Source organism: Nerophis ophidion, unplaced genomic scaffold, assembly GCF_033978795.1.
Source record: "Nerophis ophidion isolate RoL-2023_Sa unplaced genomic scaffold, RoL_Noph_v1.0 HiC_scaffold_30, whole genome shotgun sequence".
Classification (NCBI taxonomy): domain Eukaryota; kingdom Metazoa; phylum Chordata; class Actinopteri; order Syngnathiformes; family Syngnathidae; genus Nerophis; species Nerophis ophidion.
Window position 1 is genome coordinate 1,329,349 of NW_026906952.1, and position 64,397 is coordinate 1,393,745.

The 64,397-nt window shown below is 39.4% G+C and overlaps 3 protein-coding genes across 3 annotated transcripts in view; 1 reads left to right on the forward strand and 2 right to left on the reverse strand.

Moving 5' to 3' along the window:
- LOC133546469 (zinc finger protein 37 homolog) overlaps positions 1-5,903 on the reverse strand; it is a 20,350-nt gene extending 14,447 nt beyond the window's left edge. Inside the window, exon 1 of the mRNA XM_061892235.1 lies at positions 5,400-5,903. Coding sequence (XP_061748219.1) covers positions 5,400-5,574 — 175 coding nt within the window. The 5' untranslated portion in view covers positions 5,575-5,903. The remainder of the gene's footprint in view (positions 1-5,399) is intronic.
- Positions 5,904-16,265: 10,362 nt separating this feature from the next.
- On the forward strand, positions 16,266-30,772 carry LOC133546472 (gastrula zinc finger protein XlCGF48.2-like). The gene is made up of 3 exons (XM_061892237.1): positions 16,266-16,684; positions 17,684-17,950; positions 28,246-30,772. Exons 1-3 carry the CDS (start codon positions 16,582-16,584, stop codon positions 29,310-29,312), a joined length of 1,437 nt encoding a protein of 478 aa, XP_061748221.1. The 5' UTR covers positions 16,266-16,581; the 3' UTR covers positions 29,313-30,772.
- A 3,015-nt stretch (positions 30,773-33,787) lies between these two features.
- Positions 33,788-47,455, reverse strand: LOC133546470 (oocyte zinc finger protein XlCOF22-like). The gene is made up of 3 exons (XM_061892236.1): positions 47,323-47,455; positions 44,395-44,617; positions 33,788-35,244 (listed from the first exon to the last, which is right to left on the reverse strand). The coding sequence occupies exons 2-3, from the start codon at positions 44,615-44,617 to the stop codon at positions 33,923-33,925; spliced, it is 1,545 nt and encodes a 514-aa protein (XP_061748220.1). The 5' UTR covers positions 47,323-47,455; the 3' UTR covers positions 33,788-33,922.
- Positions 47,456-64,397: the final 16,942 nt, after the last annotated feature.

The following is a 64,397-nucleotide window of genomic DNA, read 5'->3' on the forward strand; positions in this document are numbered from 1 at the left end:
GCCGAAAACGTATTTCCTTCGCTGAAGCTGCAGTTTTGGCTTGGTCTGTCCACAGCGGATTACTAAGTGTAAGATAAACACTTTATCTTCCTGGTTATTGTGTCGCTACGTGTTTAACATTATTTAAGACTTTATCGTGCCCGGGAAAGGACAGTTTGCCTCTTCTGTGGTATTGATGAGATTTAAAAGAGTGTTGTTAGTCCCATGTTGATGTGATAAAACCTCTTTCTTGTTTGGAAGATACACACAGCTGTAACTGTTATTTCTTCCTGCACATGATAAATATGTACAACAGGTTTGGATGTATTCATTTATGTAAAATTGTCATTAAATGTAATATTGCCTGACAAAAAGTGATTTGACGTAATATTTTGATATTTACACATCGCATATTTACAGAAGCATATTTTACTATAATACCCTTATGACCATTCCATATATCAAAATCAAGTACCTACTGTACTGTTTACTTGTTTAAATTCCCTTTTAGAGCAAATATCTACCCAAATGGACACTTTGTTGTTGACAAAAATGTATTTTAAGTAACATTTTCATATTGACATATCTTCCATCCATCCTTCTTTTTTCTACCGCTTATTCCCTTTCGGGGTCGCGGGGGGCATATCTTATCTCTGCATATTCTACTAGAATACCCTTATGGGCCTTACACATATGTAAATCAAGTACCTACTGTACTGTTGTTTAAATACCCTTTTTAGAGCTAAAAACTACCCAAATTGCCATTTTGCTGCTGCCAAAAATTGATTCCAGATAATATTAACAATAATAACAAAATTGTCAGAATAATTGTACATTAGTTATAACACAACTTTGTGTTCCATTAAGTTCAGGTCCCCTGCTAGAAGACAAAAACTGTATTTCATCTTATCAAACAAAAGGCTTGTAAAACTCCACTGTGTGCGATGGGATGCGACATGGAGGTGTCGGTTTCTTTAATCTATTGACAGCCACAGGAAGACCTTGTCCTGACCCGAGATCCACGAAGCGGAGAGGGAGCAGACCTGACGCAACTCCAGGCACCTTTTCTTTGAACTGTTTATGACTGAGTGCAAAAGCTGTGTACGGCCCCCCTCCCTTTAGAAACAGCTGCAGCTATGTAATCAGAAAAGGCCTTAAATAAGAGAGGACGCGTGGAACTCCCTCGTCAAAGCGTGGTGGGAAACTGTACAAAGTTGCAGCCCAGACGTTTCTCCTCATGAGCTAAATTGAAACCTGTCTCTGTTTGATTTCTTTGCTTCTTGTCTTGTCTAAGATATACCATCGGTGTTTGAACCTGATAAAAATATCAAAGCATTACTCTAAAACACAACATTATACATTCTGAAAATGTAAACGATAGCAAGAATATACCTACATATTTCAGAAAATTTCACTAGCAAACACTTTGTTTTAAAGGTTTTTACTACCTTTTTTTCAGCCCTTTAAGACACCTGTGAGTTAGGGCTATATAAATAAACATTGATTGATACTGTACAAAAATTCTAAATAACTGAAGAAAAATCACTGATAAACACTGGAAAACTGTCACTGAACGTCTTAGTGTGATGTCATTCTGTGACAGACGAATGGAACACAGTTTCCACATGGTGAGGACATTGATGGTCTGACTCACTGTCTTACGGATCACCTCAACTTCTGCCTAGACGTGACCTGCCCTGCCAAGACTGTTCGGTACTACCCTAATAACACACCCTGGGTAACACAGGAGGTTCAAGCTGTGCTCAACAAGAAGAAAGCTGCCTTCAGGAGTGGAGACAGGGAGGCAATGAGAGCAGCACAGCGGGAGAAGAAAGGACATGTGAGGAAGGCTAAGGACAGGTAGCCAGGGACTGCAGATGGAAATTAGCTATATAGCTATAATCTGGAACAGAACATATCTGTCTTTGAGCTTAATGTTTCTGTGCATTGTCCCTTCAAATAAAGACTAAACTAAGCAACAGGAAGAAGGTGGAGCAGAACAACATGAGGGAGGTCTAGTAAGGTGTGAAAACCCTCACAGGCCACAAGACAAAGACCAGAGCAGTAGGGGGGACAATTGAGATGAATAACTTCTTCAACTGGTTCAACCAGCACGTGTCCTCCCCACCCCCCACTCCTCATCGCAGCCACCCCCTCTTCTTCTCCCCCCAGCCATGGTTGTAACCCCTTACTCTTCCACCTCTACCAGACAATAGATGGGTTTCCGCTAGCGGCGATTACCCATAATCCTTCGAGTCAGCCGCCATCTTGTGTGTCAAAACTTTGTTTACTCGTCTGCGGCAGTTTTCTAAATATATTTCCACACTTTTGCAGCAACAATGACGTCCACTTCGGGAAATTTGAAAGAAGTCGTAAAAGTTCCCTACAGACAGACGCTAGATGGGGTTTGCAAAGCCAGGTATTTACAGAAATGGAAGGATATTGGCGATAAAGATCCGTATGAGATGGGAAAGCACGAATTGAAAATGTTATCCGGATATAAGTTACGCCGACATCGTCAACTATTTGGTGAACAATGTTAGTGCCTACACTCTGGATGAGCTCAAGGGCTACAAGTCGCTCGAAGCGTACAATTACTTTGTGTGTGGATGGGTACAGGAAATGAAACTGGCTACAATGGAAGATAAATGTGTGCTCATCGCTGGTGTTCGTCACTCTCAGAGATCAACTGATATGTGCTTGGTGCCGTGGGTCATATCAGAGAAGACGGGTCGTGTTTTATCAGGACACTGTACATATATGGCAGGTATTGGCGAAATATGTTCACATGTTTCTGCATTGTTGTTTGCCATTGAAACGAGCGTCAAGATGCGGGACAACACGACAGTCACACAGGAAAAATCTTACTGGCTACTTCCATCTGCAGTCAAGAAAGTTGAGTACAAGACCATACAGGACATTAACTTCACATCCGCCAAGACAATGAAGAGAAAGCTAGACAAGGCAATCGTATCTGGAGATACACCGGCACCATTAAAACAGAGGAAACTACCGGAGGTACGGAAGGGGACACAAGATGAACTGTCAGACTTGTACAGAGAATTAAAATCCAAACGAAAAATTAAGCCTGTCTTACTTTCTCTGATTCCAGGATATGCTGAAGACTATCGTCCAGAAGCACTTGATAAATAGTACCCAAAAGTATTTTCAGAACTATATGATTCTAACTATGCAACTGCATAGTTTAGGGTTACTTGATTTAATTCATTAAAATTTTAATAAAATCGTCCAAAAATAAGCAGCGATTGCCTATATTATATATAGAAGGTTATATTTGTGCAACAACAACGTCACACGTCGAGCGTTATTAAGTACAAGCACAGGCACAGTAGTTCCTCCTATGTTTTAATATCCATTCTAACCATAACACATTTGATCATCGATACAGAGAGCAACATAATTCAAAGTACCTGTTACAAAATGATCAGAGCAAACTTTATAACGTCGTTTTGCTGGATCAGGGGTAAATCCCACTCGATTGATTCTAGCTAGCCACAGGTTGCTCCTTTCTGTCGACAGTCGCTCGGTTTCCTTTCCCTGTTTTACTATAACCTTAGGGATATCGTAGTACTTTGTTGTTCTTTGTCCTGAATTGGCGCGGTTTACACAGCCCCAAACGACACGTGTGACCCATTCTCACAAAAATAACAACGGAGGCGTCCTTGGTTACGAGTGTTTGTTTTGACGCACAAGATGGCGGACAAGGGAATTGTGGGACGGGTGTGACGTCATCGGAAACCCATGTATAGTCATCTCTGTGGACCAGATCAGAGGTCAACTGAGGAAACTGCATCCTAGAAACTATCTGATGTGCACCAGAATCTATCTGATGTGCACTGCGTATTATTTAAGTACAGTCTTTTATTTTCCTACTTGCAAACACAGTGTTACTGTTCAAACTGTATGTAATGCAACAGTATTTAAAATTATTTAATATACTCTTTAAATAATGTGTCTTCCTTGTTTTTAATGAATAATTAAGGCCTACTATGCTACTGTATTTTAATGCTGTTTATGATGGTGGTACTTGGAAATCCAAGTATTTTCTGAGGTGGTACTTGGTGAAAAGGGTTAGACAACTACTGACGTAGTGACATTGTAAACTACATTGGCAGACACCATTTTGTTATACCCAAACGGCGTCTGCTCATACATCGCGCTTCCAACGAGATCTCCCCTTCGAGTAAAAAGGTTCCACAAATGTTCACGTTATACCATCTCATCTTATTGTCCATCATGTGAATGTTTGAAGTGGAACTAAATGTGATCTCTGAAAGGGGTACACATTATTACCAAAGCAGGGCCCCCATCCACATATACAATACTAGTACATATCTGATGAAAAACAACATTAGTTTTGTTTTTTTAATTATAAGTGTGCCAAACCACCTCTATTTGGACATTATCTAATGCAGGGGTGTCCAAAGTGCGGCCCGGGGGCCATTTGCGGCCCGCAGCTAATCGTTTACCGGCCCGCCACCCATTCTGCAAAGATTGCAAAATTGATAGTATTGCAATTCTTCATTTTTTTTTTCCATTGCTCAAAACAAATGACAAAAAAAATCAATGTTATAATGAATTATTACTTAAAAGTTATCACTTTAAAATGTTTTGTATAGAAAAAAATATCGCATATGTTGTGTGGTTGTCATATAAAAACATCAAAATTTGGAAAAAAGAGCATAAAATAAACAAAATAATAGTTCAAACTTAAAATTGACATATATATCGGAAGTTTATCTTGAAATTTAAGTGTTAAAAGTAAAAAAAAAAATCTAATAAAAATGCATCACTTTATGAGTGGGGAACCTTTCGGATCTCAAATATATTTAGTAGGATTTTATTTAACTTTTCACTGTGATTACTCAAAAATATTAAATAATTAAAATCAATAATGTCCTGCATTATTGATCTTTGAGGGCTTTAATTGCTAAATAAAGAAACTCTCCTGAAGGAATCAATAAAGTCATATCCATCTATCTAAATACTGCATATTTCAGTTTTACTATAAAAAACAAAGTTATGTTTGACGGAAAAGGCATAAAACCTTATTTGTTTTACTTTATATCAACCTCAAGTTGATATAGAGATTTACTGTAAGCCTTAAATAAAATAAATACAATAATAATTTGACCTTTTTTTTAACATTTTAGTGACTGAGACCCTCTATGCTCCCCAGGAGCCCTAAGGATTAAAAAAAAAAAAATCCATATATGTTGTTATGGTTGGAAAATGAAAAATATCAAAATGGCCCCTGCATGCTTACATTTTTCCGTGTTCGGCCCTCTGTGGAAAAAGTTTGGACACCCCTGATCTAATGGAAATGACTGCTGCAAACACGTCATGTTCATGATGAAATATAAAGTTAGTAAAAATGTGAGAGTAAGAAGTAAACAAACCTGTTCTGTGTAACACAACTTGAGGTTTCTTGAAAACAGCCTCCAATAGTTGACGTAGTCTCTCGTTCTCTTCTTTTGTACGAGAAAGTTCCTCTTTGTACTCTGCTATCGTTCTTTCACACATTTTCACACAACAAAGTTCCTCCTCATACTTTGCTATCGTTCTTTCGCACATTTTCACACAATCACAACACTTTACACTCACACTTGATCTTAACTAAGCGATGTGTTGATCAAATCCGCGTCTCTTTGTTAGCGGCTAACATGCTAAGCTAACTAGCATGCTAAGCTAATTGGCGCGCTCAAACAACTATCAAGCTAAGCGGGCCTAATAATCTCCAAATTTTGCTGAGACGAGTGGAGTTTATCCTGACACGGAGGATGAATAAAGTGTAGTTAGTAGCGATGTGAGGAGATGTGCCGAGGCTTAGAAGCGTGTGTGGAGAAAAGGAGGACTTTGCCGCAAAGCGCATGTCTTCCAAGCATGCGTCCGTAGGGGCGGGGCCAAAGAGTCATAGTTGTGATGTTTTGGGCTAGGGAGTATAAGAACTACACTACCCAGCATGCAACAGTAGTGACGAGCATGCGCGGTAGCCCCGTGAAGTGGTGTCGTATGTCGCCATGCAGACAGCTAGAATGTGGTTATGAGCACGCTGTGTGAGTCAACGTTGAACACGCCTCGTCTGCATTTATTACAATTAGACAGACAGCACAATAAGTGCATTAAAAAAACTACTAGTCGATTATTTTCATACATACATGATTTAAAGTAAAATACGGTTTATATATTTGAAATATCATTTTTGATTGATTGATTGATTGATTGATTGATTGATTGATTGATTTATTGATTGATTGTTTGGTTAATTGATTGATTGATACTTTTATTAGTAGATTGCACAGTACAGTACATATTCCGTACAATTGACCACTAAATGGTAACACCCCAATAAGTTTTCAACTTGTTTAAGTCAGGGTCCATGTTAATCAATTCATGTTACAAATATATACTATCAGCATAATACAGTCATCACACAGGTTAATCATCATAGTATATACATTGAATTATTTACATTATTTACAATCCGGGGGTGGGATGAGTAGCTTTGGTTGATATCAGTACTTCAGTCATCAGCAACTGCATCAACAGAGAAATGTGGACATTGAAACAGTGTAGGTCTTACAGTAGGATATGTACATCCAGCAGAGAACATAGTGAGTTCAGATAGCATAAGAACAAGTATGTACATTAGAACAGTGGTCCCCAACCACCGGGCCGCGGAAGAATTTTTTATAAAAAAAAAATAATAATAATAATGTTTTTTTTTTTGTTTTTTTTTTAAATCAACATAAAAACACAATATACACTTACAACTAGTGCACCAACCACAAAAAACTCCCCTTTTCATGACAAAAACGTCCCTTTTTCATGACAAAGAAGAAAAAAAAAAAAAAGAAAAAAAAAAGGTTTGTCCCGGTGGGATTTCTCCATCAGTTGCTTGTCACTCCTGACAACTCTTTCCGCAAGTCCATTCGACTTGGGAAACTCTGGGCTACTGGTGGTGTGGATGAAGTCCCGCTCCTCAGCATATTTCCTGAATTGCTCACACTTGTACTGTCTTACATTGTCAGATAGCAGTGTGTGTGGTGTACCGTGCAATGAAAAATGTCTTTTCATTTTGGAAATTACAACTGTCGCTGTGATGTTTTGTAGAAGGTCAATTTCAAACCATCCAGAATAGGAATCCACTATCACCTGGTAGTGTTGTCCACGTCATTCAAAAATGTTTGTAGCAACTGTGGACCACGGAAGGTCTGGAACTGGATGGAGATGAAGTGGTTCTTTCTGCTGATGTGGTTTTGTGCTGTTGCACACTGTGCAAAAAAGTAGTTCTTTAGTGATGTCTCGTGACATTGATGGCCAAAAGATGATACCTCTTGCTCTGCGTTTGGTCGCTTCAATGCCTGGGTGACCTTTGTGTACAATATTAATGTACTCTTTTTGTAGTGACGTTGGAATGACTGCTTTCTGCCTTTTCATGACAATTCCATCTTCCACAGTGAGTTCGTCTCTGGAGGGGAAGAAAACTTCAATGGCAGGCTGCAGCTGAGTCTTTCTGGCAAGCCATCCACGCTGGATAACTACACTGAGTCTGCATTACTTCAACCTCCTCCATGTGCTTCTTGAGCTCTTCCGGGCGGGCTGTAGAAATGTAGCTCACCGACATGACGTCGAAAGAACTACTATCAGATGGGCTCTCACTGTCTGTTGCATTAGGGGCTCTTGAAAGAGTGTCAGCCAAGTACATGTGCTTTCCTTTTTTGTAGATTAGGCTTATGTCATAGCTTTGCAAGCGTAGCAGCATCCGCTGAAGACGGGCCGGGGCATTGTGAATTGGTTTCTTCAAGATAGTCCCCAACGGTTGGTGGTCAGTTTCTACTGTGGTGGCCTTGCCGTACACATAGTCTCTGAACTTGGTGCATGCAAACACAACAGCTAGTAGCTCCTTCTCAATTTGAGGGTATTGACTTTCTGTTTCTGTAAGGGTGCGGGATGCAAAGGCTACTGGCCTTCCATTTTACATGAGGCAGCTCCTAGTCCAAAGCATGACGCGTCACAGGTCAGCCTGACTGGCTCTTTGACATCTTAGTAGGCCAATACTGGTGGAAAGGAGAGACATGCTTTCAGGCGGTCGGAAGCATCTTGGTGTTGCTGGAACCAGCACCATGCGGTCTCTTTGTGAGTCAGCTTCCTCAGTGGCGTTGGGATGTCACTGAGGTTTGGAATGTGCTTGCCAAGATAGTTAACCATTCCCAGGAAACGGTGAAGTGAAGTGACATCTGTGGGAAATGACATGTCTGTGATAGCAGCAGTTTTGGAGGGGTCAACGTTCACACTTTTACTTGTGAAGATATGACAAACGTAGCATACTTGGTCAAGTCGAAATTTGCATTTCTGCATGTTGAGTTTGAGGTTTATTTCCTTCACACGTTCAAGCACCTTTTTTGGCTTCCGATGATGATGTCATCGACAATGACTGAGCATGGATATCCAGCAAAGAGCTGATCCATTGTGCGCTGGAATACTCCGCTTGCTGAGTTAATGCCGAAAGGCATGCAAAGGAATCAGTAACGTCCAAAAGGAGTACTGAATGTTGTCTTCATTGAGGACTTCTTGTCCAGGCGGATCTGCCAGAATGAATTTTTTGCATCTAGCACTGAAAACATTTGTGCTGCTACCTCCTCCACACTTCTCATGGGGTGGTGGGGCCGTTTTAGTGCTTCATTTAAAGGCCTACTGAAAGCCACTACTACCCACCATGCAGTCTGATAGTTTATATATCAATGATGAAATATTAACATTGCAACACATGCCAATACGGCCTTTTTGGTTTAATAAATTGCAATTTTAAATTTCCCGGGAGTTTCGTCTTCGAAATGTTGTGTAATGATGACGTGTACGCAAGACGTCACAGGTTTTTAGGAAGTATGAGCGCTGCACACACACACAGCTAAAAGTCGTCTACTTTAACAGCATAATTATACAGTTTTTTTGGACATCTGTGTTGCTGAATCTTTTGCAATTTGTTCAATTAATATTGGAGAAGTCACAGTAAAAAGATGGAGTTGGGAAGCTTTAGCCTTTAGCCACACAAACACACGGTGATTCCTTGTTTAAAATTCCTGGAGGTGAAACTTTCCTATGGATCAGAGCGCGGTCAAGAGAACATGGATCCCGACCACACGTCAACCAGCAGGTTTCGGTGAGAAAATTGTGGTTAAAAAGTCAGTTCTTACCGGAGAAAAGCTGAGCTTGTGCCATCCATAAAGCTGCCGTGGACTCCCCTGAGACACTGCGCGTCAAGACAGTCGTGGAGACACACTTCCGACTATCAGGTACTATTTAACTCACTAAAACACTGGCAACACAATAGAAAGATAAGGTATTTCCTAGAATTAGCCTAGTAAATATGTCAAAAAAACTTCGGAATCCGTCCCAATGCAATCACGTTTTTTTTTTAAACTTTTTTTAAACTATTTTTTCTAGTCCGTCGCTATCAATATCCCCAAACACGAATCTTTCATCCTCGCTCAAATTAATGGAAAAATTGTCGTTTTCTCTGTCCGAATAGCACTTTTTGTTGGAGGCTCCCATTAAAAACAATGTGAATATGTGAGGAGCCATCAAACATGTGACGTCATCGTCTGCGACTTCTGACTTTTCTCTTAGCACCGAAAGTTGCGAAATTTATCGTGGATGTTCTCTACTAAATCCTTTCAGCAAATATATGGCAATATCGCGAAATGATCAAGTATGACACATAGAATGGACCTGCTGTCCCCGTTTAAATAAGAAAATCTCATTTCAGTAGGCCTTTAAATCTTTGGGGTTGATGCACAATCTGATTTCTGATTTGACTTTTGTGTGCCCAGCGACCATGGATGACACCCAAGTTGTTGGTTCGGTGACTGAAGTAATAACGTCTATGCTTTCCATGCGTTTAAGTTCAGCTTTCACACAGTCTTGCATCGCTACTGGGATGCGGTGGGCCGGCCTACCAACTGGCGGCACATTGGGGTCCACTGTCATTGTGTAAACAACTGGTAGTTCTCCGAGCTCTTCACTGAAAATATCTTGGTATTGTGTGAGGATCCGTGCACTGAACTCTCCAGTGTTCTCTGTGGTGACATGGTGCACATCGGGACTCAACTCGACTAGCCCCGTACGCAGGCATGCACGGAAGCCCAACAGTGATGTCACATTCTATCCACTGTGAAAAATGGCAGTAAGTGGCGCTGTCTTAATTTTGGCTCCTCCGTAAGCCACCAAATGTGTGCTTCTGTGTTGTTTGGCGAGTTTCACGCCGCTGTTTACTCTATTGAAAGTCTTCAGTGACATTACATTGCATTTAGCACCTGTATCCACTTTCATTTCGGTTGGCATGTCGTTTATGCACACTGTGACAAATCCTTCATCTTGGTCTCTTTGTTGTGGATTTACAGAGTCAATGCAATTTTCTATTTCCAAGCCATCCACGTAGAATGTGTCATTTTCACTTTGGCTGTGTTGATCCACTGTCACATCATGCACAGACTGTCCATAGCACTTGTTTGTGGTAAACTTGGACTGACTCTGTGGCTTTGACTTGCAGCATTTTTTGTACAGATTTTGTTTCTTGCAGCTGTTTTGTTCTTGTAATTCTCGAACACACCACCAGGATGTGCACATCGAGGAGTCAGTTACTACCACCCTCTCATGCAGTGCGTATGTACAATTACTGTCCTGCTGAAGTCTTATTTAGTTTAGTTTAGTTTATTAAGGATCCCCATTAGTCTACACCGCAGTGGAGACTATTCTTCCTGGGGTCCAGGCAAAAAACATCACACAACCACAGAACAAATGATTAAAATGCAGTACAACATGATCCAATGATAAATTGTCATAATACAAAAATAGCAACAACAAAGAACCAAAAAATACAAATAAATGTTGTTACATAATAATTTTCATACCAAAGATAAAAATAGCAATATAAAAATAGATATACTGTATACATTTTTGCAAAAATAAAACAAAGAACCAATGGCCTAAAATATACACATTAGTGTACCAAGGACAAACAATAAGTGATGAAAAAGTATCATCCTTCCATTTTCTGCTGCTTATCCCATAATCAATAAAATACTCAATAGTCAATAAAAACAGTCATGACATTAGATACAATCTAGAATTTTCTCTTTACGCAATACTTCTCCTTTTAGTCTATTCTTAAAGCCCACTATGCTGGTGATTGATAGCAGAAATTGTGGAAGTCTATTCCAGTAAGTGATTGCCCGATACATTACAGTCTTTTTCAAAACATCACTTTTGGGTTTAAGATGGGTGAGAGCACCTCTTTGGGCTAGCCTGGTACCGTAGTTGTGACTGTCACTGGCAAGCAAGAGCTGAGAATACAGGTATGAGGCTTTATGGTATGTATAGATGTTTTTTAAAAATAGACTCAAAGTACAAGCCAGTCTTTCAGCAACTTTCATCCATGACAATTCATGATGCATGAGCTCAATGCCAGTCCTAAATGAGCAATGGAGAGCTAGTCTGGCAGCTCTGTTTTGGGTAAGCTGGATTTGATTTAGATCTTGTTTAGATGCATTAGAGCAGATTGCTGGGCAGTAGTCCATATGTGACAATACAAGGGATTGTATAACCTGCTTCATAGATGTGTTACTTAAAAAATAGGCACTTCTTCTTATGATTGAAATGCTTCTGCTCATTTTTGTTACTATGTTTTTAATGTGAGTGGCCCAAGATAGTCTTTCATCTATTGTAACTCCCAGCAACCTGGCCTCTTTAACTTGTTCAACATGAACTCCGTTCAGAGAAACATTTAATATGCGTTCCTTTCTATGAGCATGTTTTGAGCAAATAACAAGACATTTTGTTTTGGAAATATTAAGTTTCATCTTATTTTCTGTAACCCATTTTGAAATCCGCATGACCTCATCTTGTAGTATAGTGCTCAGGTCGGTGCAATTATCTGCATGTGCATATATTGTTGTGTCATCTGCGTAAATTGCACAGCAACTATTCTTTAAAATACATGACATATCATTTACAAATATTGAGTATAATAAAGGTCCCAGGCAACTTCCCTGTGGAATACCACAATATAATGTTTTAATATTTGAAAGGGTTCCATTGAACATGACACATTGCTGTCTGTTGACTAGGTAGCTTTTCATCCAGTTAATCGCTGAGAGTTTAAAACCATAAGCAGACAGTTTTATAAGTAGTAGTTTGTGGTCAATAATATCAAAAGCTGCACTAAAATCTAGTAGCACTGTGCCAACTAATAATTTACTGTCAATTTGTTTTAGCCAGTCATCTGTTAATTGTGTGAGAGCTGTGCATGTTGAATAGACACTTTTATATGCATGTTGAAAGTCTGAATGAATGTTATTTATAGAGAAATACTTTTGAATTTGCTTAAATATAATTGTTTCCATTAATTTTCCTAATACTGGTAAAATGCTAATGGGCCTACTATTTAATCCAGTGAATGCTTCTTTCCTATTTTTTGGTAGAGGAGTCACTCTTGCGACCTTCCATACTTGAGGATAGATTCCTTCTTTAAAACTTAAGTTAAAAATATAGCATATCGGACTGGCTATTATTCCAGCTGACAACTTTAAAAGTCTACTATCTATATTATCATGACCACAAGGTTTGTCAGATTTCAATTCAGACAATAGATTCTCAATTTCCAATACATTGGTGACTGAGAATTCAAATGTACATTCTTTGTCCTGCATGATATCATTTTTAATAAGTGACTCAGATAGAATACCACTTACAGGCAGCATGCCATTTCTTATAGTATCAACTTTACTTATGAAATAATTGTTGAAGTAATTAGCAATTTCTTTGGGCTTGTTGATAAACCTTTCACCTGATTCTATAAATGCTGGTGTTTTTCCCATTTTATCTCTACCCATGATTTGATTGAGAGTACTCCAAAGTTTTTTGCTATCATGTTTAACTTCTTCAATTCTAGATTGGTAGTACACCCTTTTTTTCTGTTTATTTAATTTGGTCACTTTGTTCCTTAAAGAGCGATATGCTAGCCAGTCCTCTGAGCTACCTGAATCTACAGCAACTCTTTTCCATTTATCTCTATCTTTCATCAAGTGTCTCAGGTCAGAGTCAAGCCAAGGGGCTTTGACAGATCTGACGGTGACTTTCTTGATGGGTGCATGCTTATCACAGACAGAAGAAAATGACTTCATGAATTCATGCAGAGCTGCTTCAGTATGCTTTGACTCAAATACACTGTCCCACTGTATGTTATGTACATCTTCAATAAAGGCATTATCACTGAAATGTTTGTAGAGTCTCTTGTATATAATTGTGGGTCCAACTTTGGGGACTTTCACTTTTCTTGCCATTGCAATCATGTTATGATCACTAAATCCAATTGGCACTGAAACAACCTTTGAGCATTTATCTACTGAATTAGTAAAAAGATGATCAATGCAAGTTGAAGACAATACACCAGAATAGTTCATATTTATTCTGGTTGGTAGATGTATCATTTGAGCTAGGTTACATACAGTGGCAGTGTCATCAAGCTTTCTTTTCATCGGACAGTTTTTTGAGAGCCAGTCAATATTTAAGTCTCCTAAGAGATAAATGTCTCTGTTTGTGTCAGAAACATTCTGAAGCATTGCACATATTTTTTCAAGATGTGCTGCATCAGAGGAAGGTGGTCTATAGCAGCAGCAGATTAGTAATGGCTTTAGATATGGCAAGTGAACCTGGATCCAGATTGCCTCTACATCTGTCAAGTTGAGATCTCCTGTTTGCTTTATTGGAATGTGGTCTTGTACATAAAAGGCTACTCCTCCCCCGTATATGTCTCTATCAAGTCTAATTATATTGTAACCTTGTATAAATATTTCAGTATTGTCAATTGAATCATCCAAATGAGTTTCAGAAATTGCTACTATATGTAGATCATTATCAAACATTATTTTACCTAACTCAATTGCCTTGTTTTTCAGACTACAGATGTTCAAGTGGGCAATTTTGAGTCCTTTTTTGGGAAGTTTGATAGACATTTGAAGTTAGTAAGGATTTGCAGAATAGATGTCAACCCTAAAAACACAAAAAAACATATAGACCAGCAAACCACAGTCTATGCAAATTTTTCCAAATCATTTAAGCTTGTGACCATTAGCAGTTGTGCCTGCTCAGGTGCACCATTTAGCTTTATGTAGACTTTGCAGTTGGACGACCATGTTGCTTGTATTTTTCCCTCTTTGCGTAGGAACCGAGCTCTTTTAGCAATATCAGCATTGTTCTTGGTTAAATGTTCATTGAGATAAACATTTGATCCCTTGAGCATCCTACTTTGTCGCAAAAGGCTGATTTTGAATTTTCTATTTGCAAACCTCATAATGATGGTTGCCGGTTTGCTTTTATCTTTCTGAGGGAAACGGTGACAAGCTTCTATATTCTCCTCATTTAGACTAATTCCCTTTTCTTGGAGGAATTTCACCACTTGCCGCTCCACTGAGTCCAAATCTTGGTCCCTGGGCACTGATCCCTGGACCCCGGACCTCACTGCAAGAGAAAATGACGCAGGTCGCGTTGGCAGACCAGTAACAATGACATCGTTCATTCTAGTATACTGTTCTAAAGTCTTAATTAAAGCCAACTTATTCTTGCAGCTCGGCACAGTTCTTCCTACGGGTAACCACAAACAACAACAAAACAGTCATTTTACCAAATGATCTACACTGTCCATTTTAAATTTTCAAAACAAAGACATACAACTTATTTTCGTAAAAATATTCAAATATTTAACAATGTATTGAAACAACAGTAGCATAAGGAAAGAAAAAAAGAAACAAAATAAATATTACACTCATGATATTATTTTTGTCTTTGATGATCATTTGTTTTCATAATGTATTTTAGAATGTGGGAGGTTTTCATGTTCTTTTTAAATTTAAATTAGCATGACATATATTATATCTATACATCTATATCTGGCAGCACGGTGGAAGAGGGGTTAGTGCGTCTGTGTCACAATACGAAGGTCCTGAGTAGTTAGGGTTCAATCCCGGGCTCGGGATTTTTCTGTGTGGAGTTTGCATGTCCTCCCCGTGAATGTGTGGGTTCCCTCCGGGTACTCCGGCTTCCTCCCACTTCCAAACACATGCACCTGGGGATAGGCCCCTCCCACCTCCAAAGACATGCACCTGGGGATAGGCCCCTCCCACTTCCAAAGACATGCACCTGGGGATAGGCCCCTCCCACCTCCAAAGACATGCACCTGGGGATAGGTTGATTGGCAACACTAAATGGTCCCTAGTGTGTGAATGTGAGTGTGAATGTTGTCTGTCTATCTGTGTTGGTCCTGCGATGAGGTGGCGACTTGTCCAGGGTGTACTCCGCCTTCCGCCCGATTGTAGCTGAGATAGGCACCAGCCCCCGCCCCACTCCCCTCCCAAGCCCCCCCCCCCCCCCCGCGACACCAAAAGGGAATAAGCGGTAGAAAACGGATTGATAGATAGATAGATGGATATGATATATATAATGCCACCCTCGGGCAGACGCTATAGGGTGCTAAAAGCTGGCCAAAATTCACTAAAAATCAGCTTTTACCCAAGAGCCATAGTAGCACAATATGTCCTTCATGTCCTCATGTGTCATGTTTTTAATTTGTTTCTATTTTTCCGGACTATAATAAGCAATAATGTTATATGCATGTGTGTATATATATTCATATGCATGCATGTATGCATCTGTGTGGATATATATACATATATAGATACATCTCTTATTTCTAGCTATCTTTTTTTTTTACTATTTATATTACCATATTGTACATGCACCTTAGGAGATCTGCTCCAATTTTGTTGTTCTTTGAACCTGTTCACTGCAATAATGACAATAAAACTATTTTCTATTCTATTCTATTCTATTCTATCCAAAGGAAATTTAAAAAGAACATGAAAACCTCCCACATTCTAAAATACATTATAAAAACGATTAACATCAAAAACAAAAATAATATCATGAGTGTAATATTTATTGTGTTTCTTTTTTGTCTTTCCTTATGCTACTGTTGTTTGAATACATTTTTAAATATTTAAATATATTTACGGAAATAAGTTGTATGTCTTTGTTGTGAAAATTTGAAATGGACAATTTTTCTTTTATTTTCATAATAAGTAAATAGTATATAATAAAATATTTTTACCGTGAGTGGAAAGCTAGTTTTACCTATTTTTCTCGCGAGATTTGGAAAATAGCTGCTTACTTGTTTCTCTCGCGAGATCTGACAACACTGCGCGCGAACCAAACACGGCGAGGATAAAGCAAGATGGCGTCTGACGGTGAAGACGTTATTGCAGTCGTCACAGTTCAGTGTTCTTAATCTGTGCCTCCATGTACACATATATGTCCTTTATTGCACTCTAGTAAATAGAGTAAACATCGTTAATAACTGTTTGCATCTGGTTATATTAGTGTGAGAGCTCTTTGAAGCTTCTCGAGCTAGCTTAGCCTGCTAGTTAGCTTAGCTTGTTAGCTGCTAACAAAGAGAGGCGGAAGTGATCAAAACACATCGCTAAGTAGAGATCAAGTGTGAGTGTAAAGTGTTGTGATTGTGTGAAAATGTGCCAAAGAACCACAGCAGAGTACGAGGAGGAACTTTGTCCAACAAAAGAGGAGAAGGAGCGACAACATGAAAAACATCAAGTTGTGTTACACAGAACAGGTTTGTTTACTTCTTACTCTCACATCTTTAATAACTTTATATTTCATTTTTAACACTATTCTTCAATAAATTGTCTGTAGGAAGATGAATTGTTATGTGAGGATGATGCACTGATGGTTTTACATTGTTGATAAGAAGGAGACATTGTCAGACACACAATATTTATGAGAGGTTGATGTTTGTAACAATGTGTATCAACAAGTTTACACAAAACTCACACAGTCACCAGGGGAATATTCCAGAGAGCAGGTTAAGTGCAAAGTCCTGAGTATGTAAAGCTCGAGAGTTTTACCTCCAAAAATAAGAGAGGTAAGACAAAGTCAGAGTCAGTTACCATGGTTACTGACGCTGTTAACCTAGCCTGATAGCTGGCAGGTTTGACAAGTTATATATGTGTGTCAAAGCATACTGACCTGTTATTTCCTTCATGTCGGTGCACCCTCCCTGAGATCGGTAGGTTGTGAGTTCGAACCCCAACCCAGTCATACCAAATACTATAAAAATGGGACCCTTACTTCTCTGCCTTGCACTCAGCATCAAGGGATGTAATTGGGGTTTAATCACCATAAAAGTTATTCCCGGGCGTGGCCACCGCTGCTGCTCACTGCTCCCCTCTCCTCCCAGGGTGTGATCAAGGGTGATGGGCCAAATGCAGGAAATAATCTCCCCACACCTAGTGTGTGTGTGACAATCATTGGTACTTTAACTTTCTAATGTGTCTGTGATTGTCAAAAAAACAAAGCCTGCTCTAAAGATGACATCTTGATCTCATACCATCTCAAACCAATTGGCCGTTCATTATTAAGTGAAATGTTTTATAGTCGCTTAAATTTGTCTTTAACCAAGCAACACTGTTTTATTCAGTTACTCAACTAATCGGAAACATTTCCAGTAGAACACTTGATTAATAACATTTTCAATAGCCACAGCCCTATATTTCATGTACAATTTAATATTCAGCATGTAGAAGTTAAAATGTGTTTTGTTTGTGTCCTGTAGACATCCATCAGCTGATTGGACACCAAGAAGAATGTCTCCCTCATCTGCAGGGGGACAGTTTCACTTTAGAGTATCCACAGCTCTCACATTTTAAAGGGGACAAAGATGAGCCACAGCCCTCTTATTTCAAAGAGGAAGAGGAGGGAGAGTGTCCTGTAGGGCAGGAGGAGGCTGATGTCAGCAAGTTTCCACTGACTGTTGTTTCTGTGAAGACTGAAGAGCATGAAGACAAACCACCTGAGTCCTCACAGCTTCATCACAGTCCAAGTAAGCACAACATCCACATATCATCTAATACAATGTTTGTGACACATGTTCATCCGGGGGCCACATTTATCACTAAAGATGGGAGATATATTTGCTTTTTAACACCACCATTTAAAAATGAATGCTCATCAATCATCAACAGTGTAATTGCTGGGGTGTAACGATGTGACCTAGAGGCCGTCCTCCTTACCTCACATGGTCAAACGAAGGCAAACATTCAATATGGCTACTGTTTATTTACCTTTAACAGCACATATGTCAGCATATTTCAAAGGTTTAGTAGTGAAGATAAGAGATGTACACCAAGTACCATTTTTTTAGTACTGGTTCCTAATTATGTTGTCCATGAGGACCGTGAAGATTCTGGACTAACGGCACAACTATTTGTATTTTTAATTCCAGCTGACTGACATAACTATGATACATTTTCACATTGAGTTCAGCTGCCGCTGCTACACATTGCAATCAGCTTTGAATGATGACAAATAAGGAAGCAACTACGCGCAAAAGTTTGATGTGTGTGTTATTGAGAAGAAGATGACATAACTGCATTTCACCTTGCACTGCACACATAGTTGACTTCTTTTAATTTTCCTGAAGGAATCAATGAAGTACTATCTATCTATCTATTTAAGACTTCAAATAAACAGCTGCTGATAAAAGACTTCCCTGCTTTAAAATGTTACAGAACATCATGTTGGAGGTGTTCAAACTCTTGTGCTAATAGAAATGCTATTTAAAATGCCTTTTTTCCAGGTTTTTATTTCCACAAATGACATGTAGTACCGACAAGAGTACTGATAAATACTGGTATCGATAAGGAATATTTATTAGGGTATCATATCCATGAATCTATAAATTTACATCCCTACTGAAGATACAAGCCAGATATCTTAAAAAAATAAAATATTTTTTTATTTGGATTTAGTTACTACTCCGCTGTCCAACAATGTCTCAACACCGTTGAGAGATGAATTAATGTAGCTTATTTTTACTAATTAGCTATGTTTTGTTGATGTTAAACATCAGAATCAGACACATTTTTATTAACCCCCGAGGGGAAATTAAAATGTTCAGCAGAATCCCATTCAAGGTCGGACAAACATTCTAGGGAGACAGAACAGGATCGCTGACGGGTCTGCCAACTTGCGGCGCCCCTTGCAAAAAAGGTGAGATACATACATGTAAACAAGTGGGGGCAATGAGAGAGAAAAAAAAAATCGGTCTAAGCCTGGGCCCCTGGAGAGGGGGTCCAGACTGAGGCCAAGGGAAGAAAACAACTTATTGCCATAGCACACATTCCTCTTTCATGTGTGGAAGAGGGAAACATCAAAGAGGACAAAGGACATTAAAAGAGCAGAGCTGATGCAACCAGCCACTTCTACATACATACATGAATAAAAAGTAAAAGAAACATATACACTGTGGTGGCTTTTGCGGTGTCCCACGCCATCTTCTGCTGGGGTGAAGGGAGCTTGGCCAGAGACGGGAGCAGACCCAACAAAGCAACCAAGAGAGCCGACTCCACTCTCGGCCGCCAAACCAAGTCTCGGCCAGTGTCCAGTCCGCATGGATGAGTGAGGATATGTCCAAAGAGACCGAGGTGTCCGATACCTGCTCATTCAGCCAAGACACTGTGAAGCTTTTCCGTCCCGGCGCTCAGTGCTAGCTCCGCAGTCCTGTCTCTTCATCTGCATCTCCTCCAGTCTCTCCAAACGGACTCTGGTGTGGCAGAAACCCAGCAGCTGGTCTCCATGGCCAAAAGGCTCTCAGGAGGCAGATCCAGAAGTTCACAAAAAAGCACCGCAGAAGTCACGAAAGTGCCACCCCTTGTCACACAGTCCCAAAAGGTCCGGACCAAAAGGCAAAAAAAAAAAATATATATATATATATATATGTATATATATAAACATGAAAAGAAGAGGGAAACACAAAAGGATGACACAAGAGCACAGAGTTCCTGCCAACAGCAGCCACTACAGGGTCACCATCTTGGGGGAAAAAAATAAAAAAAATTGCAGCATACCAGCTACAACAACACACAAATCATAAAAGTTTCCTAAAGGAAAATGTTCATATTTAAATAAGTAGAGTAAATAAATCATAAACAGGATTTTACAATTTAAATGCAAATGTTGATGCTCCTCTTAGACACTGTTCTTTGTTCTCTTTCGGGTGTACAAGCAGCTGTCTTGTTTGTATGTAAGTGTTTTACAGCTGTGTTTATTTTTTTCATGAGTTTTTGTATTGCTTCGCTGATGTACCGTATGGTTTTGACATCTTGAAAGTCAACGTGGGGACTGATGAGATCCTCAGAGACAGAACAGCGGCAAACAGCTTCCCGCCAAGAAAAAGAAGAGGTCCAAGAAAAAAGTGTCGGCCGCCAAGTCTGCCGCCAAGGGCAAGAAGAGCGACGCCCAAGCAGGACGCTCCTCGTCCAGCCCCAAGAAGTCCAGAGCGGGGAGCAAGTCCAAGGCCATCGTCATGGACTCCAGCACAGACGACGAGAAGCATGACGAGGAAGAGAAGGTGACGGCGAGGGACAAGTGGTCGGAAAAAGAGGAAGAGTCGTTGGAAAAAGAGTTGAAAACTTACCTGCAGGACTAAGTGTGCACTTGGATCTTCAATCCGCCAAACTCTTCCCACATGGGAGGAGTGTGGGAAAGACTAATTGGCATCACTCGCCGTATCCTGGATGCATTGCTCCTTAAGGAGGGAGGCTCTCACCTTTCTCATGAGGTGCTCACCACTCTCATGGCTGAGGTCATGGCAATTATAAACGCAAGACCTCTCATTCCAGTTTCAACTGACCCAGAGATGCCAGCAATACTAACACCTGCAACCTTGCTGACACTGAAGAGAGACGTCATATCTGCACCACCAGGAGACTTCAACGTGAAAGACATCCACTCACAACAATGGCGGCAAGTCCAATCTCTCTCTGATAGATTCGGGAAGCGATGGAAACAAGAATACCTGTCAACCATACAAACTAGGAGAAAATGGTATGCAGAAAGGCCTAACCTGCAAATTGGAGACCTAGTACTACTGAAAGACGGCCAGGTGAGAAGAAATGAATGTCCCACTGGACTCATCGTCAAGTCCATCAACAGCCATGACAACAAAGTAAGAAAAGTAGATGTTAAGATCATCCGACAAGGTACTCCAATAATCTACACTAGACCTGTTTCAGAGGTTGTGTTGCTCCTTCGTAAAGAGACTGTATAGTGGTATAAAACATTATACCAAGCGGGGAGTGTTATGCCCGTTTGATTGTGGACTATTACTGACACCTTGTGGCGATGGGAAATGCTGCGCGTCATTAGTTTGGGCACTTCCGGTTTACTTTGGGCACTTCCGGTTTACGATGTTCGTCTAGTTCATAAACAATAAGAAGTAGTCGAGTTGTGTTAACTCTTACAAGCCTTGGAAAAGATAAGTCTGTAAGTAAACTGTTTAACTTGTTTATGTAACTCAATACTAAGGTGGAAAGTTGCTAAGTTTGATAGTAAGATGTGTATTGAAAAACGATTTTTGGGCACTAATTTAATGAATGTTTGAGGATTTAAAATGGCTGCTGGTCGCATATTTCCACCATCGAAATAGTTTCAACACTCAGCAGTATTTGTTTGGCGATAATGCTGTATATTTGTGTGAAGCTAATGTTTAGATATTGTGTATAACATTTCAGTATGTTAATTGAATCATATAGCTTATACATTGTCATTATGTGTATTTCAGTTTTACAATAATAAAAAATAAAAGTTAATAAATAAAAAGAAAAGTTCTTTTTCAATTTCGTTTTCGCTATCTGCCTCCATACTCCAACCATCCCTTTCAATACATGCGTAATCTGTTGAATCGCTTAAACCGCTGAAATCCGAGGCTGAATCCGAGCTAATGTCGCTATATCTTGCTATGGTAACCGCCATGTTGTTTGTATTGGCATCGCTATGTGACGTCACAGGAAAATGAACAGTGGCTTCGCACATAGCCAAAATCAAGCACTTTAAAGCTTTTTTTTAGGGATATTCCAGGACGGGTAAAATTTTGAAAAAAACTTCGAAAAATAAAATAAGCCACTGGGAACTGTTTTTTATTGGTTTTAACCCTTCTGAAATTGTGATAATGTTCCCCTTTAAGAAAGTCAGTGATTTCACTATAAAAGTGGGTGACATTGTTATCACCAGGAAAGATGAGATCACCTACCTAGGTTCCATTCTAGAAGCTAATCTTTCCTGTGATAAAATGGCAACCAAGGTAATCAAAAAGGTCAACCAAAGAACGAGATTCCTCTACAGAATCTCCTCTCTGGTCAACAAAAGCACCTTGAAGATTCTAGCGGGAACTCTCATTCAACCCTTTTTCGATTATGCTTGCACCTCCTGGTACTCCAGCACCTCCAAAACCCTCAAATCTAGACTCCAAACATCCCAGAATAAGCTAGTCCGGTTACTTTTAGACCTCCACCCCAGATCACACCTCACTCCAACCCACTTCTCCAAAGTGGGCTGGCTCAGGGTGGAGGACAGAGTAAAACAACTTGCACTGAGCCTAGTCTATAAAATCCGCGACACCTCCCTGATACCGAAGTACATCTCCAACTACTTCCTGACCGCCATAACCACAACACCAGGGGCAGCTCCACAAACCACGTTAAACCCAGATTCCGATCTAACAAAGGTCTTAACTCATTATCCTTCTATGCCACATCAGTGTGGAATGCACTCCCAACAGGTATAAAAGTAAGTGCATCTCTATCCTCCTTCAAAACCGCTCTAACACAACACCTCCAGGCAACTTCAACCCTTTCCTAATACCCTCCTCCATTCACATCCCATCTCCCCGGATTATAAATAACCTAATGTAAATAATCAAATGTTCTTCTAATGTATATACTTGTTCTTATGCTATGTGAACTCACTATGTTCTCTGCTGGCTGTACATATCCTACCAAGTAAGACCTACACTGTTTCAATGTCCACATTTCTCTGTTGATGCAATTGTTGATGACTGAAGTACTGATATCAACCAAAGTTCCTCATCCCACCCCCGGATTGTAAATAATGTAAATAATTCAATGTATATACTATGATGATTAACCTGTGTGATGACTGTATTATGCTGATAGTATATATTTGTACCATGAATTGATTAACGTGGACCCCGACTAAACAAGTTGAAAAACTTAATGGTGATGTTACCATTTAGTGGTCAATTGTACGGAATATGTACTGAACTGTGCAATCTACTAATACAAGTATAAATCAATCAAGCAATCAAATTCAGAAAATAAAGACTTATACTGTGATTGAAAACAAATGTATTTAAGGAGTGTAAGATTGTCATGTATGTCCCCTGTGGACGACTGAGGAAGTGCCTGCTCTAAAAAAAATTCTTAATCCCCACTATGTTCTGCGGACGTAAGAGGGCTGACGTCACCAGATCAGATTTCTTCTATTGACTCCGGGGGAGTCAATAGAAGAAAAACAAAAAGGATTACCAGGCGTGTATGGTGAGTCCTGGACGAGTTGAAAGTGGCTGTGTCTGTGAAGGGGTGACGGTGGAGTTAGCTAGGCGACGCCCTTCGCCGCGGCTTCCGCCTCTGCCGACGCGTGCGAGGGGGTGAGACGGGGTGTTGCTGGACCCAGTGAAGTCAAGCGGGACTTGGAGACCTCCAAGCCCCAAGATCATCTCGACATACGGCGCGCCGCGGAATGTCCCAGCCTGCATTGCTTAGGCTAACCTCCACGTTATCCTGTCGAATTCTTCGACTTCCGCTGCGAGAGAAGCTTCATTAACTCGGACTTTACTGTGACATCTTGCTGGCATCGTGGTGAAAAGTTGTTCTCTCGTGGGTGCAGTGGAGGATGGAACACAGCGTGAGGATAAGGATAATGATTTGTTATACACTACAAAAACAATTTTTGAACAAAAAACACTTGCATTAGGCACTAAAGACAAAACAAACAGAACTAACGTGGAAGATAAAAGGAACAAAAAGCGCTAGTATATAAACTAGGGACAAGCAAACAAACAAAATAGCATGGAAGCTAATCGTATAACAAAAAGTCTTTTACCACAATCGGGAAATGCGACGTCATCTGTTGTGTGTAGCAAACTAAAGTCCGAGAACAAAAGGCAAACAAAGACAGGCATATATAGGGGCAGAAATAATCAACAGTCCGGGGTCTTGTTGTCGTATTTTACGCTTCATAATGCGTCACACATTTTCGATGGGAGACATGTCTGGACTGCAGCCGGGCCAGGAAAGTACCCGCACTCTTCTACTACGAAGCCACGCTGTTGTAACACGTGGCTTGGCATTGTTTTGCTGAAATAAGCAGAGGCGTCCATGATAACGTTGCTTGGATGACAACATATGTTGCTCCAAAACCTGAATGGACCATTCAGCATTAATGGTGCCTTCACAGATGTGTAAGTTACCCATGCCTTGGGCACTAATACACCCCCATACCATCACACATGTGTAAGTTACCCATGTGTTGGGCACTAATACACCCCCATACCATCACACATGTGTAAGTTACCCATGTCTTGGGCACAAATACACCCTCATACCATCACACATGTGTAAGTTACCCATGCCTTGGGCACTAATACACCCCCATACCATCACACATGTGTAAGTTACCCATGCCTTGGGCACTAATACACCCCCATACCATCACACATGTGTAAGTTACCCATGCCTTGGGCACTAATACACCCCCATACCATCACACATGTGTAAGTTACCCATGCCTTGGGCACTAATACACCCCCATACCATCACACATGTGTAAGTTACCCATGCCTTGGACACTAATACACCCTCATACCATCACACATGTGTAAGTTACCCATGCCTTGGACACTAATACACCCTCATACCATCACACATGTGTAAGTTACCCATGCCTTGGACACTAATACACCCTCATACCATCACACATGTGTAAGTTACCCATGTCTTGGGCACTAATACACCCCCATACCATCACACATGTGTAAGTTACCCATGCCTTGGGCACTAATACACCCCCATACCATCACACATGTGTAAGTTACCCATGCCTTGGACACTAATACACCCCCATACCATCACACATGTGTAAGTTACCCATGCCTTGGGCACTAATACACCCCCATACCATCACACATGTGTAAGTTACCCATGCCTTGGGCACTAATACACCCCCATACCATCACACATGTGTAAGTTACCCATGCCTTGGACACTAATACACCCTCATACCATCACACATGTGTAAGTTACCCATGCCTTGGACACTAATACACCCCCATACCATCACACATGTGTAAGTTACCCATGCCTTGGGCACTAATACACCCTCATACCATCACACATGTGTAAGTTACCCATGCCTTGGGCACTAATACACCCCCATACCATCACACATGTGTAAGTTACCTATGCCTTGGACACTAATACACCCCCATACCATCACACATGTGTAAGTTACCCATGCCTTGGGCACTAATACACCCCCATACCATCACACATGTGTAAGTTACCCATGCCTTGGGCACTAATACACCCCCATACCATCACACATGTGTAAGTTACCCATGCCTTGGACACTAATACACCCTCATACCATCACACATGTGTAAGTTACCCATGCCTTGGACACTAATACACCCTCATACCATCACACATGTGTAAGTTACCCATGCCTTGGACACTAATACACCCCCATACCATCACACATGTGTAAGTTACCCATGCCTTGGGCACTAATACACCCCCATACCATCACACATGTGTAAGTTACCTATGCCTTGGACACTAATACACCCTCATACCATCACACATGTGTAAGTTACCCATGCCTTGGACACTAATACACCCTCATACCATCACACATGTGTAAGTTACCCATGCCTTGGACACTAATACACCCTCATACCATCACACATGTGTAAGTTACCCATGCCTTGGACACTAATACACCCCCATACCATCACACATGTGTAAGTTACCCATGCCTTGGGCACTAATACACCCCCATACCATCACACATGTGTAAGTTACCTATGCCTTGGACACTAATACACCCCCATACCATCACACATGTGTAAGTTACCCATGCCTTGGGCACTAATACACCCCCATACCATCACACATGCTAGCTTTTGAACTGTGCGCCTATAACAATCCGGATGATTATTTTCCTCTTTGTTCCGGAGGACACCATATCCACAGTTTCCAAATATAATGTAAAATGTGGACTCGTCAGACCACAGAACACTTTTCCACTTTGCATCAGTCCAACTTAGATGAGCTCGGGCCCAGCCAAGCCGGCGGCGTTCCTGTGTGTTGATAAATGGCTTTTGCTCTGCATAGTAGAGTTTTAACTTGCACATACAGATGTAGCGACCAACTGTAGTTACTGACAGTGGTTTTATGAAGCGTTCCTGAGCCCATCTGGTGATATCCTTCACACACTGATGTCGGTTTTTGATGCAGTACCACCTGAGGGATCAAAGGTCTGTGATGTCATCGCTTACGTGCAGTGATTTCTCCAGATTCTCTGAACCTTTTGACGATTTTACGGACCGTAGATGGGAAAATCCCTGAATTCCTTTCAATAGCTCGTTAAGAAATGTTGTTCGACAATTTGCTTACAAATTGGCGACCCTCGCCCCATCCTTGTTAGTGAATTACTTAGCATTTCATGGAAGCTGCTTTTATACCCAATCATGGCACCCACCTGTTCCCAATTAGCCTGCACACCCGTGGGATGTTCCAAATAAGTGTTTGATGAGCATTCCTCAACTTTATCAGTATTTATTACCACCTTTCCCAACTACTTTGTTACGTGTTGCTTGCATCAAATTCTAAAGTTAATGATTATTTGCAAAAAAAAAAAAAAATGTTTATCAGTTTGAACATCAAATATGTTGTCTTTGTAGCATATTCAACTGAATATCGGTTGAAAATAATTTGCAAATCATTGTATTCCGTTTATATTTACATCTAACACAATTTCCCAACTCATATGGAGACAGGGTTTGTAGAATTAGCTTTCACCATCTTAGAGGTGAGAAAACAGTTCAGTATGTCAATATAGCAGCATAAGCTAGTTACTTCTGTGATCAACGCGCCGCTAAAAGTAGGTCCTTAACGTTAGCGCTTATAATAACAATATCATTAATACTTGGTTAATATTCAGGTCACAAAATGTAAAATGAGTATTGTTGGCAATTTTTGGATGTTTTTTGGGAGGACTTTGTGGGTCTAACAGAGGAGCTCCCATTGACTCCAATGTTAGCTGATTTTTTGCTCATGATTATTTAATAATTCAAATTCATAATAGTTTGAAACAAATGTCTTACATAAGGATTGTGAATGATAGGTAACATTTTTAAAAAAGTGCAGTTTCCTTTGAATTTGTCAGATAAGTAAACAGTCCTTCAAATTAAAGATGTAAAACAATTGAGGTTGTTTATAGATATTATCCACTATGAAGTTACAGTCAAACTAAGCACACAAGGGAAAGTACATTCATATACACATGAAGTACACACATGTGTAAGAATCATGTTCATCGTCACACCCTTAGTTAAAAGCACACCATCCCCATGACATGACACTTCCACGTGATGTAGAACAGTAGTCCCACATTTTAGACATACACACACATCTGAAGAATATTAAAATTAAATATATTTGGTGGGCCAAACAAAATGACTCGACGAACCAATGTTTGGTATGGGCGATATGACCTCAAATCTATATCCTAATAACAATATGTCACAATATATAATTTGATATATGATTGAGAATAGAATAATTTCAAAATAGGTACACAAGCTCCTAATTTGGCAGCTGACATATGCAGTAACATATTGTTCGTTTCTAATAGTATTATTTTGTCAAAACAGTTATTAATAATGTACTTGTTTATTTACTGTTATATCTGGTTACTTTTTTTGAGAAAATAATACTGGAAATGTAATATTTTACTGCATATTTCAGCCACTAAATTAGGAGCCTGTGTAGCCTGTTTTAAAATGGTTCTATCAGTAATTCTAAATGAAATACTGTATCGCAAAATCAATTTTAAACCATATCGTTCATCCATAGTAAAAAGTCCTGTCGTCCTGGTTTTTGTTTCTTTTCCTGTGAATAATGTTGTTAAGAGCAGCGTGTTTGTGCGTCACTGAGATTTCAAGACAGTTCATACGATAACTTGTTTTTCCTAAGTGCATGTAAAAGTAGTGAATGCATTGTGTGACTGAGCAGAGATGCTGTGTTTGTCTTGCAGACGTCTGTGAAGAACATCTTCACCCTGAGCAACAGAAGTGGAGCTTCAGGATGCGGACAGAGGAGCCACAGCCCTCCCACATTAAGAAGGAAGAGGAATACCCACTGATACCCCATTTTAAAAAGGAAGAGGAGGACCCACTGACACCCCATTTTAAAAAGGAAGTGGTGGATCCACTGACCCCTCACTCCAAGGAGGAAGAGGAGGACCCAGTGACCCCTTACATTAGAGAGGAAGAGGAGGAAGAGGGCATCAGTCAGCCTAAATGGTTGGAGGAGTTCCCAGTGACTGGTGTCCCTGTGAAGAGTGAAGATGATGAGGTGAAAGGTGAAAGTGAGGAGAGGGGAGGGGGGGAGCCTCCAAGCAGCAGCTCAACACAACACATGACAACAGAAGCTGATGGAGACCACTGTGGAGGATCACAAGCAGACAAGCTCTTAGCTCCACTATCAGATAGTGAGGACACAACGTCACACTCTCCTGACACTGATGATGAAGACTCTAAAGATGATAAGACATGTCACACTGACAACACTCACTTCACATCTTCTCTCTGTCACAAAACTTTTAAATACCATTGTCGTCTGAAATCACACATGAGAACACACACTGGAGAAAAACCTTTTACTTGTTCAATCTGTAGTAAAGGTTTTGTAAAAAGTAGCTATTTGAAAGTACACATGAGAACACACACTGGAGAAAGACCTTTTTTATGTTCAATCTGTGGTAAAGTTTTTATTCGAAGGTACTATTTAAAATCACACATGAGTACACACACTGGAGGAAAACATTGTTCCTGCTCAGAATGTGGTAAAAATTATACTCAAAGCCATAATTTGAAAACACACATGAGAATAGACACTGGAGAAAAACCTTTTTCATGTTCAATCTGTGGTAAAAATTTTACTCGAAGGCAAAATTTTAAAACACACATGACAATACACACTGGAGAAAAACCTTTTTCATGTTCAATTTGTGTCAAAAATTTTACTCAAAGGCAATCTTTGAAAGTACATATGAGATTACACAATGGAGAAAAAAAATGTTTCCTGCTCAGACTGTGGTAAAAGTATCGTACTAAATCAAAGTTTAAAAGTACATATGAGAACACACACTGGAGTAAAACGTTTTTCATGTTCAATCTGTGGTAAAAATTTTACTCGAAGGCAACATTTTAAAACACACATGACAATACACACTGGAGAAAAAACCTTTTTCATGTTCAATTTGTGTTAAAAATTTTACTCAAAGGCAATCTTTGAAAGTACATATGAGATTACCACTGGAGAAAATAAAATTTCCTGCTCAGAATGTGGTAAAAGTTTTGTAATAAATCAAGGTTTATAAGTACATTTGAGAACACACACTGGAGAAAAACCTTTTTCATGTTCAATCTGCGGTAAAGATTTTACTCAAAAGAAGCATTTCAAAGCACACATGACACTACACACTGGAGAAAAACCTTTTTCATGTTCAATCTTTGGTAAAAAATCTATTCGAAGGCAACATTTAAAAACACACATGAGAATACACACTGGAGAAAAACCTTGTTCCTTCTCATAATGTGGTAAAAGTTTTGTCATAAGACAAAGTTTAAAAGTAAAAATGAGAACACACGCTGGTGAAAAACCTTTCATATGTTCAGTATGTTGTAAAAGTTATATAGAAGGACGACACTTAAAATTACACATGATATAGCAGTCTGGTGAAAAACCATACTCCTGTTCAAGCTGCGATAAAAGCTTTGGTCACCTAAACACTCTTACAGTGCATATGAAAAAGACACCCAGGAGAGAAAGTGTTGAGTTGCAGTGTGTGTGGTGAAAGATTGTCTTCTAAGTACCAGTGTAAGAAACACAAGTGTGCTGGTGAGAACAGCAGCAGCAAATGAAACTGCAGGATTTGAAATAAACTGTCCAGACTTTCATTTTGACTTTCTAACAACATCAGCACATATAACATGTGTGACATTGTTGTTTGTCTAACACAATCTTGTTAATATGATTCTAACATTTATAGATTAGAGACTTCAGATTAGTGTGTTTATTACAGTCATGTACATGCATTAATATACACATTTGTGTACTTTGAAATGAACACAACAATTTGACTGAAAAGGTGAGAATAAACAGTACATACAATTATGTTACATGCAATAAACATTGTATGTGTAAATATCCATAATTTACCTCTATACTTATTCATAATAGTGTTTTATATGTTTTTTGAAAAATGACGTGTTACATATTTTATTTTGTAATTGTAGATAATTCCATAGATGAACTCCTTTATATGATGTACATATTTGTTTTACATGTGTTCATACCTTTGCTTTTGAGTACACATAAATCCCTCTTAGTTCATATTTACTGGTTCACATCTGAAACATCTTCTGGACCACTTCTGGAAGCATATTATTATTTACTTTATACATCATTTGAACAGTTGTCTTTTATACAAGATCTTTTACTTTTAAAATGTGTGACTTTATGAATAATTTGTTGGGTCTCTATAATCCATTCTATGACTTATCTTTATTACTCTCTTTTGTAATATGATGATTGTTTTGTGATTGTTTTATATGTATGTCCCCAGACTTTTATGCAATAAACAATGTATGCTTCAACTGAAGTTGGGTACAATAATTCTAGTTAATATTTGTACGTATTTTATTCTCTTTAGTATTGCACTCCATTGTTTTATTGTTTTCTTTATATGACTTACATGTAGTGTCCAGTTTACTTCATCATCTATATTAACTCAGAAAAATGCGATTACCTTAATTCCTTTAATTTCAATATTATCCATCATAATTTGTGGTTTACATTTTTACAATCTTCAAATATGATGTATTTAGTTTTATTGAAGTTTAGTGACGGTTTATTGATGTGCAGACATCTTTTTATGGTTAAGTTCTCTATGGATAAAATAAAATGAGAGTTAAATCAAGCGGTAATGAAGATTATTATATACATAATTACACTCAGTAGTGACAATTAAAGACACTTCCATCCTGTTCATTTGAGCAAAGAAAAAGAGTAGACTGTAATATTGTAAACAATAGAAGAATATTAATATCAGCAGTCAATATTCCAACATTGTGAAGCTGAGCTATGGTAAAAAACATATTCAGCATTGAAGGCTTTATGAGAGTGATGTAATGATCAGAATCAGAAATACTTTATTAATCCCCACAGGGAATTTAAATTGTCAGCACTGTTATGACCATGTGTATATTAAATGTAATATTATATGAATACCATAATAAAATGGTACGTTTGGGGGATGTGTAATATTTTTTGTATGAACATCCTGAATGTTTTTGTGCTAGAATAGTTTTAATTAGTAGAGAGTGGGGGGAAATGAGGCAGTAATGATAATAATGGTTTGTTTTAAGCCTGTTTATGAATAATTAAAGATAATTAAAATACCAAAATGTAGCTTACATCCTCAGTGAGCTGAACTCCAGCAGTAAAGATGAGAGAAATAATGTGGAAAGGTCAGAAGTCAAATGTTTCTTCAGGTGATACATGGAGCCTCTGCTGCCACCCAGCGGCCGTTGGAAAGAATGCATACATTTTGTTTTGACCTCCTTAAAGCTGCTTTTTACTTTCTGTCCTGTTTGTGTCCAAGTCTGTAGTGTGGGCCATAGGACAGAAGGAAGACATTTTGTTAATAGACTGTGGAGGGCAGCAATACACCTAAGATGTTCTACTAGTCTGCTGGAAATAGAAAGGAGGAGAAAGCAAGATGGCGTTTGATGGAGAAAGTCTAAACGTGGGCATTATTGTTCTGTATTTTTAATCAGTGCATACATGTGCACATTTATGTCCTTTAATGGAGTAAACATCAAAAATAATTGTTTGTATCTGAATGCACTTTGTATTTAACACCACCATTCTTAAATATGTTGTTTGTAAGAATGTGGGTGTTGTTGAGAAGATGATGCAGGTGTTCTGTCCAATTTAGCTAACTGTAAAAATGTGTTACTTAATCTAGTTTATTAGTAAAATAAATTGTTTTCCTGAATTATATTCTCCTCCCTTTATCCAGACAGTCATTAGGACAAAATACCCTGGGAGGAATTTGCCCTTTAAAAAGGGAAACCTATTCACTGTGGCAGGAAAATATCAAGATGAATTGATCACATTTGTATAATCGGCTACGAGGCATTTTATTGTCATTGTACAGCACTTATCTTTGGGCTGATACTGATACTGATACTGTGTTGACCATTTTGATGATTGAATGTCCAGTACTGTAGAAATGTGTTTGGATATGACAATCCCTTTATTCCAAGCTATCAAAATGAAATGAAAAGTAGGTTCTAGAACATTATGTATGCTGACCTTGGCTTGAATGGCACATTGTCACAGCAGTGAGACCTGACCACACACCACACCACACGCTCCAAAACTGTTTGTCCTCCATGCAATCACCCCCCAGTGTTCCCAGCTGAACACAATTAAAGGAGGCTACCATGGCAACCGCACCATAGCAACAGTCCCATCCCTGTCGACACTTCCTGGTTCTCAACAGGAAGTGGGCGGAGCAATCTGCAGAAAGGGAAATTCAGCATGAACTGAAGCCAGCAATCAATCAGAGAAAACTAAATAAAAACAATATAAGCAAATAAGGAAATTTGGCTCCAACAGTCAGTTTTCGTCTTTTGGTGCAGTTGACCTTGTTCTTACATTTCTCCTTCCTCCTAGAGTTCCTGTGTTGCCTTTGTGGGCGGAGTTGTGGGACGTGCACAGCTGCTTCCAATTGACCCTGGTGCTACTTAAGCAGCACCTTGACAGCTGGATGGCACTCGGCGATTCTACTCCACGCCAGTTGATTCCATGCTTTGAGTATTTTGCTACCTTGGCCATTCCCAGTGCCATCCATCTTGGTGTTGTTGTGTATTGTGCACGTCTTGTAACTCCAAACCAAGTTTAGTTCATTTTTGTATAGAAGTAGCTTTTGTTATTTTTTCCAAAATGCACATTTAGTCTTCTCTTTTTCGCACCATTGTTTTTTGTTTCCTACTGTTTGGATTGTTTTTGTGAGTAGATTTCCGCAGTAAAAGAAGTGTGAACAGCACTCTGACAGAAGGAGTTCCTCCAAAACGCAACACCCTTTGGCGGACAAGTATGTGATTAAATGCTATACATATAAAATGAAAGAGACAAGTGGTAGAACAAATGGATGGATGTACAGTAAAGCTCTGTGGGATGATGTACATAATTAACTTTTCCCAAACATTCCAAACGTTCCCATGTTTTCTGAAATTGATAATGTTTGAGGAATTCTAAAAAAGGGGGATAAATCATGAACAACTTTAAAAAACACTTGTCATGTGTAGTACTTGACTGAAAAAAGGTAATAATCTAAAATATCTCATCTATAAATCTTAGAAACTATGTGCTGATGTTTTTAGAAGGTCAAAGTTAAAGTCTGGACAGTTTATTTCAAATCCTGCAGTTTCATTTGCTGCTGCTGTTCTCACCAGCACACTTGTGTTTCTTACACTGGTACTTAGAAGACAATCTTTCACCACACACACTGCAACTCAACACTTTCTCTCCTGGGTGTCTTCTCATGTGTCTTTTCAAATGCTGACTTTGTAAAAAACTTTTACAACATACTGAACATGTAAAAGGTTTTTCTCGAGTGTGTGTTCTCACGTGTTCTTTCAAATAGTGCCGTTGCGCAAAATATTTACTGCAGATTGAACAGGAAAAGGTTTTTCTCCAGTGTGTATTCTCATGTGCTTTTTGAAATTTTCCCTTCGAGTAAAATCTTTACCGCAGATTGAACATGAAAAAGGTTTTTCTCCAGTGTGTGTTCTCATGTGTACTTTCAAATGTGGCCTCTGAGTAAAATCTTTACCACAGATAGAACATGAAAAAGGTTTTTCTCCAGTGTGTGTTCTCATGTGTACTTTTAAATCTGGCCTCTGAGTAAAATGTTTACCGCAGTTTGAACATGAAAAAGGTTTTTCACCAGTGTGTGTTCTCATGTGTACTTTCAAATGTTGACTTTCTCTAAAACCTTTACCACAGATTGAACAGGAAAAAGGTTTTTCACTGGTGTGTGTTCTCATGTGTACCTTCAAATTGATACTTTGTGTAAAACCTTTACTACAGAGTGAACAAGAAAAAGGTTTTTCTCTAGTGTGTGTTCTAATATGTATTTTCAAACTCTGACTTTGTGTAAAACCTTTACCACAGGTTGAACAGGAAAAACGTTTTTCACAAGTGTGTGTTCTCATGTGTACTTTCAAACTATGACCTACTGTAAAACCTTTACCACAGATTGAACAAGAGAAAGGTTTTTCTCCAGTGTGTGTTCTCATGTGTGATTTTAGACGACAATGGTATTTAAAGGTTTTGTGACAGTGAGAACAAGTGAAGTGAGTGTTGTCAGTGTGACATGTCTTATCATCTTTAGAGTCTTCATCATCAGTGTCAGGAGAGTGTGACGTTGTGTCCTCACTATCTGATAGTGGAGCTAAGAGCTTGTCTGCTTGTGATCCTCCACAGTGGTCTCCATCAGCTTCTGTTGTCATGTGTTGTGTTGAGCTGCTGCTTGGAGGCTCCCCCCCTCCCCTCTCCTCACTTTCACCTTTCACCTCATCATCTTCACTCTTCACAGGGACACCAGTCACTGGGAACTCCTCCAACCATTTAGGCTGACTGATGCCCTCTTCCTCCTCTTCCTCTTTGATGTGCGGCGGCTCTTGGTCCTCCTCTTCCTCTTTAAAGTAAGGGGTCAGTAGGTCCTCCTCTTCCTCTTTAAAATGGGTTATTAGTGGCTTCTCCTCTTCCTTTTTAAAATTGGGGGTCAATGAGTCCTCCTCTTCCTCTTTGATGTGAGTGGTCAGTGGGTCATCCTCTTCCGCTTTAAAATGGGGGATCAGTGGGTGTTTCTTTTCCTTTTTAATGTGGGAGGGCTGTGGCTCCATCCTGAAGCTCCACTTCTGTTGCTCAGGGAGAAGATGTTCTTCACAGACATCTGCAGGCCACAAGAAGACAAACACGTTTTAGAAACATCCATCTGTGCTCAGTCACACAATGCATTCAGTACTTTTACATGCACTTAGGAAAAACAAGTTATCGTATGAACTGTCTTGAAATCTCAGTGACGCACAAACACGCTGCTCTTTACAACATTATTCACAGGAAAGGAAAAACAAACCAGCACAACAGGACTTTCTACAATGGATTGACGGTTGATGGTTTAAAATTGATTCTGTCATATATTATTTCTTATAGAATTATTAATAGAACCGTTTTAAAACAGGCTACACAGGCTCCTAATTTAGTTGATGAAATATGCAGTAAAATATTTCATCATTTCCAGTATTATTTTCTCAAATAAAGCAACCAGATATTAACAGTAAATAAACAAGTACATTAATAATAATTGTTTCGCCAAATTAATACAATTATAAATGACACAATATGTTACTGCATATGTCAGCTGCCAAATTAGGAGCTTTTGTAACCCATTTTGAAATTCTTCTATTAGCAATCATATACCAAATGATATATCGTAACATATATTGTTATTAAGATATAGATTTTAAGTCATATGGCCCATACCAAACATTGTTTCCCCGAGTCATTTTGTTTGGCCCACCAAATATATTTATTTTTATATTCTTTAGATGTGTGTGTATGTTTAAAATGTGGGACTACTGTTCTACATCACGTGGAAGTGTACATTTAAACCAATGTGGGTGGCACTGGGAGCAGGTGGGTAAAGTGTCTTGCCCAAGGACACAATGGCTCAGATGGCAGAAGCTGGGATTGAACCTGGAACCCTCAAGTTGCTGGCATGGCCGCGCTACCAACCGAGCTATACTGCCAGGCCACCTTAACAACATCAACACATTACCCACCGCCTAAACTAAAGTCTTAAAAAAACCAAAACATTTTTGGTTTTTTTTTGTCCTGTCCGGCTTCTCAGGCAAATCATATAGTCGATGTAGATGCCCATATCGCATGTTCACATTTACTTTACAAAAGAGAAGTGTAGGATACTTCTCTGGTTGCCTTATTTGTATTTGACTTCATTAGACGTATTGATATTATCATTTTGTGCTAAACTAAAGTCTTAACAAGCTGGTACGCTTCGTACTGCCTCTGTCTCTGTCACTATGTCTCTGCAGCCCCCACCATTGTCCCACCCACACAACCATCTGATTGGTTACAGGCAAAGCGGTAAGAGCCAATCAGCAGTGCGTATTCAGAGTGCATGGAATCAGGGCTCACGGCAGAGGCAGGCAGAGAGGAGAGACGGTGCATGTTAGCAGAAAGGTGTTCAGCAGGTGAGCATAATGCAGCGGACGATCCCCATATCATAATAAACACCTCCCAGTCAACTACTTGTAACATCACTATGAGCCCGTTGACGATCTGGAGGTATAGGCAGTAGCTCAGCTCGCTCACAGTCCTCGAGGTGAAGGCTGATTAGCTTTTAGCGTAACGTTAGCTCATTTTGCGATGTGTGCGTGCGTGTGTGCGTGCGTGTGTGTGTGTGTGTGTGTGTGTGTGTGTGTGTGCGTGCGTGCGTGCGTGCGTGTGTGTGTGTGTGTGTGTGTGCGTGCGTGTGTGTGTGTGTGTGTGTGTTACGGACAGTAAAGCCCTGTCTGTCTGAGAGAAAGACAAGCATTATTGACCGATAGTTAACATCTAAGTTATTTCACTTAACCTTTTTCTGTGTTGACGCAGCAAAAAGTCAGTGAGTCCTACTCTTCCTCTTTATTGTGAGTGGAGCTGTGACTCCTCTTTCTCTGTAAGGTAAGGGAGGGCTGTGATTCATTTGTCTCCTTAATGTGAGAGCTATCTGGCTCCTCCTTCCCTTTAATGTGGGGTTGCTTTGAATCCTCTTCCTCTTTAATCTTGGGGTACTGCAGAACCTCCATTTCCTTTTTAATATAAGGGGTTGTGACTGATTCTGCTCCATCCTTGAGGTCCGCTCTTGCTGCTCAGGGAAATGTTCTTCAATACACAAGTTAGACGAACAAATGCTTTAGAAAAGTCCAGATTTACCCAGTCACATGACATTTTGTCCTGCACGGGTATATATTCTGATAATGTCTCTGAGGATTTTATCAGTCCCCACGTTGACATTCAAGATGTCAAAACCATACGGTACATCAGGGAAGCAATACAAAAACTCATGAAAAAAATAAACACAGCAGTAAAACACTTACATACAAACAAGACAGCTGCTTGTACACCCGAAAGAGAACAAAGAACAGTGTCTAAGAGGAGCATCAACATTTGCATTTAAATTGTAAAATCCTGTTTATGATTTATTTACTCTACTTATTTAAATATGAACATTTTCCTTTAGGAAACTTTTACGATTTCTGTGTTGTTGTAGCTGGTATGCTGCAATTTTTTTTTTTTCCCCCAAGATGGTGACCCTGTAGTGGCTGCTGTTGGCAGGAGCTCTGTGCTCTTGTGTCATCCTTTTGTGTTTCCATCTTCTTTTCATGTGTTTATATACATATATATATATATATATATATATATATATATATATATATATATACATATATATATATATATATATATTTTTTTTGCCTTTTGGTCCGGACCTTTTGGGACTGTGTGACAAGGGGTGGTACTTTCGTGACTTCTGCGGTGCTTTTTTTGGACTTCTGGATCTGCCTCCCGAGAGCCTTTTGGCCATGGAGACCGGCTGCTGGGTCTCTGCCACACCAGAATCCGTTTGGAGAGACTGGAGGAGATGCAGATGAAGAGACAGGACTGCGGAGCTAGCACTGAGCGCCGGGACGGAAAAGCTTCACAGTGTCTTGGCTGAATGAGCAGGTATCGGACACCTCGGTCTCTTTGGACATATCCTCACTCATCCATGCGGACTGGACACTGGCCGAGACTTGGTCGGCGGCCGAGGGTGGAGTCGGCTCTCTTGGTTGCTTTGTTGGGTCTGCTCCCGTCTCTGGCCAAGCTCCCTTCACCCCAACAGACAATGGTGTGGAACACCACAAAAGCCACCACAGTGTATTTGTTTCTTTTACTTTTTATTCATGTATGTATGTAGAAGTGTCTGGTTGCATCAGCTCTGCTCTTTTAATGTCCTTTGTCTTCTTTGAAGTTTCCCTCTTACACATGAAAGAGGGATGTATGCTAGGGCTATAAGTTGTTTTTTTCCCTTGGCCTCAGTCTGGACCCCCTCTCCAAGGGCCCAGGCTGAGACCGATTTTAAATTTTTTCTCACATTCCCCCCACTTGTTTACCTGTATGTATCTCACCTTTTTTGCAAGGGGCGCCGCAAGTTGGCAGACCCGTCAGCGATCCTGTTCTGTCTCCCTGGAATGTTTGTCTGACCTTGAATGGGATTGTGCTGAAAATGTTTATTTCCCCTCAGGGATTAATAAAGTATGTCTGATTCTGATGTTTGATATCAACAAAACATAGCTAATTAGTAGAAATGAACTAGATTAAATCATCTCTCAAAGGTGTTGAGACATTGATGGACAGCGGAGAAGTAACTAAATCCAAATTAAAAAATGATTTTATTTTTTATAAGATATTTAGACTTAGACTTCCTTTTTATTGTCATTCAAAGTTGAACTTTACAGTACAAATAAGAACGCAATTTCGTTGCATTATCTCTTGGTAGTGCAGGATAAAAAAAAAACAATAAGGTGCAGATATACAGTTGTGATCCAAATTATTAAACCGCCACACAATTTTGGTGTTTTAGCAAGTTGGACATTTATTCCGTATTTTGTTTATAGTCATATCAAATAAAGATGTTTCAAATAGACAAATGCAACTCAAATCTTAACACTGTATTTTACAAAATACCAAAAAAGGACATTTTTCTTAATATCTCATTGACAAAATTATTCAACCCCTTGCAGATCATAACTCTTAAGAACAGAATTTGAATAAGGTCTTTTCAATCAGGTGTTGAACACACCTGTAGATGTGATTAGAACCATAACGAGCAACAATTAAAGTGATTGAAAAAGACTGACGCTCAGCTTCTTGTAGATGGTCAATGGTGTATTTGCAACATGGTGAAGTCCAAGGAGTGGTCAAAGAAGTCAAGAGAGGAGGTAATTTCTCTTCATAAGAAAGGATATGGATATAAGAAAATAGCAAAGACATTACACATTCCAAGAGACACAGTTGGGAGCATAATTGGCAAGTTTAAAGCTAAAGGCACAGTGGAAACACTACCTGGGCGTGGTAGAAAGAGGATGCTGTGTGTGTACAGTGATGAAAAACCCCCGGGTAACAACTGAGGAACTACAACAGGACATTGCAGAGGGGGGAACGCAGGTTTCGTCCCAGACAATAAGGCGCGCACTACGAGATGAAGGCCTCCATGCCAAAACTCCCAGGCGCACCCCACTTCTGACTACCAGGCACAAGGAAAATAGACTCCAGTATGCCAAAAAATCATCTGGACAAACCCCAAATGTTTTGGGAAACTGTTCTATGGAGTGATGAGACAAAACTGGAAATCTTTGGGCCTATGAATCAACGTTATGTCTGGAGGAGAAAAAAATGAAGCTTACAAAGAGAAGAACACCATTCCTACTGTTAAGCATGGTGGGGGGTCAATCATGCTCTGGGACTGTTGCTCTGCCTCAGGTACCTGATAATCTTTTCCGTCGTCCTCACCACTCTCTGGAGAGACTTCCAGTCTGAGCCATTGCAGGCTCCAGTCCAGACAGAGATGCTGTTGGTCAGCAGGCTCTCTATAGTTCCTCTGTAGAATGTGCTGAGAATGGGGGGAGGGAGCTGTGCTCTTTACATCCGACGCAAAAAGTGCATGCGCTGCTGAGCTCTTTTTACGAGATCTCCGGTGTGTAGGGACAAGGTTATATTGTCAGTAATCTGCACCCCCAGGAACTTGGTGCTGCTTACCATCTCCACCGCTGTGCCGTTGATGAAGAGTGAAGTGTGGCTGGACCGGTGCTTCCTGAAGTCAACGATGACCTCCTTGGTCTTGTCGACGTTCAGGACCAGGTTGTTGGTTCTGCACCAGTCAACCAGATGTTTCACCACCTCCCTGCGAGATGTTGAAGATGTCTGTGAGAACCCCCGCCAACTGGTCTGCACATCCCTGAAGCACCTGGCCCGGAATGTCATCAGGTCCGGGGGTTCACTTTCCTCAGGGTATTCAGGACATCCGCTGTGTCCAAGTTGAGCGGCTGCTCATCAGAGCGAGGGGTGTTTTTTCTCGCCGGAGTGATGGATTTTCTCGCCGGAGGGGTGTTAAGTGCCTCAAACCTTTCAAAGTAGTTGTTTAGGTCATTTAGGAAGCTGATACTGTTGTCACAGGGATGGGGGGCAGCTTTATAGTCCGTGATGACCTGTATGCCCTGCCACATTTGTCGAGTGTTCGTGGGGTTCTGGAAGAAGTCCTGCACTTTCTGACTGTGAGCACCTTTGCAACCTTAATGGCACGGTTCAGGTTAGCTCTGGCTGTTTTTACTGCTACCATGTCGCTAGACTTAAACGCCTTGTTCCGAGCCTTCAGCATTGCACGCAGTACCTCACTGTTCATCCATCCAGAGTTTCTCGTTGGCCCGTGTGGGGATGTTCTTGATAATAATAATAATAATAATAATAATGGATTCGATTTATATCGCGCTTTTCTATTGTTAGATACTCAAAGCGCTCACAGAGAAGTGGGAAGCCATCATTCATTCACACCTGGTGGTGGTAAGCTACATCTGTAGCTGCCCTGGGGTAGACCAACGGAAGCGTGGCTGCCAGTTTGCGCCTACGGCCCCTCCTACCACCACCAATCATTCATTCATCATTCATTCACCAGTGTGAGCGGCACCACGGGCAAGGGTGAAGTGTCCTGCCCAAGGACACAACGGCAGCGATTTGGATGTTAATAGGTGGGAAGCGAACCTGCAACCCCCCGGTTTCTGGCACGGCCGCTCTACCCACTACGCCATGCCGCCCCTAATCTGATCACACTGACATCCTCCATGCACTTCTGAATGTATGCGGACACAGACTTTGCATACTCCTCCACACATGTGTTATGATTATCGGTGACGGCTGCCTTGAACATGTCCCAGTCTGTGGTTCCGAAGCAGTCTTGTAATGCTTCCATTGCTCCCTCTGGCCAGGTCCTCACCTGCTTCACTGTAGCTTGCTTTCTGATCAGCAGGGGCTTGTATGCAGGAATTAGCATCACATATAGATGGTCTGAGGAGCCCAGGTGGGGGCGTGGTGCAGCTTTATACGCCTGTTTAATATTACTATAAACCAAGTCCAGCTTGCTTCCATCCCTGGTTGCAAAATTCACATATTGATGGAAATGAGGGAAAACTGTTTTCATGTAAGCTTGATTAAAATCCCCTGCAACGATGAAAACTTCCTCTGGATGTGTAGTTTGCAGTTCATTGATGGAGCAGCACAAAGCATTCAAAGCTTCTTTGGTGTGAGCACTGGGGGGAATGTACACTGTTGTGAAGATCATAGCACTGAATTCCCGAGGTAAATAAAATGGCCTGCATTTTATAGTTAATATTTCTACATCGGGAGAGCAGTGACATGAGACGTTCTTCCCGTTGTTGCACCAGTTGTTATTGATGTATATACAAACACCACCGCCTCGGGATTTACCAGTGAGAGTGCTGCTCCTATCCGACCCAAACATAGTTAGCTCCTCGATGCTAACTGCCTCGCCCGGGACGAATGGTTTCAGCCACGTTTCTGTGAGAAATATGGCGCAGCAGTCTCTCATCTAGATAGATAAATAGATAGATAGATAGATAGTACTTTATTGATTCCTTCAGGAGAGTTCCCTCAGGAAAATTAAAATTCCAGCAGCAGTGTCTTGCATATGAATCCAGCGTCAGGTAGTCCAGTTTGTTCTCCAGTGAGCGGACATTTGAGAGCAGGATGGAAGGAAGCGGCGTTCTGTGAGGATTAGCCTTTAGCTTTGTTGTTAGCCCCGCTCGGCATCTCCGTTTCTGTTTCTGATCCCACCGCTTATGTCTCCTCTGTCTGCGGTCCCCTCTGGTACTAGGCTCCGCTGCCTCACAGGCCGCTGGATGTAGCCGGCGTAGTATTCCCAGGATAGCGAGGAGGTCCAACGTATACGCATCTTTCGGTCTAATACTGCCCGATCCATCCACATCCAAAATTGTCTGGCGGTCCTACGTTACTACGGAGTGTCCACGCTGGAAGCCAGCCATGAAATTCACAGAAATTACTGGTAGATTTGCCAAAATGTTCTATTACTACCAAGAGCCTCTGCAGCCGCAGCCGAGCAGGGCGCCGCCATCTTGAGACCAATATCTGGCTTGTATCTTCAGTAGGGATGTAAATTTATAGATTTATGGATATGATACCCTAATCAATATTCCTTATCGATACCAGTATTTATCGGTACTCTTTTCGGTACTACATGTCATTTGTGGAAATAAAAAAGTGGAAAAGAGGCATTTTAAATAGCATTCCTATTTGCAGAAGAGGTTGAAGTCTTAAAGAAGTCAACTATGTGTGCAGTGCAAGGTGAAATGCAGTTATGTCATCTTCTTCTCAATAACACACACATCAAACTTTTGTTGCTTCCTTATTTGTCATCATTCAAAGCTGATTGTAATGTGTAGCAGCGGCAGCTGAACTCAATGTGACAACGTGTCATAGTTACCTCAGTCAGCTGGAATTAAAAATACAAATAGTTGTGTCGTTAGTCCAGAATCTTCACGGTCTTCATGGACAACATAATTAAAGGCCTACTGAAATGAGATGTTCTTATTTAAACGGGGACAGCAGGTCCATTCTATGTGTCATACTTGATCATTTTGCGATATTGCCATATTTTTGCTGAAAGGATTTAGTAGAGAACATCCACGATAAAGTTTGCAACTTTCGGTGCTAAGAGAAAAGCCCTGACTCTACCGGAAGTCGCAGACGATGACGTCACAAGTGTGGGGGCTCCTCACATATTCACATTGATTTTAATGGGAGCCTCCAACAAAAAGTGCTATTCGGACAGGAGAAAACGACAATTTCCCCTTTAATTTGAGTGAGGATGAAAGATTTGTGGTTGAAGGTATTGATAGCGACGGACTAGAAAAAAAAAAAAACGCGATTGCATTGGGACGGATTCTGATGTTTTTAGACACATTTACTAGGATAATTCTGGGAAATCCCTTATCTTTCTATTGTGTTGCTATTGTTTTAGTGAGTTAAATAGTACCTGATAGTCGGAGGTGTGTCTCCACGGGTGTCTTGACGCCAGTGTCTCAGAGGAGTCGACGGCAGCTTTATGGATGGCACAAGCTCAGCTTTTCTCCGGTAAGAAGCGACGTTTTAACCACAATTATCTCACCGAAACCTGCTGGTTGACGTGTGGTCGTGATTCATGTTCTCTTGACCGCGCTCTGATCCATAGGAAAGTTTCACCTCCGGGAATTTTAAACAAGGAATCACCGTGTGTTTGTGTGGCTAAAGGGTAAAGCTTCCCAACTCCATCTTTCTACTGTGACTTCTCCAATATTAATTGAACAAATTGCAAAAGATTCAGCAACACAGATCTCCAAAATACTGTGTAATTATGCCGTTAAAGCAGACGACTTTTAGCTGTGTGTGTGTGCAGCGCTCATACTTCCTATAAACCCGTGACGTCTTGCGTAGACGTCATCGTAACACAACGTTTTTAAGACGAAACTCCCGGGAAATTTAAAATTGCAATTTAGTAAACTAAAAAGGCCGTATTGGCATGTGTTGCAATGTTAATATTTCATCATTGATATATAAACTATCAGACTGCGTGGTGGCTAGTAGTGGCTTTCAGTAGGCCTTTAGGAACCAGTACTAAAAAAAAAATGGTACTTGGTATACATCTCTTATCTTCACCACTAAACCTTTGAAATATGCTGACATATGTGCTGCTAAGGTAAATAAACAGTAGCCATATTGAATGTTTGCCTTCATTTGACCAGGTGAGGTAAGGAGGACGGCCTCTAGGTCACATGGTTACACCCCAGCAATTACACTGTTGATGATTGATGAGCATTCATTTTTAAATGGTGGTGTTAAAAAGCAAACATATCTCCATCTTTAGTGATAAATGTGTCCCCCGGATGAACATGTGTCACAAACATTGTATTAGATGATATGTGGATGTTGTGCTTACTTGGACTGTGATGAAGCTGTGAGGACTCAGGTGGTTTGTCTTCATGCTCTTCAGTCTTCACAGAGACAACAGTCAGTGGAAACTTGCTGACATCAGCCTCCTCCTGCCCTACAGGACACTCTCCCTCCTGACTGATCCACACTTCCTCCTCTTCCTCTTTAATGTGGGGGGGCTGTGGATCCTCCTGCTGCTGAAGGGGACGTTCTTCTTGACGAGCGTTCATCTGTTGGACGTCCGCAAGACAACACAAACAAACTTCAGCTCAGATGTGTCAAATGTTGTTTAGTCTATCAAATATAAAATTTTCCAAGTGGACTGACACCACTCTGTGGTGATGTTCTTCTACACATGGAATAATCATCAGTTATTGATTATTATGAATTGTGTCATTGATCCTGTTTTCTGCATTTACATTAATTATTGTTTAAAAAGTAACAACTTATAGAAAACCTCCTGCTGGGATTTTAATACCGTCATGACTGCATGAAGTCAGTCTGCACGTATAAAAGTGTCATTGTGCTGCAGCATCAAGTGACGCCAACTGGCTCCTCCCACTACCAACCTACCAGCCAACCTTGACGTGCACCTCCAAAATAGTCCCACCTCACGTCAACGGTGACCAGGACTACAGAGCTGTGGTCGGTTGGCTTTACTTTTACGCACAATATCCTCTCCTTGTTTTTCCTTCTGCAAAAGCAACATTTTTAGCCCAACAGACAAGAAACAGAAGTGCAGCGAAGCACGTGTAACAAGTGCCAGCGAGTGTGGCCGTGTGATAGTATGTTGCTTGAACCTCACTCACACCTTAAGGAATGTGCTGGCGTGAGAATATATATATATATATATATATATATATATATATATATATATATATATATATTAGGGGTGGGCAAATTAATTACGAGTTAATTCATCACTCTATTAACACCGACAATTATTTTATCTCACATTTGCGTATGTTGTTTACATGCTTTTATTTTGTTAACGCCTTTTCGTAACAAGATGGCGTCGCCCGGCGTCGAGGGGCTCTTGCTAAAGATGGAACATTTGGCAAAAATACCGGACAATTCTGCAAATTTCATGGCTGGCTTACAGCGTGGTCACTCCGGGATCACTTACGACCGCCAGACAATTCTGGATGTGGATAGATCGGGCCGTTTTGGACTGAATGAGGCGTGCTTGCTAGACCGGCTAGCTAGCATGGGAATACTTTGCCGGCTACATCCAGCGGCCTGTGAAGCAGCGGAGTATTTGTGTTGTCTGTCTATTTATCAATAATGCAGACGAGGAGTGTTGGCTGAGTTCTTAACGTTTGCTTTCAGAGCGTGCATATCACAACATACAAGATGCTGTCATGGTGACACAACCTATACCGGGCTACCGCGCATGCTCGTCACTCCTGTTGCATGCTGGGTAGGGTAGTTCTTTTTTTCCCTGGCTCATAACATCACAATATAGTACCATGTATATGATGCGTTCAGTTTATCAAAGCACCAAGCAAACAATCGGAAAATTCCCATCATATCAATTCCTAGATATGGTCTTAATTATTTTAAGTGCACTACGCAGAATAAACACAACATTATTAATATTGCTACTACGGATAATTTGATCAAACATTCCCTAAAACAGCCCACTACCTATAATATAGGTTTTTTAAACATAAGACCCTGATAAAAAAAAATGTTTCTGCTGTTACCTCAGAAATTGCCTGTTCAGATGTTATGATTGTGGCTCAGAGATTTGTATGTAGATTATATTTATTTTCCATAACAAACAGGATAACTTAAATACCCTGGCAGTGGCAATTAGCTTAAATGTTTGTATTTACATTTTTGGAGTTGATTTTCATAAAATATGCTATTTAACTGCTACTGTTTAACAAGGACTGATTTAAATTGTGTTTGCACAACAAATGTTTTGGCCCTTTTGTTCATGTGAGAGAATATTCCAATAAAGGTGCACTACACACTACTTTTGAATTCATTATTGGGCTTTGTGTATACAATGCAGTTAATCGCGATTACTCGGAGAAATAGTGCGATTAACTTCGATTACAATTTTTAATCGTTACCCAGCCCTAATATATATATATATATATATATACATATATATATATATATATATATATATATATATATATTAGAATATTTGGGTACCTCATGATTTGATTACAAACAAAATATTGATGCATATTCAATTTGTGTGCAGTATATTAAAGCCATTTTTCATATTTAACATTTATTTAATTAAATATTTATTTTAGTCTGACTGAATAAGCATTAATCGCTTACAATTGTGCAAATAGTGTTTTCGTAATAACAAACACCAGTTGATTTAATTTCCATGATATGTCCACCCAATGCAGCTGAGATAGGCTCCAACACCCCCTGTCCCCCCTCGCAACCCCAAATAGGGACAAGCGGTAGAAAATGGATGGATGTTATCAAAGGAATAGAAGTGCATGCAAACATAATTTATATTTATTGTTAATAAAGTTGACACCAACACAAAATAGACCACTGCAATAATATTCTACTGTCATTATAATAATAATATTTGTAATTATTTTTGTTCATCCTGTAAAGCATCTTTGAGTACACTGAAAAGCGCTATACCAAATAAAATGTATTATTATTATTATTATACCATGTGACTTATTCCAGACTTAAATTACGAGACATTCGTTTCTTTCTAGTAACAAATATTTAATGATGTTAAGCGTGACTGTAATATACAACAAAAAACAGTTAAAGTATTAAATAAGTCAATATAATTCTCATAGAGAACATATAAAATACACTCCTCAAAAAAAAACGCTCGCATTTGCTACAAAGGCCTGCTAGCGGGCTAACGCTAGCACGTTAGCTTCGAACAACATATGAGGTAAATAAGATAAATAATATGAAAATATATCATGTATATTACCTCATAAGCCGCGTGTACAAGAGAGGAGTGGAATATATTCTTCCTATTGTTACACCAGCAACTCTTTTTTGTCTTCTGTGGCCGGGCGAAGGAAGTGTGCACCACTCACTAGTGTCCCAGTGAAACACGTGTTTGAAGGAAGTGTGCACCACTCACTATTGTCCCAGTGAAACACGTGTTTGAAGGAAGTGTGCACCACTCACTATTGTCCCAGTGAAACACGTGTTTGAAGGAAGTGTGCACCACTCACTATTGTCCCAGTGAAACACGTGCTGGGCCAACATTTTGTTCCGCGGTTGAGAACACCTCGATGACGTCACACAGGAGGAAGCACAAAACAAGATGGCGTCTGGCGGAGAATACGTTGTTTTGGTTATTATGGTTTCTAGGTCTTAATTACAACGTACATGTGCACATGTGTGTCGTTTAACGCAGTAAACGTCGTTATTAATTGTTATTGTATGCGGATGCATTAGTCTGAGTGCACTTTGACGTGCTAGCCTAGCCTGCTGGTTAGCTTAGCTTGTTAGCTGCTAACAAAGAGAGGCGGAAGTGATCGACACATCAAAGCAGAGATCCAATGTAAGTGTAAAGTGTTTTTATTGTGTGAACATGTCTACATTACAAATGACGTGAGTGTTGGTGACTCAAAAGAGGAGAAGGAGCGACAACATCAACTACTGGACACAGTTTTCTAGAAACATCAAATTGTGTTACACATCCATCCATCTATCTTCTTCTGCTTATCTGAGGTCGGGTCGCGGGGCCAGCAGCCTAAGTAGGGAAGCCCAGCCTTTCCTTTCTCCAGCCACTTCATACAGCTCTTTCTAGGGGATCCCGAGGCGTTCCAAGGCCAGCCAGTTTCTAACATAATAGTGAGAGTCCAGTCCATAGTGGGGCCAGACAGAGACCATCCCGAGCGCAGACAGGTCAGTAACGCAGAGATGTCCCCAACCGTTGCACAGTTGAGCGGTCCACCCCAGGTTCTGACTCAGGACAGATATATATATATATATATATATATATATATATATATATATATATATATATATATACATATATATACATATACATATATATATATATATATATATATATATATATATATACACAAAACCTTTCTACATATAAAGTGTAACATTTTCACGTATAAAGTGCAACATTAAACTGCTTCAAGTTGTTGCTCAGATTAAATACAATGACAAAACTTTACTTCTACATACAAAAAGTGCAACATTAAACAGTTTAAAGTCAACTCAGCCTCAGATTAACTTTTCTTCAGCCCTCCCCACCATTTTACCCTGGTGACTTTCACTCAATTTTCATGTTTTCTGCCAGAAAAATCAGTTTATCGACATTGTCTGCAGAAAGAGCAGACCTGCTTGCAGTTACAATGTCCCCAACTGTGAAAAATACCCTTTCGCTGGACACGGAGGTAGCAGGTATGGCAAGGTAGTGCCTGGCTAACTTGGCAGTAAGAGGATAAATGGGCTCATTGTTTCTCCACCATAGAAGTGTGTCAAAATCTAGTTTTTAATGCAATATGGTCTTAAATCTGCTGCTGTAAAAACACCAACGGCATTTGTTATCGCTTTAGCCCTGCCTGAGTTGCCGAGTAGAAGCTGCTTGAATGCAGTGGGAGCTGCGTTTGTTCGTCTTTCTCTTCGTTGAAGCCATGTTATCCATTGTTGTATCGCGCTGCGTAGCCGAAGTGTTCCCAAACGGGAGATCTTAACGAGGCAGGAGTGTCTTTCAGCTCTGGATTTTACATGTTGTAGTAGCCCGGTCATTGCTAGCATGCCGTGTGTTGTGCCTCAGTGTACATTGTTGACACAACGTGTGGTGCGCTACTTAATATGTCCGTGTGGAAACTTGTTCGATACACCACCGGACCGAACCCAAACCCCCGTACCGAAACGGTTCAATACAAATACACGTACCGTTACACCCTTAATACACACACATCTGAAGATTATAAAAAAATAAATATATTTGGTGGGCTAAATAAAATGACTCGGCAAACCAATGTTTGGTATGAGTGATATGACCTCAAATCTATATCCTAATAACAATATATGTCACGATATATCATTTGGTATATGATTGATAATAGAAGAATTTCAAAACTGTTTACAAAGGCTCTTAATTTGGCAGCTGACATATGCAGTAACATATTGTGTCTTTTCTAATTGTATTATTTTGTCAAAACAATTATTATTAATGTACTTGTTTATTTACTGTTAATATCTGGTTACTTTATTTGAGAAAATAATCCTGGGAATGATGTAATAATAGGGACGGCGTGGCACAGTGGAAGAGTGGCCGTGCGCAACTCGAGGGTCCCTGGTTCAATCCCCACCTAGTACTAACCTCTTCACGTCCATTGTGTCCTGAGCAAGACACTTCACCCTTGCTCCTGATGGGTGCTGGTTAGCACCTTGCATGGCAGCTCCCTCCATCAGTGTGTGAATGTGTGCGTGAATGTGTGAATGTGGAAGTAGTGTCAAAGCGCTTTGAGTACCTTGAAGGTAGAAAAGCGCTATACAAGTACAACCCATTTATAGAGGTGTAACAGTACACAAAAATTTCGGTTCGGTACGTACCTCGATTCAGAGGTCACGGTTCGGTTCATTTTCGGTACAGTAAGAAAAAAACAAAATATAAATTTTTTAATTATTTATTTAACACATTTGCTAAATCTTCCACCAAAAATATTTTTCTTAGTGGAATATTTGATGTGAAGTATTGGGAAACTTGGATATAATTCATAATAAAATAGATTTTGATTCAATATTATGTTTTAAGCAATGACAGTTTGAAAGAAAAAAAAACAGCTTAGTTTTATTAGTCAACGTTGCAACTTTTTCTAAATTACATTTAGCCTTTAAGCTCTTTTATTTCACTTTTGTTTATGTTTTTGTTTATTTTAATAGTATTTTTAGAATGTGCTGTGGGCCTTTAAAACATTAGCTGTGTACCGCAAATGGCCTCCAGGGCACACTTTTGACACCCCTGCTATAGATAATAAAAAATTAAATCTGATTAATCAAAGGATAAAAATCAGAGCCTGGCGACGAATGCGCGTTTATCATAACTCTCTCGCTCTCTCTGGCCCTCCCTCACGAATGCTGCTGCGTGCACCACTTTTTGTTTTGTTTTTAACCCCTTCTTAACCCTGAACGTACATTGAAAATACACGCAACCATAACTTAAAATGCCGGACATTCGAGGCATTTAAGAAACTCCACCTGGACATCTCCATAAAGAGGATATATCTCGTGAAAAGAGGAGGTGTGGTCAGTCTATCATATCCCAGTCGTTGCTAGCATGCCGTGTGTTGTTGTTTTTTTGATTGATTGAAACTTTTATTAGTAGATTGCACAGTACAGTACATATTCTGTACAACACCCGAATAAGTTTTTCAACTTGTTTAAGTCGGGGTCCACGTAAATCAATTCATGGTGCCTCGGTGTGCATTATTTACACAACGTGCGGCGCTACTTATATGTCCGTGTCGGATCGGTTCACCTCCGAACCGAAACCTCCGTACCAAAACGGTTCAATACAAATACACGTACCGTTGCACCTCTACCCATTTATCATTATTTATCATTTAATATTTTACTGCATATTTCAGCAACTAAATTAGGAGCCTGTGTAGTCTGTTTTAAAATTGTTCTGTTAATATTTATATGTGAAATAATATATTACAAAATCCCTTTAAACTATGTTGTCTATCCATATGAAAAAGTTCTGTCCATGAATTGATTAACGTGGACCCCGACTTAAACAAGTTGAAAAACTTATTCGGGTGTTACCATTTAGTGGTCAATTGTACGGAATATGTACTGTACTGTGCAATCTACTTATAAAAGTATCAATTAATCAATCAATCAATCAACCTGGTTTGTTTTTCTTTTCCTGTGAATAATGTTGTAAGAGCAGCGTTTTTCTGCGTCACTGAGATTTCAAGACAGTTCATACGATGACTTGTTTTTCCTAAGTGGATGTAAGTGTACTGAACGCATTGTGTGACTGAGCAGAGATGCTGTGTTTGTCTTGCAGACGTCTGTGAAGAACATCTTCACCCTCAGCAACAGAAGTGGAGCTTCAGGATGCAGACGGAGGAGCCACAGCCCTCCCACATTAAGAAGGAAGAGGAATACCTTCAGATCTCCCATTTTAAAAAGGAAGAGGAAAACCCACTAATCCCCCAGTTTAAAGAGGAAGTGGTGGATCCACAGAGCCCTCACATTGAGGAGGAAGAGGAGGACCCACTGACCCCTCACATTAAGGAGGAAGAGGAAGAACACAGGATCAATCAGCAGGGAGAGCATCTTGAAGGACTGGAGGAGGTTGATGTCACCAAGATGCCAGTGACTGGTGTCCCTGTGAAGAGTGAAGGTGATGAGGTCAAAGGTGAAAGTGAGGAGAGGGGAGGGGGGGAGCCTCCAAGCAGCAGCTCAACACAACACATGACAACAGAAGCTGATGGAGACCACTGTGGAGGATCACAAGCAGACAAGCTCTTAGCTCCACTATCAGATAGTGAGGACACAACGTCACACTCTCCTGACACTGATGATGAAGACTCTAAAGATGATAAGACATGTCACACTGACAACACTCACTTCACATGTTCTCTCTGTCACAAAACCTTTAAATACCATAGTTATCTGAAAAGACACATGAGAACACACACTGGAGAAAAACCTTTTTCTTGCTCAGTATGTGGTGAAGGTTTTGTTCGAAGTGAACATTTGAAAGTACACAAGAGAACACACACTGGTGAAAAACCTTTTGTCTGTTCAATATGTGGTAAAGGTTTTGCACACAGTAACAATTTAAAAAGACATATGAGAACAGACACAGGTGAAAAAGCTTTTTCCTGTTCAATCTGTGGTAAAGGTTTTACAAGAAGTACAGATGTGAAAGTACACATTAAAACACACACTGGGAAAAAAATCGCATTCCTGTTCAATCTGCAACAGAATCTTTTGTCGACAATCAAGCCTTGTAGCACACATGAGAAGACACCCAGGAGAGAAAGTGTTGAGTTGCAGTGTGTGTGGTGAAAGATTGTGTTCTAAGTACCAGTGTAAGAAACACAAGTGTGCTGGTGAGAACAGCAGCAGCAAATGAAACTGCAGGATTTGAAATAAACTGTCCAGACTTTCATTTTGACTTTCTAACAACATCAGCACATATAACATGTGTGACATTGTTGTTTGTGTAACAATATTTTTAAATTTCTTCTACATTTATTGCTGAGATATTTTATGACAGTGCTTTTTTCAGTCAAATACATGCATAAATATGCAACATTGTGTACTTTTATTAAAACACGGACAGAACAATTTGAGTAAAAAGGTGGGAATAAACAGTACGGGACATATTTTACATGCAATAATCATTTTATGGGTGTATATATATAAATATATGTATATGTGTGTACGTATATATGTGTGTATGTATATGTATATATATTCAGCAGACAATTTTAGACTTATTCATATGAAATATTGAAGTATTACATATTTGTATTTCTAATTGTTAATAATCCCATAGATTATCACCTTTATATGATATACATATGTACTGGTTCACATCTGAAACATCTTCTGGACCACTTCAGGAAGCATATTATTATTTACTTTATACATCATTTGAACAGTTGTCTTTTATACAATTGTAAAATGTGTGACTTTTTCAATCATCTCTTGGGTCTCTATAATCTATTTTATTCATTATCCTTATTATAATTGTGTATTATGATTGTGTTGTGATTGTTTTATATGTATGTCCCCAGACCTTTATGCAATATAAAAGTGAGAGAAAATGTCTGAATTGTTTGTGGAAGGATGGTTTTGTTTTTACTTACATTTGTGGATACATCAAATAAATCCAGTATTGTGTTTTAAATATTTTTATGTTTTTTTTTGTTTTTTTAACATCCCAAAAACATCAATATCAGTCGAAGTTTGGAGTGTCAGACAAAAGCCAATATTGTACATCATCCCACAGAGATTTACTTTGCATACATTCTTAAAATAAACTGTTTATTTTGTTTCCCTATCACAAAAACAAACAAGTGTTGTCGTCAATTGCAAAACAACATCCTAAAAAATATTTTAAGTGGTTAATTATGTTTGTTTTTTTTATAAATTAACTCCTTTGCCTTAGGAAGAATGGAAACTTACAAGTTATGAGTATTTTTTTGTTCCAGAGAAAATACAGTAAATAAGAAATAGTAAATAATTAAAAAAGATGATATACAGTAATTTGAATATTTTGAATGAAAGCCTTTTTAAATTGTTTTTAATTTTTTTTTGCAGGTAGTACTTAATGAAATCTTCAAATAATAAACTATTTTTATCAGTCAATAAGTGCATCAGTGACCAAATGCCTTTTTCAAACCATTGCTGTACAAAGATGGATTTGTTTCTCATTTTAATATAAGAACAATTCCATAGTGGAGTATTGTGTGTGATGAAGTTGTGTTTGTAAATTAGTTTCCAGTACAACAACACTTGCTGGTAGGGATGGGTACTGTTCACTTCTAATTCCATGTTTTATGTGTTATATATGTCAATATATTGTGTGTTTGTATTTTGCCAACATGGTAGAATCACATGATAGGCAGGTTGTATCATGTTTTTCTGTCACCTTGAGGAAATGGCATAAAGCGGAAGATGACAATATAATGTCACTTGGACAATGATGTACAGAACAGAGGAGATGTATTTCATTTTTATTTTTGCTTTTAGGTGATTCTTTTTTTAATTATTATTTCACAAAACCTCTCCATTATACAGCTATGGATTCTGGTAGCTGGTTGAAAAGAGATGGAAGGGGATAGTGAGCTGATGTATGAGGAAGGTATGGACATGGATAGGACTAGAGGGGAGAGAGGAAAGAAGGGGGCAGTGTTGGATTAATTGTAAATAAGTTATCAAATTTCTATTCAAATATGATTGTTTTGCGCATTTTGTAGACAAGTATAAATGAAACTTTGCTTAGATTGAACTTAGGTTGACCTACCCACTTAAACGAGGAATTTGCAGATGGCCCAGAGCAATGCAGGAAGTTGCTAATCTTTTTATTGCTATGTATTTGCCTGTGTTTAATTCTCACCACAGGGGTTAGTTATCCCGTACAGCTGTAAATCCCCCCCCTGAGCGCAGCTGTGTGTGCGTGTTTTTACTGAAAGGGCTTCCCTAAATGAATTAGAAAGGCGAGGAGGCTGGAGAAAGTGTCAGAGTAAATTAGGAGCCTGTAACTGACAACTTGCTCCAGTTTCTCTCCTCGTACGTGAAAAGCAATCACTGGTTTGTTTTCTATTCTCTGTTTTTGTGTCCATATAATGTCTCATGGTATTTGACCCTGACATTAACTTGGTCCTTCGAGCCGGATACCAATATACCTGAGGATTCCAGCGGATGTCAGCGGAGATCCAGAAAGACCGTGGCCATGGCAGGACCTCTAGGAGGATTCCTAATTAACCCTTTTAAAAAAGGCTGGGTGTCAGCTCGTCCGTTGGAGTCCAACGGTTGACGGTATTCCAAAGAAGAGGTGAAGACAGCCAGTGGGTAAGTTAATCTTTTTCTTGCTAAAATAAAAAAAAATATTAAAAAAGCGCGTGACTGAGGGTTGCGACGCATAGACAAACCCTGTAAATCCTAGGCTCTAACAGGTAAAATAGAAGGACTGCAGAGACGCGCAAAGAATTCCGAAGGTACTGGAATTCGGTCTCCAGAAAGTACTTGTAGATTTAAAGGCACTTTGTTGTATCAAGACACAGAAAATTCCGCAAAACTGCAGTCTGTAGGTCGACAGAAACCGCGAAAACTGAAATTTCTGTGTGTGAATGGTGTGAAGGTGAGTGTGATTGGGAGTGATTACCACTTGGTTTTTCACTCCATATTGAAAGTTGTAAGAAGTAAATAGTGGGTTATTTGTGGGTACTTTAGGTAAGACACCTCCACTGGGTAATAATCACCAGTGGAAGCGACGTGTACCACAATAATATATCTTAACCACTATCTTACAACGTGACAACAGTAATCCTTATACGTGCGGCCCTGCAGGGGACGACGGATTACTCCAAACTCTCAAAATGGAAAGAGTGACACAAAGAAACGCAGATCTGATATGGTCTATTACAATCTATTTCAACCCAAATAGAAGACAACAACAACGGAAGCGGATACACCCTACTGCGTGTTGGCGTTGTGGCAGAGAAGGACATTCTGCAAGAGACTGTACTGAAAAAGAAAAAGAAAATAGAAGACAACAACAACAACAAAAACAACAGCAGTTAAACCCTACTGCTTGTTGGCGTTGTGGCAGAGAAGGACATTTTGCAAGAGACTGTCCTGAGAGAAAAAATAAAAGAACAAAGTAACTCAGCATGAATGTTAAAAGACGACACCAATTAGTCATGTTGTCAGCGTATGCCATTAAATAAATAAATGATAAATGGGTTGTACTTGTATAGCGCTTTTCTACCTTCAAGGTACTCAAAGCGCTTTGACACTACTTCCACATTTACCCATTCACACACACATTCACACACTGATGGAGGGAGCTGCCATGCAAGGCGCCAACCAGCACCCATCAGGAGCAAGGGTGAAGTGTCTTGCTCAGGACACAATGGACGTGACGAGGTTGGTTCTAGGTGGGATTTGAACCAGTGACCCTCGGGTTGCGCACGGCCACTCTCCCACTGCGCCACGCCGTCCCTATGTATTATGCTAGCTAGATCCACCCAACGTCCATTGCAGCGGTCCCCTCCAAGGTTTCTCATTGTTATCCCATTGGGTTGAGTTTTTTCTTGCCCTGATGTGGGATCTGAGCAGAGGATGTTGTTGTGGCTTGTGCAGCCCTTTGAGACACTCCGGATTTAGGGCTTTACAAGTAAAGATTGATTGAATGGTTAAGCTTTTATTGTTTTTAATAGTGGTAAGATCGCTGCAATCTTGTTTGTTTGTTTGTTAATGTGTGTTTAAGTGTGTAAAAACCCCAAAAGTTCAAATACAAATAAAAATAGGTTAAGATAAAATTAAAAAAGGAAAAACAACTCAAAGTGCTAAAGTGAGATAAAAGTAAAAATGTATTAAGAAATGAGAAGAAATCAATAAGAATTAATTCAAAATGGAATAAACTCATGCGTACGACAGAGATAATGTGGGGGTATTGAAATAAGATGTGAATAAATTGTAGACTGAAGAGATACATGTATGTTTGTGTATAGAAATAGCGCTGTTATATATGCAAATATATATATGTATATTTTTTAAATAATGAAACAAATACAAACCTAGATTAATAACTATAATACGTGTTCATATGTATAGCATGATAAAGTGGGATATGCGTTTATTCGCTGAGGAAAGAAGAAAAAAACAAGAAACGCTCCTCAAGTGTTGCTGACCTTTGCCCTTAGGAGTGCAAGCACACACTCACACAACTTTGTGTGTTTGTGTGTGTGTGTGTGTGCGTGGTGCACTGGGGAGGTGTGAAAAAGAATGTAACACATGTAAGTTTAAAGTAGGTTTAACTTTGAAGTGTAGTATAACATTATTAGGTTAATATATGTTGTGGACATTTTTAGTACAGCATACATCTGGGTGTCGAGCTAAGATAAGATAATAACATAACATAGAATAAATTAGGAAACATGGCAATCAAAACAACTATCAATTAGCAATAGACAACTATCTGCTTTGAATATTGTTGAATAATAATTGCAAATAAGAAATATAAACAATTGGAAGAATGTAAATTCTGAATGTAAAAGTATAGATCAAGTGGCGTATAGACAGTTAAGTGAGTTTAAAATGTTACTTAAAGTAATGCGTATAACATTTGAATTAGGAGAAAAATAACATTAGCTTTATTAAATCATTTACATAGTGAAGGATATTGAACAGTACTGCACAGAGATGGAGAGTCTGAGGAGATCTTACAACCTGAGCGGGAATAAAGTCCAACAAATTTGGATGACTGCTCTGGGACCAGATTGGCATTTAATCAGAGGGGACCGGACACCCAACAATGGCCACGATCAACCCTTGCCCTATAACAGCTTAGAATTACACCATCAAGTAGAAGGGTTGAGTAACCGAGCACGCAACAGATACAGAATGAGAGCAAATTATACAGAAATAGGAAGAACAAAGCAAAAAGACGATGAAACTTTTGCTGAATATCGAGTACGTGTGACAAAAGTGTTTAAAGCACACAGTGGATTGGTGGAAGATAATGCACCCCAGGGTGCTTATCAGCAACAATTAAAAAAGGCCCTCCACGCTGGGTCTAAAGCAGCAATACATGCATGGGTTACCAAACATTACATAGGAATGACAACAGGCACATTGGAAGAATATATAAACCATGCACTTCATGCGGAAAAACTAGTGAAAGAGAAACAAAAAGACGTGAAAGCAACAAAAGACACTTTCCTGTTGGATCAGAACAGTGACACGTTTTATCAAAACACAGGCAAAGGTGGGGGAGGTCAGAGAAGACGAGGTCAGTTCCATAGGAGGCTTTAGAGGCCGGGGGAAGACGGTTTGCATATCAAACAGGGTGCTGGAGTTGTGGGGAAGACGCTCACATTGCAAGTGACTGCCCAAAAAGACAAAAACAAGCATGACTTGGCCAAAATCAAACTAAGTCAGATTCTCACATGACAGAGTTGGAACTTGACTGTCAAAAAGAAATAGAAGTCAGTTTAAACATACAGGAAATATTTGCATTAGACACAAAAAGCCCACAGATCGAACTAATGGTAGACGAAAAGCAAATGACTTTCTTGTGTGATTCCGGAGCACGCAAGACAGTTTGTAAAGAATTAATAGCAGGTTCGCATTTGTCAAGACACATGGTGGGAGTTAAAGCTGCAAATGGACAAGTAACTCTAGTCAGTGAATCTGAGCTAGTTTGGATAAGAGACCCTGAAGGAGAGACATGCAAATTGACAATTTTACTATACCCAAATTGTCCAATGAACTTATTGGGAAGAGATGGCTTGACAAAATTGAAATTGGCACTGATAACAGACCCTAGTGGAAAGCTAGTGGTAAAAAGACAATTTGAATTATCAGAAAGTAATGCAATGGTTTTCCAAGGTGCAGGACAACCATTTTATTACTATGCCTTGGCAGTGCCTGATAAACAGCCAATGAAAGCCACACCCTTATGATAGTGTCACCCGTCAGAGCCACAGTTACATATCTGTACTCGGATACTGAAAGTGTGGCGGAGGCAGCAATAACAATACCACAGGAAATTAATCCAAAATCAAACATAATGTGGTAACCGTTACACATATAATTATTTCGAAACAAACATATGGAACAAGATTGTTTGTACAAGATATGCAACAACAAAGCCCAGAGAATGAAATTAAATTTTGGAAAAAAAATTAAAATAAAGGGGGCAAAAATAGAAAATGGCATCTTTAAATAACCAGAGGGAAAACCTATCCTACCAAAAAACCTATCCTACCAAAAAACCTATCCTACCAAAAACCTATACAAATGGGTAGCAATATTGTCCCATGTCTCAAAAGGGGGGTGGTTTGGACAGGTTAACCAAAGTTACACAACATATGGTTACAAATCTTATTAAAAATGTTTTTTTGTCGAGTATGTTTGACATGCGCCAAACACAATCCATAGGGTCACTTACGACCGAGATGAGGGAAATTTCCCCAACCACAATATCGGTTTCAAGTAATACATATGGATTCTATTGAATTATACCAAAGTGAAGAAAATATATATTGCCTGGTCATAATAGATGCATTTTCAAAATGGATTGAATTAACTCCAACTAAAACACCAGATGCTTTGACAGTAGCAAAAGCATTGTGCAAAGACATAATACCAAGATACGGGATCCCAGAGAGAATTTACAGTGATAATGGGGCACACTTTGTAAACCAAATAATAAAAATGATAAGTACTATGTTCCATAAAGAATTGAAAAATCACTGTGCATATCATCCCCAAAGTGCAGGGTTAGTAGAAAGAATGAATGGAACAATTAAAAATAGGTTAAAAAAGTGCATCGAAGCAACAGGAAGACCATGGACACAATGTTTAGATCTGGTCAAATTGTACATAAACATTACGAGTACCATGGGCTTAACACCATATGAAAAATTGTTTGGACGACAATATAGATTACCTTATTTCAGAAATGAAGGTGAAACTGATGATGATTCAAATTTGGCAGACTATATGAGAAAAATATTTGAAAGACAAAAAGAACAAACACTTAACGAGGATGTTTCTGTCCCCCAACAGGAACTGGAATTAGTGGAACCAGGAGATTGGGTTTAAATTAAGAGCATCAAAAGGAAGAACTGGCATTCTCCCAAGTGGGAGGGGCCATAGCAAGTATTGCTGACTACACCAACAGCCATTAAAATAGCAGAGAAATCAACTTGGGTACATTTGACACGTTGCAAAAAGGTCATCTCTTACGAGGTAACGTCCAAACAGGAAGGTGAGCCAAAGTCTGATCAATAGTGTGGTCTTAGACGGTTAGCAGCTGGGAAAAACCCAAACGTCAGTAAAGATCTTAGAAGGACACCGACCTACGTAGAGAACCTTACCTCTGAGAGATGCCAAAAACAAGGAAGTGGATTAATGATGCTATCGCATGTTGGGTAGCCACTCTCATTACCATTTTGGTATTTTTAGCAATATGGTATTTGTGGAAACCACCAGGAGTACATTCATCCACAAAAAGGATGGAAGAGACACGTGTACAGTTCAATCAAACAAGTCCCAAAGGTCAAATTGTATTGTATCGACTTAAAAGACAAGTGGGACTCATTGTCCACCCACAAACCGAGTCTGCAGGACAAACTACAGACAGATGTGTAAAAAAGTCTGGCAGGAGTGTAGAAATACTGCACCAAAAAGGGACATGTTAACCAGTGCACTACAAAGTCCACTTTCACAGTTGTAAGCATACCATTTGATGGTGTGTCAAAGTTTGATAATAATTGGTTCCTGTCTTGGCAATTAATTTGTTCCTCATGATGGAGCAAGTAGGAAAGGCTACAAAAATTGATTGTGTTGTATGTAAAAGCCCAGACAATTACTCAAGATGAGTCAAAAAAGGTTTCATTGAAGTAATGATCAAAACGAAATTTACCTTGTAGCTAAAGAGACAAAACAGAAACCAATATTTGATCAATGTGTAAAAAAAAAGAAGCTAATTATACCTGCATTGACACGTACAACAGTTAGGAAACTTATCATAAGATAACTGCTTACACATAACAAATGTATGGATATTTGTACAAGGGTTGTTAACACGCCTGAATAGTTTTGATACCTGAACATTGGAAAATAACTAGACATGATGTAAACTGGCAAAGTGTTTTAGATCTAACTTGATCGATGCAATGGGTGTCCAAAGAAGTGTATCTGAGAACTATAAATTGGTAAATCAGGTTGCAGCTGGATTTGAATCCTCCGTCTACTGGTGGTGTACGATTAACAAGAATGTTGACAGAATAAACTACGTCTACTAGAACGTAGAGGGATTAGAAAATTACACAAGCCGACTTGAAGCCGTCGCTGATCAACGCCGCCACCTTCCTTATGGCTTTTCAAAACCGTATGACGCTAGACATGTTGTTAGCGGAAAAAGGGGGCGTGTGCACAATATTTGGTGAACAGTGTTGCACGTTCATACCAAACTACACTGATGCAGAAAGTAGCCTGACCAAAGCACTGGAAGGCCTGCACACCCTTAACGGTAAGATTAAAAAGTACTCTGGCATAGATACATCTATGTGGGAGGGGTGGTTGGACGTGTTTGGCAAATACAAGTCTTTGATATTTAGTACATATGGCCGTGTTCAACAAGACTGACGTTGTGTGGATGTTGTTATATTCCCTGTCTTGTGTTCTCTGTTTAACCGTCTTGATTACCACAGCGATTAGCCCAGCAGACGATAAAGCTATTCAGATGCACTTCCTGGTGGACGACAAGGAAGATGAATATGAAGATGAGAATACCTACCTGGATGGTGTTTCTGATTTATTTCCAGAAATGTATTTACTGTCTGAACAACAAATTGATGATGATGATGATGATGATGATGTTGATGACACAGACGATCTTGCACCTGCATTACCAGACTTGTTTCCAGATTCATATGACTCCGAATAATGAAATTGCAACATCTATATTCTGAGTGTAACCATATTTTTGAAAATCGAAAGAAGTGGTCGTTTCAAGGTGATGTGAGAATTTGAATAAAAATACGATAAACAGGAAGGAAATGTTGGACTAATTGTAAAAAAGTTATCTCATTTTATTCAAATATGATTTTGTTCATTGTGTAGACAAGTAGAAAGGAAACTTTGTGTTAGATTGTATTTAGGTCTACCTACCCGTGTAAACGAGGAATTTGCAGATGGCCCAGAGGAATGCAGGGAGTTATTTGTATTTATTTTTTGTTTTATGCACTCATTGGTGGAGCATAATATTGTTTTTAACATGGCTGTGCAGCACTTTGGAAACGTTATTGTTGTTTAAATGTGCTATATAAATAAAGTGGATTGATTGGATTATTGAAGTTTAGTGACAGTTTATTGACGTGCAGCTATCTATTTTATGGTCAAGTTCTCTCTGGATAAAATAAGATGAGAGTTAAATCAAGCGGTAATGAAGGTGAAGAATGGAAGATTATTATATACATAATTATATATAGATAGTAGTGACAATTAAAGACACTTTCATCCTGTTCATTTGAGCAAAGAAAGAGAGTAAAGTGTAATATTGTAAACAATAGAAGAATATCAATATCCGCAGTCAATATTCCAACATTGTGAAGCTGAGCTATGGTAAAAACATATTCAGCTTTGAAGGCTTTATGAGAGTGATGTAATTATCAGAATCAGAATCAGAAATACTTTATTAATCCCTGAGTGGAAATAAACATTTTCATTAACATGTGAATATTCAATGTAATAATGTCTGATATTAATACAATAGTAAAATGGTACGTTTGGGGATGTGTAATATTGTTTGAATTAACATCCTGAATGTTTTCATGCTGGAATAGTTTTAATTAGTAGAAAGTGAAACAAATGAGGAAGTAGTCATAATAATGGTTTGTTTTTAGCCTGTTTATGAATAATTAAAGATAATTAAAATACAAAAAACAGAGCTTACATCCTCAGTGAGCTGAACTTCAGCTGTAAAAATAAGATAAATAATGTGGAAAGGTCAGAAGTCAAATGTTTATTCAGGTAATACATGGAGCCTCTGCTGCCAACTATTTATATTAAAAAAACTATATATAAATATATATATATATATATATATATATATATATATATATATATTAGGGGTGGGCAAATTAATGGGTTAATTACGCGTTAACTCATCAATTTATTAACGCCGACAATTATTTTATCTCACATTTGCGTATGTTGTTTACATGCTTTTATTTTGTTAACGCCTTTTCTTAACAAGATGGCATCTCCCGGATGTACTTCGGCGTCGAGGGGCTCTTGGTAAAGATGGAACATTTGGCAAAAACACCGGACAATTCTGCAAATTTCATGGCTGGTTTACAGCGTGGTCACTCCGGGATCACTTACGACCGCCAGACAATTCTGAATGTGGATAGATCGGGCCGTTTTGGACTGAATGACGCGTGCTTGCTAGACCGGCTAGCTAGCATGGGAATACTTTGCCGGCTACATCCAGCGGCCTGTGAAGCAGCGGAGTATATGTGTTGTCTGTCTATTTATGAATAATGCAGACCAGGAGTGTTGGCTGAGTTCTTAACGTTTGCTTTCAGAGTCTGCATATCACAACATACAAGATGCCGTCATGGCGACACACAACCTATACCGGGCTACCGCGCATGCTCGTCACTCCTGTTGCATGCTGGGTAGGGTAGTTCTTTTTTTCCCTGGCTCATAACATCACAATATAGTACCATGTATATGATGCGTTCAGTTTATCAAAGCACCAAGCAAACAATTGGAAAATTCCCATCATATCAATTCCTAGATATGATCATAATTATTTTAAGTGCACTACGCAGAATAAACACAACATTATTAATATTGCTAGAACAGATAATTTTATCAAACATTCCCTAAAACAGCCCACTACCTGTAATATAGTTTTTTTAAACATAAGATCCCTGATTAAAAAAAAAATGTTTCTGCTGTTACCTCAGAAATTGCCTGTTCAGATGTTATGATTGTGGCTCAGAGATTTGTATGTAGATTATATTTATTTTCCATAACAAACAGGATAACTTCAATACCCTGGCAGTGGCAATAAGCTTAAATGTTTGTATTTACATTTTTTGAGTTGATTTTCATAAAATATGCTATTTAACTGCTACTGTTTAACAAGGACTGATTTAAATTGTGTTTGCACAACAAATGTTTTGGCGCTTTTGTTCATGTGAGAGAATATTCCAATAAAGGTGCACTACACACTACTTTTGAATTCATTATTGGGCTTTGCGTATACAATGCAGTTAATCGCGATTAATCGGAGAAATAGTGTGATTAACTTCGATTAAAATTTTTAATCATTGCCCAGCCCTAATATATATATATATATATATATATATATATATATATATATATATATATATATATATATATATATATATATATATATATATATATATATATATATATATATATACATATATATATATATATATATATATATATATATATATATATATATCTTTTTTTTTTTTTTTTTTTTTTTCCAAGATGGCGCTGCTGTAGTGGCTGCTGTAGGCAGGAGCTCTGTGCTCTTGTATCATCCTTTTGTGTTTCCCTCTTGTTTTCATGTGTTATTATATTTTTTTGCATTTTGGTCCGGGACCCTTTGGGACTGTGTGACAAGGGGTGTCACTTTCGTGACCTCTGTGGTGCTTTTTTTTGTGGACTTCTGGATCTGCCTCCCGGGAAGCTTTTGGCCATGGAGACCAGCTGCTGGGTGTCTGCTACACCAGAGTCTGTTTGGAGGGACTGGAGGAGATGTGGATGAGGGGACAGGAC

Excerpts from the sequence above, each read along its gene's own strand:
- LOC133546472 (XM_061892237.1), top strand. The coding sequence starts at position 16,582 with ATGTGCCAAAGAACCACAGCAGAGTACGAGGAGGAACTTTGTCCAACA. Across the intron at positions 16,685-17,683 it reads AGTTGTGTTACACAGAACAG|ACATCCATCAGCTGATTGGA; the intron begins GTTTGTTTACTT and ends TGTGTCCTGTAG. Across the intron at positions 17,951-28,245 it reads ACAGCTTCATCACAGTCCAA|ACGTCTGTGAAGAACATCTT; the intron begins GTAAGCACAACA and ends TTTGTCTTGCAG.
- LOC133546470 (XM_061892236.1), bottom strand. The coding sequence starts at position 44,617 with ATGAACGCTCGTCAAGAAGAACGTCCCCTTCAGCAGCAGGAGGATCCA. Across the intron at positions 35,245-44,394 it reads ACAGCTTCATCACAGTCCAA|ATGTCTGTGAAGAACATCTT; the intron begins GTAAGCACAACA and ends TGTGGCCTGCAG.